This window comes from Acomys minous (genome assembly GCF_964271855.1).
Source record: "Acomys minous genome assembly, chromosome: 16".
Taxonomy (NCBI): domain Eukaryota; kingdom Metazoa; phylum Chordata; class Mammalia; order Rodentia; family Muridae; genus Acomys; species Acomys minous.
Genome location: NC_140498.1, coordinates 18,948,290 through 19,020,063, shown reverse-complemented (window position 1 = coordinate 19,020,063; position 71,774 = coordinate 18,948,290). Strand labels below are relative to the sequence as shown.

The 71,774-nt window shown below is 47.9% G+C and overlaps 1 long non-coding RNA gene across 2 annotated transcripts; it reads left to right on the top strand.

Annotated features, from left to right (window-relative positions):
- Nucleotides 1-27,129: 27,129 nt before the first annotated feature.
- LOC311586736 lies at nt 27,130-68,231 on the top strand. 2 transcript variants are annotated; one of them, XR_014775638.1, is made up of 4 exons: nt 27,130-27,262; nt 34,433-34,668; nt 65,698-65,785; nt 67,957-68,231. It is a non-coding gene; the product is annotated as an uncharacterized lncRNA (long non-coding RNA). The 2 variants fall into 2 exon arrangements; XR_014775639.1 differs by lacking the exons at nt 65,698-65,785; nt 67,957-68,231 and adding an exon at nt 41,119-41,221.
- The last annotated feature ends 3,543 nt before the right edge of the window (nt 68,232-71,774 follow it).

Here is a 71,774-nt window from a genome sequence, read left to right as displayed (position 1 = left end):
CTGAATGTTTTCAGATGGGGTAGAGCCTTTGAGAAGTCTCAGAGGAGGGGCGTGGGAGATGCACACATTGCACGGGGAAGCCAGGCAATGTCTGCCCACTCCTTGGCAGCAGGAGTGCCTGTCGACTGCCTTGTGGCTCCTCTGAGCTCCGCTCGGATCCTACTACACCAGTGTAAATTGAGTTACAGCATCAGAAACTCTTTGTTTAGCGGACCAGGCACTCTATGTTAGCGGCTACATCTGTCTTGTTACTTTACATGGTCTTTGCTGAGTCCCGGAGGAAGAAGCTGTAAAGCCTAAGTGACTGATGAAATCTATTTCGTTCTTTTGGTTATTTTTAAGTGGGATAATCTGTGGAGCTGGGGTTCTAGCATCTGTGTAGGGGGATGATGCTCCAGGGTCCCCAGTGGTCCTGGAGGGCCATAGTCTCTGGAACTCTGGATACATACCTGACTCAGGGCACAGATGCATTTCCTCTATTATCAAAACTGCTGTAATAATCAGCTTATAGGGTACAGGCTCTACACAAGGGGTGTGGGGGTATCATAGCAGGCTCCTGAACTATAGTTACACTACTTTGTATGAGTGCTCCTAAGGATACTTTTATGTGCTAAAACTATCTTGGGTAAAACTGATCTTTGATCACTTAGACCATACATAAATTCCCAAGGTAAACTGGTCTCTGGTCCAGCCCCAAATAATAATAATAATAATAATAATAATAATAATAATAATAATAATAATAATAATAAATTACATATTACATTATTATTATTATTATTATTATTATTATTATTATTATTATTATTATTTTAAGACAGGGTTTCTCTGTGTAGCCTTGCCTGTCTTAGACTCACTTTGTAGACCAGGCTGGCCTCGAACTCACAGTTATCCACCTGCCTCTGCCTCCCAAGTGCTGGGATTAAAGGCAGCGTGTGCCACCCCAAATTCTTATACAGAGTGAGACTATGCTAAAGGTTAACTGCCTGATCATTTAATTGTTTTTTTTTTTTTTGCTTTCTAATTGATACTTTTTTTCATTTTCATAGTATTTATTGTTTCATAGAATTACTTTTAAATATTCAAATACCTATATTTTCAACATAGAGGTATCACCCATTCACTGGAGTTGAAAGCTATGACGTGCCAATCATGTTCAATGTCAGATGTCATCAGTCTGCTCCGAGACTCATCATCGTTTTATGGACCTTGGAGACAGAAAGAATGTAGCTAACTGAGCTTTAATTTTACATCTAATTGATACTTTTATTGAAAGTAGAAGCAAACAATCAAGAACAGTCCAATGCACAATTTCTTCTCCTAATGCTTACTTGCACTGAGTAGATGGCCACGTTCACACACAAACCACCCATGGCCATGCTATAGCTCATATTTTGTAGCCATTAACTTATCTTTTGGTGTCAGTCTTTGCCCAGGGCTTAAGTTCGCCATGCATATGTCCTTGAAGGAGTGTAACATCTTTCACAAGATTTTGTCCAAGTGAAATCTGATACCAGTTTTTATTGCAGAACCAAGCCTACAAATGTTTCTCTTTAGAGACAGTTTCTGTATAGGTCACAGTTGTGTCTTTTGCCCTTAAAAATTCTAACTAACTGAGGGTGGAGGCTGCTTCCCAGTGATGCTTGGGACAGCCTTGCCAGCAGTTTAACAAAGACTCATTTGGCCCATTCAGACCTCCTGGGAGTTTTTCTTTTCAGGTACTGCTAATCCTGAGATGTGCAAGAGAAAACCCCACAAATCTGAAACAACTTTGAAGCAAGCCTTAAGTAAACACTGACCAGGATGGACTTTGGTCAGGACCACTCCTGGTTTCCCAGTGAGTGGTTACCATGTGTTGAAGGTGCTTTTAAAGACAAAACCATGTTTTCTCATGTGGCTTTTCTATTTTCCAAGAACTACATCTCCCAGCATTCCAGGAAGTTACCTGGTCCTTAGGCAGGTGGGGCTTACAGGTTAATGTTGGGTCTTATAGTATCCCATAACAATATGCTCATTAGAAAGATGGATAGTCTGTATTTGTGTATCTTAAGAAGATCTCTTTCCACCATTGATAAGAGCAACATGGAATGTATGGCAGAAAAATTATAAAATCCAGACAAAACATGGTCAACAATAAATCCCAACCTTGGGACTTAGGTTGGGACATTACCAGTATCTTGCAGTGCAACCTTTCAGATTCTTTTAGGCATGGGATTCATTAGACCAGGAGTTACAGGTGGCTGTGAGCCACCATATAGGTACCGGGAACTGAATTCAAGAACTGAATGCAAGACCAGCAAGTGCCCTTAACTGCTGGGCCATCTCTCTGACGCCTGGTACTTGCTACTTTTAGGGAAGACGACCCAATGTATTTTTGCTCTTTACTCTTATAACCTTGGTGTTTTTGGTTTCCCAGGAAACTGCTGGGTGCATCAACTTCCCCAGATCCTCTGTGTGTTCTGGCCATTGCTTTCCTCTGAAGAATTGTCTCAACTTTACTGCACCAGGGCAGGACTGTTGTGTCATCAGTGCCCACAGCTCTGTGTTTGCTGCACGATGTTTCACAGCCACGGTTCAGTAATGGGAATGGTCTAGCCTCTAGCTTCCTTCTATGGTTCAGTCAATCTGGAAATACTAGGCTGCCCTGAGTGCCTGTTCTCGAGCCAGAGATAGCTCTGGATATAAAATAGTTGACTCTGTTTGCCTCTTAGGTTTAGGCAAATTGTAATGCCGATCTGTTCGTTCCCTTGCCTCCTGCTCTGTCCTTGGTCACTACGTAGGTCGGGGAACACGGCCCTTTCCCGCTTGTGTTTGGCTTTGGGGAGGTGTGTGATCTGCCCTGTGTGCAAAATGCAGCATTTGGGTGGAATCATGTTGCAGAGCCCTTGGCTGTGCGGGCCTTTTCAGCCTGGGGGAGAAAACGATACAGAAAGGGTCTGCAGCCATGCGTGTTTTCTCTCTGGCCTTGGGAAAAGCTCACTTAGAAAGGAAGTCGAGGGTCTCAGTTTTGGTACTGAGGCAGTGTCTGCTGTCTGCTTTCCCAGGGAACACTCCTCCTGTCAGAGAGGTGTTGTCCCGAGACCGTATCTGTGTAGAAATCAGTCAAATACAGGGTAGCAACAGGAGAGGCAGGATGATCTGGGACTGGGTTACGAATTCCTAGTCAATGCTTCCTGACTTCTGAGCTCACTCTGTCTTTGTTCAGTCAGGTTTTTTTTTTTTTTCTGCTAGCCTGCAGGCCTGTCCTTGAACATGGCTGAGCAATTCATTGCCTGTCAGGGGCGGCCAGGCGTGTCTGCGCATGGCCACACTGGGGGGGGGGGCTCACTTAGTTGTCCTGGTAATTAAAAGAAAACAATGACCAAATGGAGATGAATTGGTGGTGTTGGGGGTGCTCAGGCAGGGTCAAGAGGGAAGACAGGCCAGGTGCCAGAGCCAAGAAAGTCTTAGCTTCTGGAGAGGTGACAGAGAGAGTGCTGGTCCCCTGGAGTAGGCAAGTTGGCTCTACTTTAAACTATTAAAAAAAACACCTTTTTTTTTTCTTTTTTTGGACAGGCTCTTCTATAACCCAAAATGGTGACTTCAAACTCAATATTTTTTTGGGGGGGGGGGACAGGTTCTTCTATAACCCAAAATGGTGGCTTTAAACTCATTATGTAGCTAAGGATGACCTTGAACTCCACTCTATGAATGCTAGGATGACAGCCGTCCGCCACCATCCACAGTTGGTGGGTTGATAGTTTTGTGCGTGCTGGGCTACCCATTTACAAACTGAGCTACATGCCCCGCCTGTGCCATAGACTATCTTGTTAGACCCACAGCGCTCTGCGTCCCTCTGGGTCTGTGGGAGCCTGTCTCTGAGCCAGTCTGGCCTTCTGCAGTGAGAGAGATGGGAAGGATGTTGCGGCTCTTAGATCTCTGCGCTGCTGGTTCTCACACTGGAATGAAACTGTGTGTTAGAGGCATCCTATGAACAAACCAGAGACAGGCGTGGTGGCGCACACCTCTAATCCCAGCCCCTAGGAGTCAGAGGCAGGCAGATCTCTGTGAGTTGGAGGCCAGCCTGGTCTACAGAAGGAGTTCCAGGACAGCCAGGGTCACACAGAGAAACCCTGTCTTGAAAACTAAAACCAAAACCAACCGACCTATCAACCAATTGACCGACCGACCGACTGACTGACCGACCAACTGACTGACTGAGCGCAGCCCTCTGCTATGGTTCGGATCTGAGCCGACTCCCATAGACTAATGATCTGAATATAATATTTCTTTCCCAGATGTAAGCAATATTTTGGGAGATTGTGGAAACTTAGAGAGGCAGAGCCTTGGTCCATGAGGGGGTGTGTACCTTTGAAGGCCACATAGGGTCTCGGATCTGTTACTGTTGCTCTGTTTGCTGGAGCTACTGTACCTGTTGCCCTGATGGTCTGCCTAGGCACACGGGATCAAAAGCTATGGGCTGAGCCTTGTGAATCTGTGAACCAGAATAAATCCTCCCGTCACTGTTTCTGTCAGGCGTTTTAGTCATAGAAACAAAAAAGTAATTACTATACCACACTCCCAAAAGATACATCTGGATAATTATTTGTGAGGATTAGTTTATTTGAAAAAAAAAAAAGGTCTTTGAAGAAGAAGTTAAAGATCTTGAGATTGAATGACCATCCTGATTAAGCTGGTCCTTCGGGGGGCTCACTATAAAAGGCACTTGGCTGTGAAGCAAGAACGCCTGGGCTGAGATGCCCAGCCCCCACGTAGAAAACCAGGCATGGCAGTGTGGTCTGTAATCCTAGTGTTGGAAGACGAAGGCAGGAAGATCCCTGGGGCTCACTGGCCCCCTGACACATACAAACACATACAGTCAAGGAAGATTTGAAAAGACATGGACCAAAGAGGCGTTGATATGGCAGTATAGGGAGAGGTTGGAGTGATATTGCCACAAACAAGGGAGATGCAACATCTCTAGAGCACTGGTTCTCAACCTGTGGGTCGAGACCCCTTTCGGGTGTGTGTGTGTGTGTGTGTGTGTGTGTGTGTTCACATATCGAATATCCTATATATCAGATATTTACATTATGATTCATGACAGTAGCAAAATTACAATTATGAAGTAGCAACGAAATGACTTTATGGTCGGGGGTCACCACACCATGAGGAACTGTATTAAAGGGTCGCAGCATTAGGAAGGTTTGAGGACCACTGGTCTAGAGGCTGGAAGAGGTCGATAACGGTTGTCCATGAGAGTCTCTGCCTGGACCTTGGCCTGCAGGATTTAAGACTTCCGAGTTCTAGAACTGTGTCCTGCTGTTATGAACTACTTAGCTTGCAGTCATTTGCTACAGCAGCCCCAGGAAACAATCACTAGCGGATCAGCATGTGGCGGGAACTGGGGATTTTGGCCCCCTTCCAACCAAGGCATCACCCTTTTGAATATTGGAGGTGGCCCTGGTGATGATGGCCTGGACATAGAGCCATGGAGCACTCTCTGAATCTACCTCCCCAGGCCTCTGATGGATGACATGGTGAGCACAATAGTGTCTGTGTCCTTCTTGAGTACCTGGGGAGGGGGAGTGTCCCCAACTGTGGGACCCAGTGAAAGCTGACCTGATGTTGCATTGCATTTTTTATGAATGGATCTTACTCAGCGTGGAGGTTGCCTGGGGGGGGATTGGCAGGAACTTAGTGCTGTTTTGGGTTGCCTAACCGGCAGCTGACCTCACACGGGAGTTATAAATAGCAACCAGGGATGGGCACTGATTGAGTGTCTGGAAGTAGAAGCGCATTCACCTTATGATGGGTGAACAAGGGGAGACAGCCTGAGGCTGGGGGCCATGGCATCTCCTCTGCGCTGATGATAATCGGAACAGGCAGATGTCTCCAACAGCTGGGGCTAATGGTCTATCAGACAGGGATGGACCAGCCTGGGACATCCTACCTGCTTTGGCGCAGGTCGAGGCCAGATGGAGGGTACTCAAGCATGGGGCTGTTGAAATGATGGTCTTGGCATCTACTTGAGGAAGGCATACCCTGCCCGGTCCAGCGAAGCCTCGTGAGGAGAATGTACCACCCATACTGAACGGTTTTATTTTTCCATCCGTGGGAAATGGTCATTTGAATTATTGATGAGAGATTAAAAGTAAGCGAATTCAGCTCAATTTCTCCGATAGACACAACTATTTATCATTCATCTGGAAGCAAAGGTCAGTGCAGAGACAAACGGCTGCAGAGGTAGAGGAAGGAGTGGACATGAAGGGCTGGTTTGCGTGAAGGTGTGAGTTATCTGAGCACCTTTGTCACTGAGAAGCGCGTCAACAGGACTTCGTGAGTCAAGTCCGAAGTTTGCTGCCACCTAAGCGACAGTTACCCTAGTTTGGAGACTTGTTTGTTTTGTCTTTTTGAAGCAGGGCCTCGCTAGGTAGCCCAGGCTACCCTGAAACTCACGATCTGCTTGTCTCAGTCACTTGAGTGCTGGGATTCCGTGAGAGCTCACAGTGCTTCAGTATCTTGGAGACTGCTTTTTAAAAAAATGCATTGTTTTTTTCACTTTTATTTTATGCATATGGGTGTTTTATCTGTATGTGTGTATTTGTATACCATGTGTGTGTGCAGTGCTCAAAGAGGCCAGAAGAGGGCACTGGATACCCTTGGACTAGAGTTATAGATGGTTGGTGAACCAACCATGTGGGTGCTGAGAATCAAACTTAGGTACTCTGGAAGAGCCCCCAGTGCTCTTAACCGCTGAGCTATTTCTCCAACCCCTGTAGACTGTCTTCTTCCATAATAATATAACAACAACAACAACAACAACAAACAACAACAGTGTATGTTGCACACTTGTACATGCTCAGGTTGACAGATGAAAAAAAATGTGCTGCTTCCCTTCTTCATCTTGAGACAGGGTCTCATGTGAGCCCAGGTTGTCCTAAAACTTACTCACTGCATAGCTGAGGCTGGCCTTGACCTCCTGCTCCTCCTGCCTTGACCTCCCAAATGCTAGGATTATGAGTATACACTACTGTGTGTGTCTTCTCGGTGTGTAACTGAGTACCTGCTTGAGAGAGGGTGCTGTGGAGTGCCAGGCTGGGTCACACACGGCCTGGAAGCCAGGAAGCTCCTACTTCATCTTGTGGGTGGCAGGGAGTCACTGAAAAACTCTTGAGTAGGATAATTACAAAAGAGGAAAGATGCGCAGAGAGAGCAGGGAGCAAGGCACTAATGGTGAGGAGACTGGTGCAGGAACTCTAGCAGCCTGGGGGTACAGGAAGAAGGGCTGTGGAAGTCAGGGGTACCAGATGCCAAGTATCTTACTGGAAAATAGAGAGGTTTCATTGGGAAGGGAAGAGTGAAGACAAGGCCAGACTTGGACACGTTTCAAAGTCAAGCCTGCTGGACTTCTGATTGACAGCAATGATTTTCCTTCACGGTGAGGCCTAGGAAGAAAGGGGAAAGCTGATAATGACAAAATGCTAAGAATTATGTCTTTGATGTATGAATGCTCTCCACCCCTTTGGACCCTTATAAACGGAGTTCACTCCAGGGTCACTAGATGGGTCCAAGGGGAGCAACTTCAATATCAAGAGGTCCCCCAAGGTAGATTTCCTCTTGTAATTGCGGGTTGATTTCCATTTTGAGGGGTTTGGCGTTGCCTCTGATTAATTGTTCAGTTAGCCTTTCGAGACCTCAATTTCTATGCAGCATTGACCGGTGCTTGCAGATAATCTGAGAGAGCCCAGGAGAAGTCCTTATGATATTAATGTAATGTTTTGGCTCATTACAGGACGATGTGTTCTCAGAAAACTTGGGCACCTCAGCTATGCCCCACCCTTTTTCTCTTACTCCGGGCTGATAAGCTTGGCTCAAGCCTGTCATTCATGGCTTGTACCCCTGGAAGATGGTTTTTAAAAGTTTCCCAAAACTGGGTTTCTCTGTGTTATCTTGGCTATCCTGGACTCATTTTGTAGACCAGGCTGGCCTCGAACTCACAGCGATCTGCCTGCCTTTGCCTCCCAAGTGCTGGGATTAAAGGCATGCGCCACCACGCCAGGCTGCTCTGGAAGATTTTTAAAGTGACATATGAGCTAGTTATAACGCTCCTCACAAAGGTCTCTTTGTTTTCCCTGGCTTGGTGCTTATCATTAGGTAACTTCCAGTCAGTGGGTGATGGTGCCTGGATTTGGAGGGCGGGGTCCCCAGCAGGATGGACCATAACTTTGAGTCCCAGGGACTGGGCCACAGGCCCAGTGTCCCTCAGTGATATATGTTTGCGTACCTTTGTGTTATCTTTCCCATGTGTGCATTCGATGTAGGCATGTGGATGTGTTTGTGTGTGTGCGCGCATGCTCACATGTGTCCTCATGCATGTGGAGGCCAGAGGTGGATGCTTCTGTGTTTCTCTGTTTGCTCTCCATCTTGTTTTTTGAGACAAGCTCTCCGGGAACCTGAGGCTCACCAATTTGGTGATATTACCTGGCTGGCAATTTAGAGAGATCTTCCTGTCTCTGCCTCCCGGTGCCAGGATTACAGGTGTGCTCCACCATACTTGGCTTTTTACTTTTACACGAGTTCTGGGGATCTGAACCCTTCATGCTTGTATAATTAGCAGTTTTCCGACTGAGCCAGTCTTCCTTATGTTTGCATTCTTTTGTTTCTGAACAAAACGTCCGCTTTTTAAAAAGCAGTGCCTGTTTCTTCCCAGGTGCAGTTGAAAATGCCTGGTATGTACTTTCCAGCTTCCCTTACCACTGGGTTGCAGGAAGGTGCCAGTGCCCTAAAGTGGTGTTGGTGGCAGCTCCAGCTGAGGTGCCTGCACTCACGGCCACGACACTGCTGATGGCTTCCTGGGACCAGTTCTGAAATGCTTGTGGAGATCTGTCCTTGGTGATGTGATGCGAGTCCTGTTTTCTGGCTTCCAGGTGACCCTGGAGAGGCTTCATCAGATTCAAGCTTAACGGTCTGAGCAGGACTGTTTTCCTGGTGATGTCACAGGCTTCGTCTGTAGGATGTGGAGTCTCATTATGTCTATGTCCAACTTGTAGGGCTACAAAGTTTCATCAGTGGGTTCATTAAGTTGCAGCCTGCATCTTACACTGAAAGATTAGATTTCCCTCTCGTAGCAGCTTAAGAACTCTAAGTTTTCACCCTGTGGGTACCCATGCCCTCCCTTTTACATTTTCACTGAGTTTAGTACTCACGGGTCATCCAGTTAGTAACCCTTTTTTCAGGGAGGGGGATGGGCTATGAGTTAGGGTCTCACATTGTAGCCCAGGTTGTTTTTATGCTCCTTGGGCCGATCTTGAACTCATAGGAAATCCTACAGCTTCAACCTTCTAAGAGCTGGGATTGCAGGCGGTGCCACTGTGCCTGGCCATGTCAGTGTGTCTTAATAGATTTATTTTCTCTTTCAGGCTACCTGTGTGACTGTTATGTAAAATTTCTATTTGGGACAGGATTTAAAGGAAAATAACCTTCTTGGTATTGTAGGCCTCTCCTTTTAAAGGAACATCTATCTATCTATCTATCTATCTATCTATCTATCTATCTATCTGTGTGTGCACATGTGTGTGCATGTGCATATATGCCAGATGGGTGCAGTACCTGTATAGGCCAGAAGTGGGCGTTGAATCCCCTGGAGCTCAAGTTACAGACTGTTATGAGGGTCCTGGGAACTAAATTGGGGTCCTCTGGAAGAAAGGCAAGAGCTCCTGAACACCCGAGGAACACCTTCCCCTGACTGTGTGCATGCTTGCGTGTGTGCGTGCGTGCGTGCGTGCATGTGTGTGTGTATGCACACACATGTCTACGTGTGTTCATATGTCTATTCATATGGAGGCAAGAGGATGACCTCACATGTCATCCTCAGGCTCTGAGGTCCTGTGTGTAGGGTGTGCTTCCTGTCCAAAGGGAAGTGAAGCCATGCTGTGACTAGGAACGCTGCCCCTCTGTGTCCGATGGCACTGTAATAGCATAACCAATGTCAAGTTTCGTAAACATCACGAGTGGGGAAATTTGCCTTGAAGTTCCTTCTGGGGTCTAATTTAAAGGAAAGCCGTGATGAAACCGAGTCCAGGAGGGAGGCGACATCAGTGGAAAAGAAATGCAGAGTGACAGCTGCCCTAGCCTGTGGGGCTGTCCAAAGGTAGGTTTCCGGCAATAGCTGCCTAGAGTGACCCTGGGCTAACCACTTAGGTCTGCTAGGCTCAGGGGCTCTGGGACAGGAGCCGTGTAGTGCTGCAAAGAGGAAAAAGAAGCCAGAGCACAAAGCCAGGCCTGAGTCTTCCGGCCTGAGTGATCTGTGCCGGTGAGTCACCGACCACGTGATAAATGGAGCTGGAACTAATAATGCCTGCTGGGGGCATTGAAGACAAGCGTGTGTCTGAGGGCAGGGGGAGGGGCTGTCACACTGTCATCTGATTACCAAAGAAGGCCCTGCTGGGCACAGCTTATATTGGATTACACACCCTAAGAATTATCTTCATGTGGAAGAAACCAGTTTTTCTTGTGTAAAATCCAAGTTGGCAAACTGAAACTGAGCGCTTGCTTGTTTTGGGGGGGGGCGTCATGTAGCTTCTAGAACAATGCGCGTGGGCAGCTGAGTTTCCTCTTGATCTGTGCATGTGTTATGAATTTCTTGGGTCACCTAAACCTGCCTGCAGCTCCAACAAGGCACGAGACAAGCACGTGTAGAACACAGCGAGACACTTAAAAGAGCCTGAGACTCAAGGAGGCAGACTCTGCAGCCGGAGAGCTAAGGTTGAGGTTGCTTGGTGCTCAGCTGAGACACACCTGCACTTTCCAGTCACCAAGTAGGGAGCTGAGGCCTGCACTTCTCAGATGTCATCAGGACCAGTTGCCTAAAAATCCTGCCAGACTTTTCCTCTCAAGGGTCCTACACTGCATGCTTTCCCTGTCCCTGTGCAGCTGGAGGCCAGAGAGAGTGTCTGGTCATTTTCAAAATGAGGTTGACTTTCATTCCTGTTCTAGATGGTTCTCATGTTAGAGGCTCGCCGTGCTGACTCTTCCCGGGGCCGTGGGAAAGTGTGTGCTGTACGTATGAGACACGGACACAGGGACCCAGAAGTTAGGATTGAAACACTGAGGCAGGACTGGCCCACCTGTGTCTGTGGGGTGGGCCTATGGGTGGAGAGCTGGGGCTGAGAGATATGGGGATGGCTCAGTCAATAAAGATTTTGCTGCATATAATGATCATGGTAAAAAAAAATGCCTTTTTAGACATGTAGACATAGCTTAGTGAGGAACCCTACTAACCCAAGGCTGCACCTGATAGCCAGAACCCAGTGACATCACTCATTCAAGATAACCAGACACATGACTAGAACTCCATGACACCCACTGGACAGTATATAAGCAGAAACCGAAAGCTCTGAACATCTTTGGCACTGCTGGGGGGTGATGCCACCTTGATCTGCCCTGCAACTGGAGAGACTCCCCAAGGATCCTGACCCTGGAACTGGAGACTACTGTGAGACCAGACATGAGCAACCTTGGGGATGTAGGCTTAGGGCCATAGCTAGGAATTTAAAGTGTGAACTCTGTGTGATGATCCTCAGCATAATAAAAATAGATGTTTTGTTATACCAACTACAGACATCTACCTTCTTGCTCAAGACACCAAACAAGAGTAACCCTGAGTTTGAGCCTCGGTGCCCATGTGAAGAGCCTGGTGTGGTGGTGCATGCTTGTAATCCCGGCTCTGGGGTTACTGAGATAGCGTGACCTTTGAGATTTGCTGGCCAGACAGCATACCTGCACAGGAGAATTTCCAGCCAGTGGGAAATTGTGTCACAAATAATAAGATGGGTCACTGGAGAGATGGCTCAGCAGTTCAGAGCGCTTGCTGCTCCTCCAAAGGCTCTCAGCTCAATTCCCAGCACCCATGCCAGGCAGTTCACAATTGCCTTTAACTCCAGCTGGCCTCTGTGGCTATCCATAGAGACATGCATATGCTTACACAGGTTTGTACAAATAATTAAAAAGAAATAAATCTTTAACAAAATAAAAACAAAATGACCTTTGGCGTCCACACACGTGTACACCTGTGATAGACACAAAGATGTGTACACACATATACATATACATATACATATATGTCTTGGAAGTAGCATATACATGAGTCCTCAGACCTATCTCTCTATGAGATTTGTTAGAAGGGCTGAGTGTGTGTGTGTATGTCCTAAGCCACGCAGCTTTCTGAGGTGAGTTCCATTTGGTGATGCTTTCTCCTAAGAGGAGTCGGAGAGAGTAGGATTTGGCATGGTGCTGGAGAGAGTGTAGTACCACTCAGATTTGTTCACTAAGGCAGGTCCAACAGGAGCCTCCCCTGGAATCAGTGGGAGACATCTGCAGCCTTCTGTGGTTTGGAAGCTTACGCAGCCATCACAGTGCATTCTATGAGCAGGCGGCAGGAACCGGTTTAATTTTCTGTCCGTTGGGAGATCCCAGCAGTGTTTCCGTGGTGCGGAATCGTTATTTACAATGAAGCACTTACGGAAAAGTAGTAAAGTTAATGGAGGTTTCAGTGGAATTAGCCTTGTTAAGTTCCCTAGTGACATAGCGGGTTCCTTTCACCAGCAATCGCATCCAGCGAGGAGACACAGCTTAGGGAGGGGACAGTTTGGGATGTGGGTGAAGTGGAGAAGGGCCCAGAGCAGCAAGCCACAGGCCTTCTGATCCTGGTTGTGTGGCTGGGCTCTGTGGTTAGGCTGCCTCCATGGAGACAACTGTGGCCAGCCTTTCCGTGTGTGCCAAGTCCTGACCGTGTCTGCAGAGACAGGCTGTGGATTCTATAGCTTGCTCTTGGCTCTGGCTGTCACAGGCAGGAAGACAGAGCATTGTAGAGTGGAGATGGGAGATGCAAGTCATCCTGAGCACACATTCTTTGAAGGAAGATGACTCACCAGTAGGGCATGTGACAATAGAGAGTCTTGCATCCAGCTTTTCCCAAGAAAGTCTTCCATACGCCCATGCAGTTCCCTCCAGGGTGTAGGAGCCAGCCAGATGTGTGTTTAAATTCGGATTTTCCCAGACGACATTGAACATGTTATAACGACTCTCAGTCTTCCTTTTCTCTGTCTCTAAAATGAGGACAATCACCACACAAGTGACAGAAGCCATTGGGAAGACTTGATGGAGGTACTTGGGTGCTGGTACTCCTTTTGTTCCTCTCAGCTTCTGTTACTTGTCTGTACCCCATGATTCTGGGCCAGGATACCCAGACTACATTTCCCATCATCCATTTTCCCACTACTTCCTGTTAGGTTCTGCTCATAGGAGGCCAGAAGTATGGAAGCGCCTGCTCCCTTTCTTCTTTGCTCATCCTTTTGCTTTCAGGTGGCGTCTTCAAAGCAGGGCCGCTGTGGAGAATGAGGCTGCTCTTCATACTTTAAGTCCCCACCCTCTTACACTCCAAGTGACATCATCTCCTCCCTTGGTTACCCTCCCAGCTCTGGGAAAGCTTTCTTATACTTTCTATTCTCAGGGCCTTTTCTTTTTCTGTTCTTATAAGCAGCTGGCTGTGCTAACCATCAATTTGGAGGACCTTGCCCAGGTCTGTTCTCTGCCTGACCTCTGCTGGGTGCAGCCTATCAGTCACAGGAAGCATGGAATCACACCAGGCAGGGTCCATACATCCTCACACTGCGGCCCCTTGCTTCCGGTGTGACCTGAGCACTCACATCTGCATTTGACAGTGGGGACAGTCATAGACTCAACTTTGTAGGGTTGTAGCTGGGATGGATGGAGACATGGGCAGAAACACCCAAAAGGTAGCCCGACATTGTTTTGAGCAGCAACACAGCATGAAACCATGCTTCTAGAAGGGTCTGCTGCTTTGTCAGGTTAACCAAGGATGTCCCTGGACAGGTGAGGTGCTAGGCTTGGGCCTGGGGTATCTGTGGACAGCAGAGAGCTGGTACTCTGGACAGAGACAGTGGAGAACAGTCTTTGGTTTCCTCCTCCCCTGCTTCCTCCCAGAGCTCCAGCTGAGCACCAAAGACTGGGCCTTCCCTGAGGTCACCAGGTAGGAGAATACTGTGACTGCTACTGGCCTTTTCTCTCAGTCCCCAGAGCTCAAACAGATGAGGACAGTCAATGCCTCAGCGTGAGGAGCCACTGGTAACATGGCTTTTAGAAGCTATTTAGTCATTCATTTTACCTAATTACCAGATGACCCATTACATCCTACCATGTCATTTTCCACTCGGAATGACACTCGTGGGACTTAGAGAGCTGGAATTTTTTTTTTTCTGCCACTTGACAGCCAAACTTCCAGTACTTACTCACTCGGATCCCCAGTGGGGATTGGTGGCACCGGCTCTGTGCGGTAGGTTATCTGGCAGTTGCAGGGCCTGGGAGCCAATCGATGCAGCATCCTTCAGGTTGCTGTGCAGTACCAGCTCAGCATCCTTGATGCAGATGGCTTTTCCTGGGTGTTTTATCTCTAGAGGGGAGAGTTGTGCTTAACAGACTCAGACTGGTGAGCCTTGGGAGGACCTGACTCAGCAGAGACGAGCCACACCCTAAAGAGATATCCGGCCAGGACAGATCTGTCCATCTGCCTGCAATCCGTGAGACTCTCACTGTTCCCCCAAGGCTCCTGGCGAGTCTGGGCCAGTGCTGTGAGTTGCTGCAGGAGGCCGCTGTATCCGCCGCCTCTGCTGGGAGCCCACCTGCCTCATTACTCTCTCCCTGCCTGGAAGGCTAGATTCTAGGGTCCATGCTTCCGGCCCCAGACTTCGACCTCTTTTCTCACTCTGGTGGGAATGCCCACACCTCTGAGGACACAGACTCAATTTGTTCTTCCAGATTCTGAGGGAACCTCCGTGGCTGGCCATGCCTCCTCCATGCCCTCCCCTGAATGTGTGACAGATGTTCTTGCATCTGGCCCGAAGTCTCTGCATTGGTTGCAGCGAGGCTTGCTGTAGTGGCTCATGTTCTCATCGCACTGAACACGTGCAGGGTATGAAGCAACTTAAGGAGACAGGGTTTGTTTTGGCTGATTTCTTATGTGGTTTTTCTCATGATCCTCTTCCACCTGATGCGTCTTTTGGCCTGGGTGGTACCACTCTTCCTCCAAGGTGTGTGAAGATCACTTGCTTGGACCAAAGGTCTCTCATTAGCATACCCCACCCCTACCCAGCCCCATCTGCCTGACTTGACTTCCAAAAGAGGACTGTGGCTGCTTTATGATCCCTAAACAGCGACAGCACACCTTGCTTTTCCTCCTTCCTCCTCCCCCTTCCCTGAGCCTTGTGCTGAGACCCAGATGGACCTCAGGAAACACTCCTGTATTAGCTGAAGCCAAAGCTCTCACTTTCCCAGGTGGGGTCCTCTCTAGGAAGCAAGTATGTGGAATATTAGTGCCAGGCTGTGGGTTCTCACTTCAGCAGGCTGTCGCTGTCCTTGTTGGTGACATGCCATGGTTTTTCAGCCCCTTCTGTCAGGTGTTTGCCCCAGGACAATAAGCTTGCCGAAGGATAGGCTTTGTTAATATAAAAGTGTGTGATTGGAGCACACCGTTGCACCTCCAAATACATATCTTTTCTCTTCAAGATGGAATTGCTTTCACCTTATGCAACTGGTGTATAGGATTCATCAGTTCTGTTAGAAACACATCCATATTAAAGCCAGTTAATAAACTGTGACAGTCTCTGTGTGGACCCGACGCTAGGAAAGTCTGGAGCCTGGTAACCACACTGCTTCTGCCTCTTATCAAGGGGAAGCTGGCTCCTATCCTATCATGCACTGTAGAGAATTCAAGGTACCACCAAGGAGTTTGTTGTGATGTAGAGAGGAGAGAGAGAGAGAGAGAGAGAGAGAGAGAGAGAGAGAGAGAGAGATCAACATAGTTCTGTGTTTTTAATCTTTTTTGTTTGTTTGTTTGTTTGCTTTTCAAGACAGGGTTTCTCAGTGCAGCCTTAGCTATCCTAAATCAGGCTGGCTTCGAGCTCACAGAGATCCACTTGCCTCTGCCTCCCCAAGTGTTGGGATTTACAGGCATGTGCCACAGTGCCCAGTGGATGTTTTTAATCTTTTGGCACTGCACAGAAAGGTTAGACACGAAGAGCAAATGCATCCCAGCTTTGGCATTGTGCTTTTCTCAGATCTGCCACACAGGATGCTTGTTTAGTCATGGCCTCCATGGTCCATAGAACAGTCTTCAGCCTAATGTGGTTGGGTGGCCCACTCACACAGAGATGTTCTTCCAGTATAAAACACACTGCAACTTAAGTACTTGGCACAAAAAACCAACCCAACCCAACCAACCAACCAACTAACCAACCAAAACCAAGTAAAATGTCCAATTGGTTTATGTCGGCTGGAACATTGCTTTAGATACATCGGAGTGAGTAAAGCATGCTTCTGCGGGGCTGGAGAGATGGCTCAGAGGTTAAGAGCACTGACTGCTCTTCCAAAGGTCCTGAGTTCAATTCCCAGCAACTACATGGTGGCTCATGACCATCTATAATGTGATCTGTGCACTGTATACATCATAAATAAATAAATTTAAAAAGAAGCATGCTTTTGAAGTTACTTTCACATTTTTTTCCTTTAAAAAAAAGTCTTACACTGTGGCTTGCATTTGTAGGTTATGCTCCATGTGTGCAGGGCAGTATGGAAGGTGGGCTGCCAACTGCTGGGCAGGAGGCTGCTGACTTCACCTAGAGATGGACAAGCCTTACTGTGTCCAGAGCTTGCCATTGCTGGGGAATGAGCAATAGAAAGTTCATGCTGTAGCCCAGAGGGCTACCATCCAGTAACATTTGCAGTGTTCTTGAGGTAGAGTCTTGCTGTGTAGCTCTAGCTGGCTTGGAACTTGCTATGTAGAACAGGCTGGCTTTGAACTCACAGAGACACACCTGCTCCTGCCTCTCTGAGTACTAGGATTAAAGGTGTGCTTGACCACAAATACCTCTACAATTGACTTTTTGCTTTGTTTTGTTTTGAGACAGGGATTTTTGTTTTTGTTTTTGGTGTGTGTGTGTGTGTGTGTGTGTGTGTGTGTGTGTGAGTGTGTGTGTTTTTGTGTATAGTCCTGGATGTCCTGGAACGCACAGAGATCCACCTGCCTCTGACTCCAAGTGCTGGGATTAAAGGCTGCACCACCACTGCCTCTTTTTCTTTTTTTTAAATTGTGGGTTCTGGGAGTTAAACCTCAGTCCTTATTCTTTGTTCAGACCATGGCCTGGGCTGGCCACACATCTAGAGTTAAGGAGACTCTAGATGTTTCCTTTACTAATGAATATTTGCTAATCATCCATTAAGTGTCAGGTGCTCTCCTGGGCTCTGAGAGGCTGCAGTGGACATTGCAGATAGGTTGGTAGAGTCTGCAGCTTACATTCCAGGCATGGGAACAGGCTATAGAGAATAGCACACGAAAATGAACAAGATGTTTTTGGCCAGGGAGAGTCACATGGAGGTAAAAGAGAGCAGGGGCATTGAAAACGGTGGGGTTACTTGTAGGAGCCAGGGACAGCATTTGCTAATGTAAAGCTGTATGATTGGAGCACTGCCTTGGGTTTCCGAGGATGTATACTATCTTATTTTTTGAAATGGAATTGCAATTTATGGGATAGAAAGACCTTAAGGAGTCTGGGAAGAACTCTGTGATGAGGGGGCACTTGAGTTGAGATCTGAATGAGAAGAAAGAATCCAACACATGGAAATGCAAAGGCCAAATGGTCTAGGTAGTCAGAGGGATAAGCTTGTGCCAGGGCCCCCATTTGGTGTCTTAGGACCGGAAGCAAGGAGCACGATAAGAGATGTGTTAAGAGGGTATCTATCACCAGGGGTCTGGCAGCAGCAGCGGTGATGCATTCTGACTTTAGCCTGGGAACCCTTCTCTGTTTCTGTGATCACTGTGGACCTCAGAGAGACAATTCCTGGCTAGAGCTACAATAAATTACCCAGAATTACACCAAGAGGGGAGGGGTAAAGAGTGGACTGAAGTCTAGATTCCCTCTGCTGGTAGAACTGTCTACAGTGGCTGAGTATGTGAGATGTAAGGTCAAGAAACATGTACTCCATCTGGGTATTTTTATTTTTATTTTTTTAAAGATTTATTTATTTATTATTATGTACATAGCACTCTGACTGCATTTACACCTGCAGGCCAGAAGATGGCACCAGATCACATTACAGATGGTTGTGAGCCACCGTGTAGTTGCTGGGAATTGAACTCAGGACCTCTGGAAGAGCAGTCAGTGCTCTTAACCTCTGAGCCATCTCTCCAGCTGGATGTTATACTGAGCAAATGGACCGCTGGATGATGGAGACCTTTGCTGAGGTAGAGAAGGTGGGAAAGGACATAATTTGTCCAGTGCCTCTAGCAGAATTCAGTGACATTTTTTTTTTTAGGTAGAAAATTTGCATGGGTGTCTAAGGGAATCCAGGCCCAGGCTCACAGGTACATGGGATGTCTGAGGAGTAGAATTATAATAGAGGACTCTTGGGGCCGGCTCACCTGGCATGGAGCCATGAAAAATGTCGTGTCTTTTTCATATCTTCAGGGGGTCAGCGGAACTGGAGATAGAGCCCATAGAAGGCCAGCTCACAGCCAGGCATGGTGGCGCATGCCTTTAGTCCCAGCACTGGGGAGGCAGAGGCAGGTAGATCACTGTGAGTTTGAGGCCAGCCTGGTCTAAAAAGTGAGTCCAGGACAGCTAAGGCTACACAGAGAAACCCTGTCTCAAAAACCAACCAACAAAACAAAACAAAACAAAAGAAGAAGAAGAAGAAGAAGAAGAAGAAGAAGAAGAAGAAGAAGAAGGCCAGCTCATATGCACTGGAAGACTAGGATGATCCAGAGGCGCTGGATCAGCGTTTTGAGAAGAACCACTCCAGCAATGGCAGCTCAGGCCTCAGAGTCCCTGCAGCTAGAAGCCTATCCAGGATGGTGTGTGCAGAGGGGTCCTGAGTGTGGCTCCCAAGCCATCTGTGTCTTCAACAGTAGGTGGAGTCCGAAGAGGGAGAGCGGTCCCAACTCATGGGCCTTGATGCACCTGTCCCATCTGCCATGTGTGCTGTTTCTATTTGTGGGATGGCTTAGCACACACCTGTGTCACCAGCTCAGTCCAATAATGTCAGGTCTGTTTGATCTTGTCTCTGGGCATTTGGTGTTCCCAGACCTCGGCACTGAGCCTGGCAAGCTACAGTTGCTTATAGTCTAAGGACTGTTTGGAAGCCAAGCCTGACCTCTAGATCTGGTCGTCTGGGTGCGGTTCTCACAGAACAGCGTCTTGCTGTAATGTTAGGGGTGGCTGTGAGCAGTGAGTCACACTACAGGTAGAGTTCCTCCTGACTTCCTCTTGTGACTGGTTTCATGTGAACACAAGGTCATCTGGGATTTGTTTCTCTTTTTCTCTTTCTTGGTACTACCTTGGTGTGGGATGGGCACTATTTCCTCGAGTTCCTGAAACTCTAGGTTTTATGTGTTGCCTTAGTTAGCTTTGACACCCACTTTGACGTATCCTAGAATCATCTGAGAAGGGAGTCTCAATTGGAGGATTACCCAGATCAGATTGGCCTATAGACGTGTCTATGGGGGATTGTCTTACTGATAGAGGTGGGCCCAGCCCAGTGTGGGCGACACCATTCCCTAGGCTGATAAGAATGCTGGCTAAGCATGTATCGGCTTGTGAGAGAGCCAACAAACAGTGTTCCTCACTTGAAGCAATTCTTCAAGCCCCTGCCCTGACTTCCCTCAGTGATGGACTGTGGCTTGGAAGTGTGACCTGAATAAACCTTTTCTCCTTTATGTTGCTCTTAGTGACAGTGTTTTTTGTTTTTTTTAAATCCTAAAAACAGAAGGAAACTAAGACATGCATTAAGGCCAGTTCTATCAAGGGTGGCGTGCAGGCCCTGGAAGGACATGACGCACAAAACACTTAGGGATGGCAAAATACGTTTTGCACCCCTTTGCTACTCCTACATCAGTGAGGTCACCTGAGTGGCTACTGAGGAGGCCAAGATCATAGTAGTCATTCGAAACACCTGCCCTTGGAGTGGCAGGGAAGCTACTGTGATTGTGCATGCTGGGGACCAATCCATCCTGGGGCTTCATTGCCTTCATCATTTTTTCTGCTCTATTTCCACGTCTGACCAAGTTCTGTTTGGAGCATGTTTGTCCCTTGTGGTGTTTGTGTTGTGACTCAATTCCCTGCGGCTTCCTAACTTCTCTGCCAGCATGGAGGGTGACAGCCAAGTAAGATCCTACTGATTTGTTTTGTTTTGTTTTTTGAGACAGGGTTTCTCTGTGAAGGCTTGGCTGTCCTGGACCCACTTTGTAGACCAGGCTGGCCTTGAACTCACAGCGATCCACCTGCCTCTGCCTTCCGAGTGCTGGGATTATAGGCGTGTGCCACCATGCCCTACTCTGACTTTTTACTGTATGTCTCTGTCACTGACTTTCAGGGAGGCATAGAGAAAAAACACACATCTGGAAGGTTCCGTTTCACCACCAGGCTTTCAAAGTCATCCTGAAGGATACAAGCCAAGACAGCATACTTAACTTTTCTGATTTTATTTTTAATACTGCGAAGTTCACACGGAAGTCCCTTAACATCTGGGCTCCCAGCTGCAGGTGTTCTCGTTGGTTCCCACCCCGCACTGGCCCTCAAGCCTGGATGGGTTTTAGGACGGGATGACGAGAGTCATGTCTGGTAGCAGTTAATTGGCTTGGACCATCAGGACCCGACACTGAGCTTTGCCAGATGTATTCCTGATTGAGGGATGTGTTCTGTCTGAGCCCCCCTTGCCGAAGGCTGTGCCCTGCCTCTGCCCATTCTCCCTGCACCCTGTCCTGGAGGTTCTACCCTGACATTTTGGAGAACCCATAGGTCCTCTTCTGTTGGAGATGGGTGGGGTCTGCAGTTACAACATTTATAGAAGCTGGATTCCCGAGGTGGTGAGAGATAAGTATTTGACTATATTAAGAAATCGAACCTCAGTGAAAGTTTCACCACGTGTGCATGGGGCAGGGGGATGGCTCAGTTAGTAAAGTGCCTACCACACAGACGCAAGGATCTGAGTTCAAATACCTAGCACTTTTGTAAAAAGCCAGGCATCATGGTGCTTGCCTGTGATTCCCGATGCTCGGGAGGCAGACAGGAGGATCCCAGGGGCCAGCCAGCCTAGCTGAATCAAAGAGCTTCATGTTCAGTGAGAGACCCCGTCTCAAAAAAAAAGGGGAGAGTGATAGAAGATAGCCAACATTGACCTCTGGCCATACACACACACACACACACACACACACACACACACACACACACACACGCACACACACACACGTGCACACACACGCACACACACACACACACACACGTGCACACACACGCAGGCACGCATGCACACATGCTGAGAGGTCAGTGTATAACCAGTCTAGCAAGGTTTATTTTACTACTGTATGGTGGGGAAGTCCCTTTGGTTAAGGAATTTTTCATGTGTGGTGGGTGGAGATAAAGATGGGAAATGTGATGCCCTAGGTGCTATGCATAACTACTCTTGACAAAAACAACCTAAGAGAGAAAGCACTTACTTGGCTCAAAGTTCCAGGTTACAGTCTGCCATTGTGGGAAGACCAAGTGCAGGGTCTTTTTGTTTGTTTGTTTTTTATTTTTGTTTTTTTTGAGACAGGGTTTCTCTTGTACAGCCCTGGCTGTCCTGGACTTTGTAGACTAGGCTTTGTAAACTAGGCTGGCCTTGAACTCACAGTGCTCCACCTGTCTCTGCCTCCTGAGTGCTGGGATTAAAGGTGTGTGCCATTGCCTGGCAAAGTGCAGGATCTTGAAGCAAAGGGCAGGGACTAATGTGTGCACGCTAATGCTCAGCTTGCACCTTCCATTTTACACAGTCCACTCTGCTCAGGCAGTAGTCCTCCCCGTAATGAACTCAGTCAGGACAGTCTCCCACAGACATTTGCAGAAGCTAATCTTAATCTAGAAAAGCCCTCACAAGGTATCTGGAGGCTTGCTTCCTAGATGTCAGGTTGACAGTTAATATTTGGCCAGGCGGGAAAGGTGGGTTTTGAGTGCTGAGAACTGGGGGGTAGGAAGTCTGAGGACCAGAGGGCTTCGGGATGGAGATGGTTCTCCTTAAAGTGACACCCTGAGCACAAGATGAAGTCATCATCTGAGCTGGTAGACATTGTCTCAGGTGTGAGTGGTTTCTGTCTCAGCTTGACTTGGGTCTCTCTTAGTTGCGTTTGGGTGTGGCATTGAGGCCTGACCCTCAGTGGATGAAGCTTCAAGAGGTGCCCCCTGGATCCCATCGGGCCTAATGGTCCAACCCAAAGGCCTCTGGGTTTCTTATGTGGCCTTAAAGATTCACTCTTTACTGGTTACAGGTCATCATTATTGGCTTCCAGGGGGCAAAACTCAGTCAGGGCTGAGAGCCAGAATCAAGTTTCAAGGTGGGGCGGGGGGAGAGGCCTGCTGAGACTCCTTCGATGTTGAGCACCCTCCTCTAAGGTTCAGCCTTTATCACCCTACCATCCAGTAGTAAGGAGCCTCCTGACCGCACATAGCCTTGCCACAAAAGGGGACTCTAAGGAAAAACTCGGAGAAAGAATGCTGTTTACAGAAAGGCAGGTTGATACCAGTCTCATGTGCCCAGCTGGGTAAACTGTGTGAAACTCTTGTGTGTGGGTAGGTCATGCTTATATTTTTTAAGGACTTAAAAAAGTTACTTTTAACTTATTTTTATTTGAAAACACTGATTTTGATTTTAAATTATTTGTATGCATCTGTGTCTCTGCGTGGGTACATGCACAGGGATGCCGCTGGCCCTAGATTCCAGAAGAGGATGTTGGATCCCCCTGGAGCCTGAGTTGCCTGGCTGTGAGCCGTCTAATGTGGGTACCAGAGACTGAACTCAGGTCCTCCGCAACAGCAGCAAGCACTACTAACTGCTAAGCCATGTCTCCAGCCCTACATTGTGTGTGTGTGTGTATGTGTGTGTATGCATGCGTGTCACATGCAGACATGTGTGTACACTTGCACTTTGGCTCATGTGTGGAGGTCAGAGGACAATTCTATAAAATCTTCTCTTTACTTCCACCTTCACAAGGGTTCTGAGGATTGAACTCAGGTTGTAAATTTGTGCAACAGGTACTTTCAGCCTCTGAGCCATCGTCTCACCAGCCCTCTGGCTTCGATTTTGAAAGCAGCTGCTCAGCCCCACATCCTAGAGCATGTTAGCTCTAAGAACTAAATACCACCCTGGACTTGCTATTGGGAGGCAGGAAGCAAAGAAAAGAGAAGCACACTTCTACTCTTGTGAGGAGAAACTTCCGAGGTGGTGGGATGCTTATGAATATTCATGAAGCCTAGCTCGCATATGCATGGTGTGGGTGTGATTGAAGGGCCCACACCTGAGATGTTTCCAGTAGAACTGGGCAACCACCCCAACCTGGTGGGCAGTGACATCCAGGCTGGCCGGTTCCTGTGAGACCTGCCTGTAGGATTACCTGGAGTTTTTGTCATCCCGTCTGTGCTCAGCAGGTGGCTCTGAGTCTTGCTTGACTCCTTAGCCCTGAGGTGGCCAGCATCCCTGACAGGAGAAGCTCTAACTCCCAGCGCCTTCACTCAGTAGCACCCGAGGTTCTCTCAGGGGTAAGAGCACTGCCTGGCCTCCATCTGTCCTCAGCACTGAAGGTTGAGTTCAGGAATAGTTTTCTCCTGTTGTTTCTTGTCACTGTCCCCATCTGGGCTGCATCCCGAAGACAAATGTCCCCACGTAGGGGTCGATTCTCTGAATTGGTTGCACAGCTTTCGAGGGGTGGGAGAACGCATGATCGGGGCGACATATTGTGTGATAAGGAAGCCTGCCCTTTTGTTTACTGACACACATCTCTGCTCCAAGCTATTTTAAAAAATGACTATTTCATTTGCAAGGTGATAAAAGGATGAATAGAAATTTACCTATGAGCGCCTCTATAATTGCACCCCTATCTGCAGTATGAATAGTGGTAACAAATTACCCACAATGGGCCAACTCTCTGCTTTCCTAGGACTGGGTGTTCTATTCTTCTCATTCAATAGAGGATGTTGTCTACTCCACCAAATTAGCCAAACACAGATAATGTTGTCAAAGAACAGCTCCATTAGGTTTCACAGACGCCTGACACCAATACAAAAAGCCTCTCCCCTTGCAGCGTTTCAACTTCAATTTTTTTCTACATGACTCAAAAAATAAATTTGTTTTGTGGGCCAGAGATGATGAATTTGACAGGTTTCTCAGAACAGAAGATAAAAGGAAAGTTAGCTGTGTTGTCTGGGGGTGACTCCAGCAAATTCCACCAGACTGCACACCATCTGTGGGGAGGCAGGCCATTGAGCCAATCAGAAAGGGCCTTTCAAGTGAGATGTCAGGGCCCCTGGCCTCAGCTTGGCTGTGATGTTGGCTCAGCTTGCGCACTCAACCACATACAGATGAACCAGGGCAATGACATTTAGGAGAAAATATATTTAGGAGGAAACTGAGGCCTGGCCTGGGGACATGTTTAGCTCAAATACCAGCAACAGGGTGGCACCCAGTTTCTCCTGGGCCACTGGAAAGTTGGGCAGCTCATCATGAAAGAGGAAAGTAGTTCCGTAGTACAAATATAGGTAATTTCAGCATTTACCCAAACCCGAGAAATCTGAGTGAGAAAGAATATTTTCCCAGTTTTTTTTTTTATGTTCTCTTTCTAAAATACAAGGCACAATGACAGAAAATCTTAAAAAAAAAATAGCTTCAACCACAACTTTCTGATAGAATAGCGCCCACTCTGTGCTCATCTTTTCGTATATATAATGTATATGATTTCTTTTTCTTTTTTCCCCCTCCCTCCCTCCCTCCTTTCTTTCTTTCTTTCTTTCTTTCTTTCTTTCTTTCTTTCTTTCTTTCTTTCATCCCTCCCCACTTCCTCTCTCCTGCTGGAGTGTGGCACAGGGCTCCCCTATGGGGTATATACCAAGTTGAGGAGATGAAGTAGATCTTGTGTGGTAATCGAGGATGGGAGGCAGCGGCCTTCTGCTGGACAGCACACATGCGGCAGCATTACCCTTGTCATGGGCTTTCCGGCCCACTGCATGTATGGCAGCAAGATCCAGTTCTCCTTGACCCTCCTGAGGGTCTGGTTTTTTTTGTTTTTTTTTTAAGGCTTGTTGGGCAGTGGGCTAGGCAGGGAAGGGAAGCAGACAAGCCGGATGAAAGTGTATCAAGTCTGAAGACTGAAGGAAGATACAGGTTAAGGGTCCTGAACCAGGTGGGCAATGGATCTGAGGCTAAGGAATGTGATAGTTGGAGAAAGACACTCCGGAGGAGGCCAACGTAAGCAGCTCTGAGAGTCACAGAGAAAGCTACGAAGCCTCAGCCAAGCAGGTTACTCTCCAGATGACAGTGAGCGATGTAAGCTGTGTTCCTTTCTATATATCTATGTATATGTAGATGACCGTTAGCTAACACTTGAACTGTCTTATGAGTTTGCCTATCTTGTCCTTTCAATGTTTAGAAGGCAGGATACAGTGTTCTCTCTCTCTCTCTCTCTCTCTCTCTCTCTCTCTCTCTCTCTCTCTCCCCCCCTCTCTCTGTTCTTAGCCACAGTATATACCTATAAATTCAAGTTCACTTACCTTTGTCTGGTATGATCTTACAATCATTTGTTATATTACCATTGGCCATATAGTCTTTGGCCATGCTGCTCCAATTGCTATATTGGGATACACTACCACAGTGCTGCAATTTCTATAGCTCCCCTGGGGACCATGTATGATGGCTTATGTTGATTGTCAACTTGACAGAATCTAGAAATAACCTGGGGACACATCTCTGGCACAATCTGAGGCTATTTTCTAGATTAGGTCAATGGAAGTAAGAAGACCCAGCATTCTGTGCATGCCAGGGTCCTGAGCTGCACTGCAGGAGGAAAATGGCTGGGCATGAGCACTGGTGGCTCTCTGCTTCTGACCACCATGACCAACAGCAGCATGGGAGAAGAAAGGGTTTACTTGGCTTAAGCTTACACATTGCAGTCCATCACTGAAGGAAGTCAAGACAGGAACTCAAGCAGGGCAGGAACCTGGAAGCAGGAGCTGATGCAGAGGCCATGGAGTGGCTTGCTCCTCATGGTTTGCTCAGCCTGCTTTTTAAATTTATTTTTATTTTTATTTTTTAAGATTTATTATTTATATAATATTCTTCCTGCATGTGTGCCAGCAGGCCAGAAGAGGGCACCAGATCACATTATAGATGGTTGTGAGCCACCATGTGGTTGCTGGGAATTGAACTCAGGACCTTTGGAACAACAGCCAAGTGTTCTTAACTGCTGAGCCATCTCTCCAGCCCTCAGCCTGCTTTCTTTCTTTCTTTCTTTCTTTCTTTCTTTCTTTCTTTCTTTCTTTCTTTCTTCCTTTCTTTCTTTCTTTCTTAACTGAGAAAATGTTTTATTTCACTTTTGAGTTTTTACATTTTCCTGATTACTCCGTGTAAGGTGAAACCAGAATGTTTAGAAGACATACACAAATCTAGCACATCAATATCTGAAAATTTTCTTTTTCTTTTTGCTATACTATTTTCACAACCACAGGCGTGCTTGCTAGGCAAATATAACCACCACAGAAGCAAACGTTATCAACCCGCTTTCCTAAAGGACCCACGGCCATCAGCTCAGGGATGCTACCACCAACAATGGGCTGGGCCCTTCTCTGCTCATCACTTATTAGGTACAGCCAATTCTTATGGAGGCCTTTTCTCACTTGAGGCTCCCCCCCCCTCTCCAATGCCTCTAGCTTGTGTCAAGTTGACATAAACTAGCCAAGCACAGATGCGGTGTGACTATCTCCCTCCTGTTCCTGCTACTATACCTACCCTGCCATGCGGGACTGTGTCCCTTGAAACTGTAAGATCAAATAAACCCTTTCTTCCTTAGGTAATTCTGTTGTAGCACAAGTAATACAGAAAATTGGCATCAGGAAGTGAGGTTGTTAGTGTGGTAAAGATCAACATCTGGATCTTGGCTTTTTAGGGTTGGTTTTCAGGAGGGATGTGTAGAAGAGTTTGGAACTTTGGGCTAGAAAAGCTCTTAAATGCTGTAAATAGAACTTAACCAGACATTCTAGTGAGAGCTCAGAACACAAAAGAACTGGAAAAACACAGACAGCGGAGGCCCCATCCATGACGTTGTCACTGGGGAACAAAGATCCTGTCAACAATATAATGGGAATACTGGTGTGACACTCTGACACAGGGTGCCTGAAAGTCTGTCTCCTAGGTGAGTTCAGATCCTGTCAAGTTGAAGGTCAACACTAAAAATCACAGGCTCTATGATTATTGGTCAAGGGATTGAAGAGGCAAGTTGATTCATAGATACCTTGGTTGGTTTGGGCAACTTCTGTGGAGAAAAGCTGTGCCCTCTGATTCTTGCTTTTAAAGAGCAGGCAAATTCAGAGGCTTCCTTCAGGCAAAGCTGAATCCAGGAACACAAATAATGCTTCCCCCCCACCCTCTTTCTTTCTCCTTTTCCTCTGATCACTTAATTTACCCTTATTTGGCTGGGTTTCTGTCTTATTGCATTGAAAATGGCTTGGCCCACAAGTGGACTGCAGTCTTCCTTTAGATGTATGAATTGAGGAACCTGGAAATGGTTGCCCTTGCTCTACTGTATCCATCTAGATCTATCAGTCTGGGGAGATTCGGTTCTATACTTGTTTCAGCTTAGTACTCCCACCAATCTCTGTGCCAGAGGCTTGGACCAGGAGGAGGGGACCTATGATTGACACCTCTACAAGATCACTAGGTGATTTGGGGTTTGTGGCTAAAGGAGAAAGCCGGCTGGGTACCAGCACTCTTCTCTTTCTTTGTCCTGACTGGGAAGCCAGTGTGACCAGCTACTCATGTTCCCATTGCCAGACCTTCCCCGCCATGATGGATCCAAGTTCATTCTTTCCATAGTCTACAGCTCAGCAATTTCCTAGTTGGGCATTATAGAGTTAAACACTTCTTCAGTCTATATTTCCTGGGAATGCGTAGAATGCTCTGGGAGTAGCCCCAAACCAAATAAAGGAAGTCCCTCTGGCAGAGTGAACAGCCAGCCAGGGGTGGGGGCGTCAGGCACAGGATTAAGACAAAGACGTCATCCAACTAGCCAACATGACCCAGCATCAATGGGATCAGGCTCCTATGTCAGTTCGTGATGAAATACCCAACAAAAGCAATTTAAGGAAGACTTAGGCTGGACAGCGACAGTGGCAGCACACGCCTTTAATCCCAGCATTCAAGAGGCAGAGGCAAGCAGATCTCTGAGTTCAAGGCTAGCCTAGTCTACAGAAGGAGGGAGATTTTTATTCTGGCTCCTATTTTGAAGGTACAGTCTACCACAGTGGGTGTGTGTGTGTTGTCATTGTGGGGGTGTCATCATAGTGGGACCATGAGAATGCTGGTCACAAGCATCCTCAGTCACGAAGCCAACAGAGGTTGCTGTATGTTGGCATTTATGTCGGGGCATGGGTTGGAAGTGGGGTGAAGCTGCTGCTGTGGTCAAGCTGCAGCAAGACTTTGCTGGCTTTGGTGGGTGAGGAAGCGGGAGAGGAGGCAGGGATGCTGCTGTGCAAGAAGACAAGGCAGGGCTTAGTGGTATAGTGGTGCAGGTATGGGAGGCAGTCTGCCCGGCAAGCCAAACAGATTCTGGCTGGAGTTGGATAGCACAGAGGGTAGGTCAGTGGCAAAGCTTGTGGTCTTCAGGGATTGCAGGGTGGTGGGCTGGTAGTGTGGCATGCCACTTGATGGGATGCAGAGCTGAGAAAAGCTGACTCGAGGAAAACAATTTCCTTATGTGTGTTTTTCTTAGAAATTCTGAGTTCAGGGGAGACCCCAGGGGAGCAGTTGGACGCACGGGGAGGGCTGGGAATGCAGCATGAAGGTCACGGCTTGGATACCTGTGTGGCGGGGTCAGGAGAGGCCAGGCCTGGGTCCCCAGGCACAAACAGTTTTAGAGGTCAGTGAAAGGAGAAGCAGCTACCAAACTGATAAGCCCAACCACAGGAGGTGCCAACCTGCCTGTGATTTATCATGCCAGCACTGCAGCGGCTGCAGATGTGTGCTCAGAGGACCCCTGGGCACCCTGGACCTGTCGCAGGGTGATGGATGACGCTGTTCCCCACCTACCCACCTTCCGCCTGTGCCTGCTTCCTGCCACCACAGAGGCGGTCCCTCGGGAGTAGAGCAAAGAGCTGAGCAGGCTCGCCACCGTGACAGCCTTTTAAAAGTGACTTTTCAAACTCCTTATAATTGTTGATTAAAAGGCCCATTGCCCCAAAGGGTCTGTTTGTGGCAGAAGAAGTAAAGCCATTTGAGGAGAAATTTCTGGGGAGGCGAAGTGTTCCGGTAAATTGGCCAGGCGGCATTTGCAGCACCAGGTTTGTATTTCAAAAGCCATTAATAGCCCCTGAGAAAGGGCTGCAAAGTCGTTGTTTTTGAGAAAGGGGAAAAACCTTTTGGGGGAGGTGATAATAGCAGCTTGGGGATCTGCAGGGGTACAGGAAGAAATGGTTGGCCCCACCCACTTGAGTCTTGGTAAAGGGCTGTCCACCGCCTTCCTTAGCCAGGAAAGCAGTTCTTGTCCACGGCTGCCTTGGGGCGTCCCTTTCTGTCCCCACCCTCACTGCCACCTGGTCTGGAAAAATCGCCTTGCACAGCACATTACTTCCAGAAGCCAATTCATTTTGTAAATGGATGCCTTTCACCCTGGCAGGACTCCCAGGATTCTTCCATGACGACTCAGTGCCATGACGCCGTCCCCTGAACCTCTGTGGCCCGTGACAACTTTATGGGCTTAACTTCAAGGTTCATGACCCTTCATGTTGTGCTATCGCATAAGTCTTCAGTTTGCCCCCAGTGAAGTGAGACGTGTCCTGAGAGAGGCGAGGAACCCAGGCTGCTGGCACGGGATTCATGCTCTGTTGTCACAAAGTTGATTTTCTCCTCCCTGAGTGGCCAAGGTGTGCTACAGTAGAGCTGACCCTTGACCTCCATGGCGCGCATGCGTGTGTACATGCGGTCTTTGAGCTCTCTCTGGTTGTCGAGGTGGAGTCAACCAGAATAGCTGGACCACTTGAAGCATCCTTAGCCTGGGAGATGGATAAGACCATGGAGGGTGGCTGGGCGTGGTGGCTCACACCTGTAATCTCAGCACTCAGGGAGGCAGAGGCAGGTAGCTCTCTGTGAGTTCGAGGACAGCCTGGTGTACAAACCGAGGACAGCCAAGGCTACACAGAGAAAGCCTGTCTTGAACCAAAACAGGAAAAAGAATGATTGTGGAGGCCTGCGGGGCACATGACCTCCCAGGTGGAGGTGGGCAAGAGGAGGGCTATAAACGCCCCCTTTCCCCACCCACTTCCCCCCAGTAGTGAGACTGCATCTTTGTGTTTGTCTTTGCTCTGTGTCTTGTGTGCTGGCAGACATGGGAGCATAGCTGCTTTCCTGCCAGGAGTCGGGAGGCATACAGGCCGGGTGCGTGACTGTGAACCAATCCCTGTATGGAATCTCTCAGAACTTCCATCTAGGCAATGGGGGAGAAGGGCCTCTGGTGACCTGAGATCCCTTTCTGCTCAGACCAGCTTGGGGTGAGAAGCGTGGACCATTTCTGGGTGGTGACGACTCTGGGCCCCACTGGAGAGGAGGGAGAGTTTTCCAGCCTCCCATAGAGGCTTGATTCCTGTGAGTGTTTATGTCTCTTCTTGGAAGCTTCTGAGTCCGAATTCCACGAGGTCCTTTTGGTCCTTTAAGATGCTTTGAAGAGGCTGGGCGTGGTAGCACATGCCTTTAATCCCAGCACTCGGGAGGCAGAGGCAGGCGGGTCGCTGTGAGTTCGAGGCCAGCCTGGACTACAAAGCGAGTCTAGGACAGCCAAGACTACACAGAGAAATCCTGTCTTGGAAAACAACAAACAAACAAACAAACAAACAAACAAAGATGCTTTGAAGAGTTAACCGTTGCAACCAAGTGATGCTGCGAACAACCCATTCTGTCACCCCCTCCCCCCCCCACCCCCCCGGAGATTCTAAAAAGCACAAATGTCTCAAAGGAGAAGAAACCTGTTAAACTTGCCTTAATCATGTCTTTCCTAGGCTTGTTTGACCACAGATTGTTTTGGGGTGGACAATATAGGGTCTCTCTATGTGGCCCTGGCTGTCCTGGAGCTTACTATGTAGGCCAAGCTGTCCTGAAACTCACTATGTAGACCAGGCTGTCCTGAAACTCACTAGGTAGACCATGCTGGCCATGAACTCACTATGTAGAGAGTCATCTGCCTCCTGAGTGCTAAAAGATATGCACCACCACACTGGCTTTGACCACAGATTCTTTTTGACTCAGAAAGTCTAGGAAAATCCTCTGGGGGGGTGTACACACTTTGCCTCCTATTCTTATACTGACTACCATATAGACTCACCCACCAGCTCCCACAGGGACACTGAGGCAAGACAGTACCATCTGCCACGCTGTGGCTTCCTCTGAGCTTTGGGCAGGCCTGGTAGAGCCGCAGACACATCTGCTCACCCAGCACTGCCTCAAGGCCCCTTCGAGGATCTCATCAGGGAGCTGCGATTTCAGGCAGATTGCTTCCTGGTTCAGTGGGAACACTGGGCTGGCCAACTAGTCCGTTAAGTTCACCTTCATGGCCAAATGAGCTCACCTGGGGCCAGGAAGGCCCGTGGAAGACAGAAGGTGAATAGAAGCATTCCATCTGTCGAGTCCCCACTCCCCTGTAGCAGCTCAGGCCCCGGGGCTGTTGACTGCCTTGTTTTGTGTATCCTAATAAAATATTAAGGGGAATTCTCCCAGATTTCAAACTCTTTCTATGGAGGTGTAAGGTGGCAGCCTGAACACAGGGTGTAAGTCCTTGGAACTGCGGAGAGGAGCAGAGGTGTAAGAGGAAGAAGTTGGGGCCAGGGACAGCTTAGAGGCCGCCGCCATCTTCTTGTTTCCTCCCTGCCAACTGAGGAAGACGAGTACTGCTAATCAGGAGTCTGGGAGGTCAGCATTCTGGTGAGCGCTCAGAAAAAGCATGGCTTAGAAGCTTTAGAGTAAGTTATACCTGAGCAGACTTGTTCCTTTCAGGGCTTGGGTTTTTCTGACTGAGGCAGATAGGTGACCTCATGTCCTCTGAAGTGTGTCTAGGTTGCAAAATGGGACTCTGCTTAGAAGCCTTCTCTTCACACACTTTCCCCACCTCCCTATTACTTCCTTGACACCAAGGGAGAGAAATTGAACTCATTGACTACCACGGAAGGAGAACTGAGCTCATTGGACCCACTGGAGTGGGGCCTACTGCAGCCAGGACAAAACTCAGTTTTGGTGCTCACAGGGACACTGTAGTCACATCTAAACAGCAGTATGGCATTGGCCAGCCACACTTCTGAGCTGACATCCTAGGGACAGCTTCCTGACACAGCTGGTGGCGGATGTACTTGTAGTGTTGTAAATGTGTGCTTTTATGTGGAACGGGGTCTGCCCTGGGCACAGAGGCATTCCTGGGCCAATACATAAGTCCCTCCAAGGTCTCTCTGGCTTTGGCCCCCCTGTTCATGTCTCTGACTTGGTCAGATCTGGCTTGATCCAAATCAGAGATGATTCCAGAACGGTCAGAGCACCTGCAAGATCTGAGTATCTTCCTCCCCGGTGAAGCAGCCGCCACGTTCAAGGGCACACGCACACGTGGCTGCCTGAGAGTGGATCGAGCATCTCCCTTTGGATGATTGACGAGCATCCCGTGTTTTAGTTTGCAGAGGTGGCTCAGAAGCACACGAGCAGATGGTGTCTTAGGAATTCCTCCAGGGAACCAGCCTGGTTCTAAAATCCAGCCCTATGTGGAAATCCAATAGGCAAATGAGAGAGGAAATTAGGAAAGGAAGTGGGTTGAGTCCCTCCCTGTGTGCTCAAACCTCGACACAAAGCTGGTCAGAGGAGGGGGTCCAAAATCCCATGGTTCCCTCCCAACCAGGGGGAGAACAAGAGCTGGGTATGGAGGCTGAGGCGTATGAGCTCAGCACTTGGGAGGCTGAAACAGGAAGATCATCAGTCAACGTCAGCTTGGGTGGCATAAGCCGACCCCATCTAAACAGAAAAGAGAGAAGGAGAACAAACATGGGGCTCTGTCTAACACAGGCGGGTGACCCTGAGGGGCTTCAGAGCAAAGAGGTGTGAGCCTGAGGGAGAGGTCTTCAGTTCAACGCCACAGCTTTGCTTAAGCAACTAGATGTGCACGTCCTGGGCCGATGCTCTATGCAGTTGGGTCAGACAGTTTATAGCTTAAAAAAAAATTTATCAACTCAGGCCCGAGGAGACAGCTCCCCAGCATGAGGACCCAAGTTCAATTCCAAGCCATCTCGATCCTGGGGAGGTAGAGGTAGATAAAGAAGCCCTGAGGCTCACTGGCCAGCAAGCGAGCCTAGTGTACTTGGCCAGTTCCAGGCTAGTGAGAGACCCTGTCTCAGATAAGCAAGGTAGACAGCACCTGACGACCTTTGGCTTTCACACTTGACCATACATGTATGTTTTGTCATACACATGTGTGTGGCTCTCACCCCTCTGAAAAGCATGACCTCTTGGAGTATCTGGGCTCCAGCCCTGGCCTGTCATGCTGGACCATGATACCCTGCACCATAGCCGCCTACTCTCAGAGCCTCAGGTATCCTGAGCTGGTTGTTGAAGAAGATCAAATGAATTGGGCGTTTCAGAGCTTCGTGCAGTGCTTGAGTTAGACATCGTGTTCCTGAGCACACGATGCAGTGCTTTGCACCCGTTCCTGCCCCACCCCCCCCAGCAGGTGTCTGGGACTTGCCCCGATGTGGACAGGACAGAGTGGAGAGTAACGGAGGTAGTATGAGCTTTCCAAAAATTGCTAGGGTCATCATTGATAAGCAGAGCCTGAGGCCAGGCCCTCTGAGCTCTGTTAGGAGTTCTGCCTCCACACCAGGGCATCTCTGAGCATGTCTGAGGCTGTTCTGAGCGGGCCTCAGTAGCCATTGCTCCCTGTTGTCTGCAAATGGAAAGGATTTACTTTTTTGCTTTACAGTTTTCTCTTCCACTCCAGGAAGAGGGCTTGCAGAACTCCAAGGAATAGGAAAACCTACCTACACCCATTCCTGCTGGTCACCGAGGACGGTCCATCTGGGAGAGAAGGCTCTCCCTCCCTGATGCTCCTACCTTTCCCCTCCCACTCAGAGCCCACGTTTTATGGTGCCGTGTGTGCTCCATGGCATTTGGCTTTTCCTGCTTCTTTCCTTGAGGTTTGGTCCCATTAATGTTTATGAGCAAATAAAACGTGGATTGCTGCTTTGGGCTGTGGGGCCACTGCTGACTGCGGGAGGGACGCCTAATTGAACCTGTTCCTTGAGCAGCCTCCACTTCTTCCGCTTTCTATGACTTGCTCCGTGTTCTCTAGGAAGATGGCCAAATATAGAGAAGATGTGAGAGCAATGGAGCCTTGGCCTTCCTCAGGACTCGGTGTCATCAGTCTGTCCCTGGCTCGGAGTGAGGATTGGAGCCATTGAGATCTGGAGCTGCCAGAAGAACCAAAGATGTTTGCTGTGTCCAGTCTCAGCATGGGCATGCGTGCATGAGACAGCCTGTAGTGACACATGAACCCTGTGGTGTCACAGGCTCTTCCTGAAGAGCAGGGTGGGTAAAGATGAGTGACAACACCTAATTTCTGTTTGGGAGGAGGTAGAAATTGATCAACATAATGCATTGCTTCAAGGATATAAGCCTGTGGGATCTCTTTGTGTTGCCATATCTCATATCATTGGCGTTATGGGTCTCATGTATACCTGGCCTTTTATGTAAGTACTCTGGATTTGAACTCAGGTCTGCTTGCTTTCATAGCAAGTGCTCTTCCCCACAGAGCCATCTCCCTAGCCTCCTAAACGTCTTTATGATAATGCTTTTCTTCTTCTTCTTCTTCTTCTTCTTCTTCTTCTTCTTCTTCTTCTTCTTCTTCTTCTTCTTCTCCTTCTCCTTCTCCTTCTCCTTCTCCTCCTCCTCCTCTTCCTCCTCCTCCTCTTCCTCCTCCTCCTCCTCCTCCTCCTCCTCCTTCTTCTTCTCTTCCTCCTTCTCCTTGTATTTGAGTGTTCTATCTGCATGTGCACCTGCATGCCAGAAGAGGGTGCAGATGTTTGTGAGCCATGTGGTTGCCAAGAATTGAACTCAGGACCTCTGGAAGAGCAGACAGTGCTCTTAACCACTGAGCCATCTCTCTAGCCCCAATGCTTTTACTCTTTACCAGGTATTTCATTCATTTTGGTTTTCTTTTGGGTTCTGTTGCTAGAGAATCACTACCTTCTTTAGGAGCTACCATGACACCTTGTTTTTAAAGATATGCTTGTGGAGATATGTACATCTAGTGGACCAGCTATCTCTACCATCCATGGGTGGCCTTCTTTTAAGTAGCTCTCTCACAAAGATCAGTCTTGGGCATTTTGATGTGCAACCTTGGCTTTGGTCCCAGATGAGTTCTATAGTTCTTAGGGTATAATGAATGACTTTGGACAGAGTGTGTGCTACAGGTGGGATCCAAGCATGGGTGGGACACTGTCAACTCTTAGAGGTGTGAAAAGAGCAAGGTGTATGGGATGCTTGCCGTACTGCCTCGCTGACACTGGGACTGGTGTCAGGTGATGGACATTTCTGCAGGCATTGCTAAGGCTCTGCTGACGGCAAGAACCTTTGGGCACTGACAGCCGCAGTGACGGTAGAGGACCTGGTGCATCTGCTGTCCGACCAGACTGTGATACAGGCAGACACTGCATGGAGTGATGTGGCATTGGGGATAACAATAACCTCTTCATGCAATGTGCTCCCTGTCCTGACAGCAGGACATACAGACAGAATTAAAGAAGGCAGTATGACGGTGGGGACCATGTGGGCACGTGCTTTAAGTCTTGCACTGCCATGAATCCATACGAAGTTGGTTACATCCTTCATCCCACAGAAGAGGCATCTAAGCCTCTCAGTTCTTGAGGGAGACCCCTCTCTGTTCCCTTCTGTGTTGAAGCGCCTATGTTCTGAAGCAACAGGCCAGCCAAGTGTTGTGGCTGCTGTTGCTGCTGCTGCTATGTTGTTAGGTGCATGAGGATGTAGCTCTCTAGGAGACTGTGGTGGGACAGCTGTGGGTTCCCAGAGATGAAACTTTCTGGGGCTGTCTGACCCCTAGAAGAGTCTGACCCCGGAAGTTGGCAAGGTGCCTTTCTTCCCCAAAGCAAAATGACTGTTTTGAGTCCAGGTCAGTGGCTGATGAGGGTACAGGCCTGGGCAGCTGTGCAGCTTTTTGGGAGCTGAGATTGCCAGTGCCTAGACTATGGGAGGTTTTTTTTCTCACTCTTTCTCTGTTCTCCCACAGCTGAGGAACTGTGTGGCAGTTACTGGGGGAAATTCATTCCTCTTTCTGTGTTGTTGTCTCAAGACCTCCAACTCTTACAAAGCTCTAGCCTCTTCCCTGCTGAGACCAGGCTTCCTCCGTGCTCACTCACCTCAGAATGTCACTGCCCATCTAGGGCTTTGGCTTCAGGAGGGGATGAGGGCTGGGTACCTCAGTTCAGTCATGCTGGAATGGATACTGTTCCTCAGTCATGTCCACCTTCTCTTCTTTTGAGACTGGAGTTTTCACTGGCCTGGAACTTGCCCAGTAGGCTGATCTGATTGGCCAGTGAGCCGAAAGGGTTCTGCCCCCCCCAGTTCCGAGATCACAAGCGTGAGCTACCACATCTGCCTTTTGTTTGTTTGTTTGTTTGTTTTGTTGTTGTTTTTAGTGTGGGCTCTGGGGAATCAAGTTCAGGTCTTCACGTTTCAAATGCAAGTTCTTCATGGACTAAGCTGTCTCCCCAGCCCCAGGAAGGCTTCTTAGTGACAACATGGGCCAAGAAGAGAGGAGAATGTGAGGTGACTGTGGGTGTGGCCTCAGGTGTCAGGGTCAGAAGGCTGTGGTGGTGTAAAAAGGTACAAGAGACTTAAGAGTCGCTTCAGCCATGCTGAGGGTCTGTTGCTGGGATAAATCCTGTTTCCAAAGGCAACTTGGAGAGGAAAGGGTTTATTTCAGCTTCCAGCTTGTAGCCCATCATCCAGGGATGTCAGAGCAGGCACTCAAGGCAGGAACCCGTAGGCAGGAGCTGATGCAGAGGAAGAACGCCGAGGAGTGCTACCTACTGCCTTGTTCCTCATAGCTTGCTCAGCCTGCTTTCTTATACAACCCAGGGTTACCTTCCCAGGATGGTACTGCCCATAGTGGGTTGGACCCTCCCACATCAATCACTAAGTAAGAAAATGCCCACACAGACTTGCCCACAGGCTGCTCCGATGAACGCATTTTCTCAATTGCGATTTTTCTCTGTCCAAATAAGTCTGGCTTGTGCTAAATTGAAAACAAATAAACAAACAAACGCAAAACAAAACAAAAACCCAACATCAACAACAACCAGCCACTCCTAAACTAAACTAAACCAAAATAAAATAAAACACAGACAACAACCAACTAGCTAGTACAATGGAACTTAGCTGCCTTTGACATATGGGGACTCTAGGACAGGTGGCTTTCCTTGGACGAAGTTTTGGAGAAAGGTTCAGACTCCAGACATAAATTTAAGGGCTATTTGCCTCTAAGTGATGCTAGGACCAGAAGTCAGTGGCGAGAGTAACGATAACTAATGTTTTATCAGGCCAGGCATCCCGTTAAGCACTTCCCAGCATCCTTTCTCTTTTGTCCCCAGAATCCAATACATTAAGAGCTGTTATTTCTCCATTTTACTGATGAGGAACTGCAGGCTCCAAGAACATAAGCAAATTTCTCAAGATCACACAGCTACCAAGGGCCAGAGCCTGAGTTTGCACATCTGTCTACTTGGTTCCAACTTAAAAAAAAAATACATGCATGTGCTGTCTCTTTGAATTTCGTCCTGAGTTGTGTACACAGTGGGAGGTGGGGAGAGGAGAGCTGTTAGTCCTTAAGTCAGGAAAGGGCTCAGGGCTGCGGTTGGGAGGAAGGCTCTGGAACCTGGGGCTCCCGTGGAGTGTGCTGGGGAGGGAGGGAAGAGACTAAAGAAAGGCAGCTTGGATTGGTGTTGTGGAAAGGATCTTAGACTCTAGCAGGCTTCTCTACCCAGGCTAGCTCCCAAATAATCGACACAGAGACCTTTGAGAATTATAAAAGGCTTAAGGCACCATGACTGGGCAGGTATCAACCCTCTAAGCTATGTTACTATTCCGAGCTACGCACCCCAAGTTACTTGCCGTAATCATCCCTGCCTGGGCTGCTTCTGTTCCGTCAGGCCAGCCCTCATGGTCCTTGCTGCCCCATGGCAACTTCCTTCTCTTTGGCTTCTCCTCCTCCTCCTCCAAATTCTGTTCGCTCTCTTCTCCTCCTTCTTCTGCTTCCTCTTTCTCCTCCAGTCTTGTGGTCCCTCTCTGACCTCAAGCCCAGGAACCTAAGCCCCGCCCAGTTCTCTTCTGCCCAGTTACAGGCTTCTAGCTATTTTATTAACTGACTAACTTTAAATTAGGTAGAGCAAAGCCTACACAGCATCAGTTGGTGGGCACTGCTGAGATGTGTGGGCACTGCTGAGATGTGTGGGCACTGCTGAGATGTGTGGGCACTGCCAAGAGATGTGGTGAGCACTGTCGAGATGTGTGAGCACTGCCCAGATGTTCTCATCTGGGCAGGAACCAGATCTTGGGGGTCAGTATGTAACATTAGAATACATGGCACCAGACCAACCCCCAACAGATGGGGCTCCCAGTGTGTGAGGGGGTTATTGAACCCTGAGGAGGAGTTTCCTAAGTGTACAAAACACCAAGTTATGGCATCTCAGTTTATGGACTGGCTGTTCCCCCCACCCCACCAGATTCATATGTCAAAATCTTAACTCTCAAGGTGGCTGTGTTTGGAGGAGGGGCCTTTGCAGGAATAATGAAATGGTACTGTGATGATTAATTCTGATGACTGATTATAAAATAGTCAGGGGAGGTTGGAGAGATGGCTTGGTGGGTAAATTCCTTGCTGTGTGAGCATGGGGCCCTGAGTCTGAATCCCTAGAACAGATGCCAACATTGGCATGGGAATATGCACCTGTGACCCCGGTGTTCCTGGGGTGGATGCAAGAGGCAATTAGGGACTTGCTGGCCAGCCAGGTTAGGTGACATAGCAAACCCCAGCTTCACTGAGAGACCCTATCTCAAAAAATAAGGTAGAGGGTTATAGAGGAAGCCCCCTGACATTGACCTCTCTTGCATGGCTGAATTCTTCTGCACAGGCAGGCACAGGAACATGTCCATCTGCTACCCCTCTATGCATCTCCCCTCCCTGCCATCCCTTGGAGTGAGTCTATGAAGGCATTTCTAGAACCCATTAGATATTGAGGTCCCGACCTAATGAGTGATCTAATTCCTTGATGGATAATAAGATGGCACTGCTGAGATGAGATGTGGTGAGTACTGTGGATATTAGGTGGGCATTGCCGAGGTGTGTGGGCACTGCTGAGATGTGGTGAGCACTGCTGAGATGCGTAAGCACTGCCGAGATGTGGTGAGCACTGCTGAGATGTGTGAGCACTGCCGAGATGTGGTGAGCACTGCTGAGATGTGTGAGCACTGCTGAGATGTGGTGAGCACTGCTGAGATGTGGGGAGCAATGCTGAGATGTGTTGGCACTGCCAAGATGTGGGGAGCACTGCTGAGATGTGTGAGCAATGCTGAGATGTGTTGGCACTGCCGAGATGTGGTGAGCACTGCCGAGATGTGTTGGCACTGCCGAGATGTGGTGAGCACTGCTGAGATGTGTGAGCACTGCCGAGATGTGGTGAGCACTGCTGAGATGTGGGGAGCACTACTGAGATGTATGGGCACTGCTGAGATGTGTGGGCACTGCCAAGAGATGTGGTGAGCACTGTCGAGATGTGTGAGCACTGTCGAGATGTGTGAGCACTGTCGAGATGTGGGAGCACTGCCCAGATGTGGTGGGCAGTGCCAAGATGTGATGAGCACTACCACTACTGAGTGTTATGAGCACTGACGGGATGAGGTGAGCTCTGAAGAGATGAGGTGAATGGTAAGGAGTGGGATCTAACTGGGAGAAGCACTTCTCCGAGGGGAGCATTCTAGGTTCTAGGTCTGTATTGTCTCACTCCTTTCCGTATTCCCCTTCCTCTGCTTTCTAGGTGCCATGATGTACCTTAGTCTATTCAATTACGCGTTCCCCACCATGAGACCAAATAAACACTTTCAAGTTTTGAAATATTCTCAGACCTGAAAAGGTAGCTAGTACAGATATCAAAAAGGTGTGGCTATGATCTGATAAGATCAATATCTTTATGAAAAAATACCCAAGAGAATTGCCCCCCACCCCCACCCCCTTGCCTGGGTATATTAAAATGGCGAGTATGGGCATTGACAGAAACAGAATCAGCCAGCACCTTGATCTTGACCTTCTAAACTGCAGAACTGTGAGAAAAGAAATGTGTTTAATTTAAGGCGGCCACCCTGTGCTATATTATTCTTACAGCTCCGGCTATCTATTGTACCAGCCTTCTTAAGAGCTGCTTCCCTCCCCCCCCCAACTCCTAAAAATGTGTATTCTGCCAAGTCAGGGAGGTCCCTGCATTTTGGTAATTGGTCCCTCAAGGGGACTTCTGCTTTTCCCTCTCTAAACAATTCAATGGGTTTGAATGGACCAGAAGAGCCATCGAACAATTATCTAGTGATTAGCCTCCTTGCAGAGTCCAGAGAGGATCGCTGGGAGAAAATTGGTAAATTCCTTTCATTCTTAATAAAACTCAACATTATGTCGCTAATGCCTGATATTAAGAGTTCAAAGTCATCTCTATACCATTGATCTTCAAAGGAAGAGTTTTCCTAATTTACTTGACAAGGCCTCAAAATACGTGTGTAGGTGCTCCCTTCGGGTGGGGCCTAGGGAATACTGAATGAATCTGTAAGGTGGCTGTTTCCCCACTCTCTACTCTTGTCATTGCCCGTGCTTGGTTTCCTTCCAAGCAACAGGTTCAGCTGTCATGCGTATCTCTCCTGAGCACACTGAGAAGCAAGGATCTCTTCTGGGGAGACCGACACTTTTATTTTCCTCTCTAGTCTGAAGTGCAACATGTTTTGATGCTGTTTCGTGTATCGATAGAGAGGCAGAGACGATGCCCAGCAACAGTCAGACTGTTAAAGGAGTGGACGTTCCTCGGGGCAGTAATGTTTTCTCTCCCCATCCTGAGAGAAACCCTCTCTCAATAAAGATGAGTCGTCAACCTCTCTTGAAGCCCTATAAATTGATTTCGACTCTGTCCCTTTCAGGTAGCTTCAGTGCGAGGGACCCATATAAATCTCTCTCAGTCAGGGAGTGTTTAAAATGGCAAACTTCAGAGTAAAGGTTTAACAAAAACCATAAATAAAACTTCAGGAGTAATGGAAGTGTTTATAAGCATCTGTGGAATTCCACACAGGAACAGTGAGCCTGCTTCCAGTGCCAAGAGATTGACTGAGAGGTTGTATTTGCTGAGGGAGAGAGCATCCATCTTGATTTGGCCTCCGCTCCGGGGTGGGGGGTGGGGTCAGCGCTGAGCTTGGAGAAGCCACAGAGCTGTGAGCAGTGTTGTGTGGCTGGGCTTCTGGAGAGAGAGCTCATTATGGTTGGGCAGTGGCTGGTGCCAGCCAGCACGCTGGAGCTTGCCAAGCACCCAGGACTCTGTACCTCAGTGCATGCATTTGAGCTCCATCACTTCTGTTTCTTGACTCTTGAGAACTTAAGCAAGGAGCATGCTTTTCCGAGCCTCAGTTTTCTCACCTGGGAAATGGGAGTGTCCCAGTAGTGCCTAGCTCCCGAGTAAAGACTCTACGGGATAGTGCCTGGGAACTGCCTGGCCCTTCATCTCTATAGGGTGGCAGCTGCCAACCTTATCACCCTTGTCATCATCATTGTCATCGTCATCGTCGTCATCATCATCATCATCATCATCATCATCATCATCATCACCTGATGGGGCCAGATATCACTCTATAGCCGAACTTTGGGAGTCTTCTTTGCCCTCTCCAGCTCTCCTTCCTTCCTGGAAAGGTGGTCAGTGCCCCTTGCTGTCTGTCTTTCGTTCCTTTTCTAAACCTGTTAGATTTTTCTTGCCCCAGACTTTCATTCCTGCCTGGAACCTGTCTCGCTGCCACAGGACACAGCTTAGTTTATGTCCCTAAACACAGCTTGAGTAGCAAATCCTTTGGTGGACTTTATAATCGGACATAGATCATTACCGATGGGACTCGGGCTTTACATAATATTTTAGGAGGTAGATAAATTAGATCATGAAAAGTGCATAAGGGGCATCAATTATGCAGGAACCAGAAGAATGGTTATAAAGTGATCTGGCCTCAGTCTTTGCCCATGAAACATTTAACTGAGGCCATTAAATAGAAGACATCTCTTACTTGCTCTCTACGTCAGGAGGCGTGGGCCGGCCCAGATGCAGGCCTGGCCCCAGGGATGCTGGGAAGTAGGTGATTGTCTGATATGGCTGTGACACTTGAAAAGGATCTCCTGGGTAGTGTAGAAAACTGGCACTGGGCTGGTTTGAGTACAGAAGGATTTGGAGGCTTGAGGAGTGTAAAGATCTAGGTGGTGGTGCCTTCTCTGGCTCCTGTGATGCAGGGTAGAAAGATGTGTGTCAGAGCATTGTGGGAGGAGGGTCAGAAGATGATGACCCCAGTGTTCTCAAGAACCACCCTGAGGTATCATGCTTGTCTCGTGACCTCCCCAGCAGCAGTGCAGTCTGACCCCAGTGCGCTTTCATTGGCAGAGCCACCTGACCTTGACTCGGCCAGTGACCATGGCACATGTGACTGTGACCTTGCGAACAAACTGTGCACGTTACCATTCTCCACCAGGCTTCTACAACCACAGTTGATGCCAGCCACGGCCTGAGCCACCACCTCCTGCCCCCCCCCCATCCTCTCAGGGTCCTGTGACTGTGCCTGTCTTAGTTATTAATATTATTTTCTCTTGTTGTGAGCAAATACCCTTACAAAAGGCAACTTAAAGATGAAAGGGCTTATTTTGGCTGGTAGTTCAAGGCAGGAAGATATGTCTGCTTGGTTTCTCCTTTTTATGTAGTCAAGACCTAAGCCCAGGTCTCCCCATCTCAATTAACCTAATCAAGAGAATCCTTCCTAGTCATGCCCAGAGACTAACCTCATCAGACAGTTCCTCACAGGTGTGCTGAGGGCCTGTCTCCTAGGTGATGCTAGACCCCGCTAAGTTGACAATCAGCATTAATCACTACAGTCCCATTTCACTGTGTTATTAGAAGTTGGGGGGAGGGGTCTTCTCCCTCTCTTCTCTCTATGGGCACGGAGCTGGGTGCATTGTGAGACCTCTGAACCTTTTGGGGGTGGGTAAGGGTGTGTGTCCTGATAAGCATTCCTAGGCTCTCTTTCCCTATGGCACAGCACCCTTGGCTTGTCTGGACCTGCTCTCTTGGCTTTAAGCCTCAGTTCTCACAGGAGCACAGGACGACAGCCACAGGGAGGGACAGAGGGAGCACCAGTGGCTGTAGGACACAGAGCCCCAGCAGCGCGCCCTCAGTGGGAGAGCCCCCCATGGACTCTGAGGTTGAGTGTGCCTGTTGCAGGAGCTGAGAGCTTTCCAGGGCAAGGGAGAGCAGGTGGTGGATGGAGGGACAGGTCTGTCCCTTATGCAGCGGGAATGTGTTCCTCGTGGGTAGGGTTCTGATGGTCCCCTCTAGCCCTCTTCCTCCAGAATGTCTGTCTTTCCTCCCCCTGAGTCACCACATCGTTGGGTCTTGTTGAATCCTGCCAGGAGCGGAGGAAACAGTGATAGGCACTGAAGTGGCAGGCATGGGGTTCGGAGAAATAACATCCCCATTCTGTTGTGTGACTTTGGAGAAGTTTCCTATACTCAGAGTAGGAAAACTAGTCACACTGTCTCGTGGGATGTGCAAAAGCATATTCTATGACTAGGATGCTTCAAAGCGTTGTGTATTCTCAGCAGGGTAGAGATGTGGGCTTGGAACCTCAGCCCCACTTGGCCTTTCAGAGGTCTGAGTTTGGGGAACAAGTACTTTCTTTGTGTTGCTTCCCCCATTCTCTACTCAGGCGTCCCTAAAATAAACTTAGTAGGTGGTCAGGTTAGTCATAAATACCAGCAGGTTACCTTTTCAAATGCTAAAGCCATTTCTCACTAGGGCATGCCCTCCTTACGCGTAATCCTGTACTGTGACATCCGAGGCACTGTGCTACTCATGACAATAGCTGGCATTTAGGCAGAGCTGCTCATGGTGCAGATCCCTGGGCTCTGAGTGTACCGCCCCGCCCCCTGAATTTAATCTCCAAAGATAAGATAGTTGAGCATTATCTGACAGGCTACACAGTGTTCAGAAGGTCACAGAGCTAGTACTCAGAGGAGACAATGCCCGAAGGCAAGCGGTCTGGTTGCATAACAGATAAAATAGCAAAAAGAGGGGTGACTTGGGTCCCAGAGTCACCTTTGAAGGACCTACCCGATGACCTACAACCTTCCAGAAGTCTCCACCTCTTGAAAGTCCCACCATCTCCCAGGAGCACCACAGGATAGGAGTGAGCTTTTAACATGGCAAATTTTTATCATAGGTTCAAACTATAATATTTCTAGAAGTTTCTAAGTCACTTCTTAGAATCTACTGGGCATGTCCGAACTGTGGTCCATGGACTGTGTGGGTCCATGGGTTGGATAGGATACCTATAAATGTCATTTAACACAAAACTGAAAATGAACTTGGCATTCTGAGATTTTTTTTTTTTCAAAAAATTTTCCCATAGTGCAACTGCATGGTCCTTGAGTGTAAATTCTGTAGCTGAGAGCACTGCCTTGCATTGTCAAGAGTTTGGACATACTTGAAACCTCCTAATGTTTTGTGTGTAAGTGAGGTGATGTTTGTAGTGGGAGCACAGTGAACGGCATCACAAAGCCATGCTTTGAATGCTGCGATTTAATGAGTCAGCATGGGAGGTGCTCCCTAGCTCAGCTCTCATGGTAGAGGCAGAGATTAGAAAGGGTTCCCCATTTCATCCCATAGAGAAGATCAAGGATCAACTTGGTATTCACTATGACCTCTTCCATTGTTCTCATGACTGGGCTTAGGATGAGAGCTCAGGAAAACTGCCCGAGTGGAATAGGGCCTGAGGCATGTGGCCCGGCTACCTGTCTGCTGTTGTGTTTGACAAAGCGTGGCTCTCTGCTAGTCCACGTTTGTGGATGTGTCTACTATGTTTGTGTCACAGTTCACTTGGCAGAGTGCTTCACTGAAGTGTCTTCTTAGCCAAGAACACAAGGCAAGGGCATAAGCTGATCTGTCCCTGATCTGTCACAGAGGGATATCGAAGTAGACATCTATGGTGGCTCCTCTTGGACCCGTGGGCTACTTCTGGCCACTTGGTATCACTGGAGGTAACAAACAGACTGAAAATTAGTGGTCGTGGCACTGTGTGCTTGTAGTCCCATCACTCAGGCAACCGACGTGAGAGGTTGGTGAGTTCAAGGCCAGGGTGGTCTACATAGCTGGACACTGGACACAAACCAAACCAGATCAATCCAGAAATAAAAAAAGAAAAAGAATCAAGGTAGCTTCCTGCTTCCTCCTGCCCTGTGGTTTCAGAAGGCTTGGTAGGAAGTGACTGCAGGGGCTGCATTTTCCATGAGGGAAGAAAGGGATGGGTGATGAGACTGTAGTGGCCTGGGACGCATTTGAAGCGAGAGCAGCAGACAGATCAGAGTAAACTATCCTTGCTGATGCGATGAAAGGAATGGCATCTGATTTAAATGAATATTTCTCAACTTCTAGGGAGGCTGAAAATTTCCCCTTAAATCTGTTGACACGTACATTTCTCTTGTGGGGAATCGCCTATGGCCTTTACCCGTTTTGCCTAACTGCTGTTGGGCCTGTCACAGGGTGACTCCAAGTCAGCCTTTCCCCATTGCTTTTATGGGTCATTTTGTTGACTGTATTTATTCCTGCTTGGGATAAACCCAGCTGAGCTTTTCAGAGACCAGTGTGAAAAATTCAAGGAAAATGTTCTGTCCTGTCCTTAATCAAATTTCTTGTATCATGAATAGTTATTAAATATTTTATGTGAGCATTGTAATTACTGATTAAAGCTAATATCAATAGCCTCGGATAATCAGTGTGTAATGCTAATTAGAAGGTAGCCAGCAACCCCCAATGACTTGTCTGCAGTTTCAGAATTGATGTAATTGTGGCCGGCTGAGCTGGGAGGTGGGTATGAGGGGTGGACGGGTGTCTGTGCGTGCATACGCATGTATGCATGTCCTTGTCTGTGACACGCTGAATTGTGGCAAGATAAACTTAAAGTAAGAGGAATCACAGTGCTGTCTCAGGGGCCCCCTGGATGAGCTGAATCCCCTGGAGAGCCTCATGGGGGCCTGTACTACACCCTTCCGTCCTCCAAGAAGGTGGCAACTGGGGTGGTGAGGTTTTACTCCAAATGGAGAGTGTTCTCCAGCCTGAGAGGTGACTAGCCATCAGTGCTGTGCGCCTGTCCCTCTGCTCCAATTCCCCTTCCAACACACAAGCAGAGTAACACACACATACATGCCTGCACACACACACACACACACACACACACACACACACACACACACACACACAGATCATAGATACACAGACACACATACTGCAGTGAAGAGCTGCACTCTACCAAGCAGTCAGGGTAAGGTCGTGACTCTGACGGCCTCCATTTCCCCACGGCAGCCAAGGACATCCCAGTTCCTTGAAAAACCACAGATGCTGACTGGCAGCTCATGTTAGCCCCTCTACCATCCCCCTCCCTTCCTCAAAGTCTTCTTAAACACTCATGCAAGAACCAGGAAATGATCACTTTCTTGAGACTCATGTTGTTGAGCATGAACTTTAGGGACCCCTTGACTCCACTTCGCCTTTGCACCACTTTGAGGCGTCTCCTTTCTCTACTGCTCGGTAAAATTCCGTGGCTTTCGAACTCACCCATTGTAGAGGAGTTTATCTGTTAGGATCTTGAGTCCTGGGTCTAGTGCCAGCCTCTGATGCCTGCAGATTGTCCAGTGTATGCATACCAATGCCACGCCATCCAGAATCCTTTGCCCAGACTCCATTCAATCCGGGAGAGCCCACCTGTGTCTAGATCGCTGTTGCTTGACACTTAATGTTGGATTACTTCTTTTCCACTTAAAACAAAAAACCCTGATACTTGGTAATTGTATATAAGGGACACAGTAGGATGATTTAGTCTATAGTGTATGAAGATCCAGGAGAGCAATTGGTGATTCCTTAAATAGGGATGGCTTCTTTGCATCGCAGCTTCAAACTCTCCTCTGCTAGCACTTTATGAGGTCTACAGTAAATTACTATTAAGGGCCCCGAACTTATCCCTCCCAAGGTGACTGTATTTTGGTACCTCTCCTTCTAGCCTCCCACCTGCCTCTATGTTACAGTTTGAGTGTGACATTTTCTCCACAGGCTCCTATGTGTGCACTGTTGGTCCCCAGCCAGTGCTGGCGCTTTGGGAAGTTGTAGAAGGCTAGACATGTGACCTAGATGCCAAATCTAAGGCCAGGGGGTGGGCTTTTGGAGGGCTAGCCCAACCTGGTTCCATGCTAAGCTCTCTGCTTCCCAACTGTTGATATGACTAACCGCCTTCCTCACACCCTTGCTGCCGTGTCTGCCATGATGGACTGTGCCCCCTGAGCCCTGAGCCAGAATAAAACCTTTCCCCTTTCAGTTGCTTCTGTCCAGTTCTGTGTCACAGCAATAAGAAGAGTAAGCAATATGTTCCTCTTCCTACCCCCCATGGACACTGCTCTACCCTCTGTTTTATGAGACCAGGTTTTAGTGGAACACTTCTTCTTGGCATTTTGACCCTCCCTTAGGCAGGTGGCTCATCCCGCCACAGCGAGGGGTACTGGCTGCTGAATGATTAAAGCACTTTTGTGGCCTAGGTGGAGCCCCCAGTGTGTGTGGTTTGGGGAAGGGTCTGAGACTCCCTTAGCCTTGGAGCACCTCCTCCTTCCATCCTGAGAAGCAGGCAAGAAATGATCACCAGGGACTGTGTGAATTACTTTTATGTTATCATAAAATGTCACGTTCAAAAGCAACTTAAAGAGGGAAGGGGTTACTTTGACTTGTGGGATAGAGTCTGTCATGGCAGGGAGGGTGTGCTGCAGGAGCCGGAAGCACAGAGATCACCTGTCATCTACATATAAGAATGAGAGAGAGAGAGAGAGAGAGAGAGAGAGAGAGAGAGAGAGAGAGAGAGAGAGAGAGAGAGAACAAACTATAAGATTCCACTTATTAAAGGTTCCCCCAAAACAGCACCACCCACTGGGGACCAAGTGTTCAAATACAGAAGCCTATAAGGGACATTTCTCATTCAAATCACCACAGAAACTACCAAGGGGAGCTGAGAGCCTGCAGAGGCAAGCATGGGTGAAAGGACTGCAGTGTCCACTCACGCCATCAGTGGATGTCCGTTCACTTATGGAGATGCATGATAAAAAGAAATGGGGTCAGAGTCAGAATCCTGCTGCCACTAATCACCTGACTGGGGCTAGCAGGAAGCTCTGGTCCCTCTGCAAACCATAGTCCATTCCCAGAAGAGGACAGTGGGGCTACTATGCAGTAGACAGAAGAGAGTAGAGACAGCACAGCTTTATTCGAAGCATGTTGGAGCCATTTGCTATGGGATGCATGTCCTGGCCGTGCTTCATCCTAGCCCCATGACCTTGATCCAGTTAGCGGCTCCAGTTTCAGAGTCCTGACATACAAGTGATGGTTAACAGTGGTGTCTGCCCCATTAGATTATTAGGAAATTAAATGAATTATGAGCAGTGTACTGTAGTCAATATCACCCAGCTGCTTCTGAAATATACTAATGAAGAGCCATGGAATCCACTGTGATATCCTCCAAGCAAAACGACAGAAAGCACTCAAGATGCCTCTCTGAACAACATGAGAAGCCAGGTCAGGTCCCTACTCCGCCACTGGAGTGAGTGCTACTGCCAGTGTACAGAAGACCAGTAACGAGCAAGAAGATCATCGTGGATGGCAGTTTGGACCATGAAGAACCTTGAAGCCTGGTGAGGAGGCGATGAAGGGTGTGAGTGTGGGTGTGGTTCCTTCAGGAGGATGGAGTCAGTGACATTTGCCTTGACACCTTAATGAGGAAGGGAGTAAGCTGTGAGAGGAGACAGAGGACAAAGCAGGTGTTGTGGGTCCCGTGTTGTTGCTGCTCTGCCCGCGCTCCTGTGTCCACACCCCTCCTCGTGCACACCTCTTCTCTCCTTCCCTGGGCCACAGCTCCTCAGCTGTGGTCTGACCTCAGGCCGTTCAGATTTGTGTCCCTCTGCAGAGAGTAGGAGATACCTGGGGACTTTCATTTCTCTTGAGGGCAGCCTCAACCAATGACAGATGGGTACAAGGCAATAATACCATTGTCAGTCCCCTCATACCTGATGTAGACATCTTTAGGAGTGATGCATACCATTTCCGGGGCTTCCCTGACGATGCGAGGCACAGCCACCCTGCGTAGGACTCGAGTAGGAACTTCTCACTACCCTGGCCTTTTCCTCTCCTCATCTTCCTGCTGGCTGTCTACAGCTTGTGAAGGGCCTCTGTTCTTAGATGCTAGGAAGGCCACCTGTGCTGGGTAGTTGTGTGTCAACTTGACACAAGCTAGAGTTACCTGAAAGGAGGGAGCTTCAATGGAGAATATGTCTCCACGAGATCTGGCTACAAGGCATTTTCTTAATTAGTGATTGATGGGGAGGACCCAGCCCATTGTAGGTGATGCCGTCCCTGGGCTGGTGGCCATGGGGTCTATAAGAAAGCAGGCTGAGTAAGCTATTGAAAACAAGCCAGTAAGTAGCAGCCCTCCATGGACTCTGCATCAGCTCTTGCTTCCAGGTTCCTGCCCGGTTTGAGTTCCCGTCCTGACTTCCTTCAATGATGAGCAGTGCTGTGAAAGGGTAAGCTCAATAAACCCTTTCCTCCCCAAGCTGCTTTTGGTCATGGTGTTTCATCACAGCAGTGGAAACCCTAACTAAGACGCCACTCAAGGAGCTAGAACAGTGTCTCGGCAGCCTTGGCACCCAACAACCAGCCACCACTTTTGTTCTCCTTAAAGTAGTCCATGCTGTGTATATATATGTATATATATGTATGTATAACACACACACACACACACACACACACACACACACGTGGAAACTTTTTTGGTAGTTGATTTTATGGTGTATACTCTGCTGGGAATCACCTGGTGGACACTATGAATATTTTCTCTAAGACCTGAGCTCTTCTCAGGGCTGTGGGGCCAGGTCAGAGAAGGTATTTCAAACGCTGAAAATAAATCTTACAAACTGAGGGGCCAGTGAGATGGCTCAGGGGGTGAGGGCATTTGCCTTGTGGACCCAGCAACCCAAATTCGATCCCTAGCTCTGACCTCTATGCACATAGCATGCGTGCCACCCTTGGCCACACTCATCCACACTAACAGTAAATAAAATAAAAAGAAGCCTGACAAACCGAATAGACTCCCCCTTTCCCACGGAGGGAGCAAATACTAAAGTACATTTGAAAATCAGAATAAGATGAAACATTGGGGGTAAACAGCTACTGGACTTAATCTAGGACCTGACAGAAAAGGCTCTGCTCTGGCCCAGGTGGATGAAAGACTTTGGGTGTGAGGTAAAAAGGATGAGAGAGGGGTGGCTATGCGGAGGCAGGGACAGTGTGAAACAGGGTTCTGTGCTGACGGCTAAGAACCAAGTCCTGTGAAACCTAAGAACAGAGGAGAAGGGGACAGACATTCACAGCTCAAGCAGCTTCTGGTCTAAGCAGCCAGGACAGGACCCTGTTGTCTCTGAGCCGGATTGAAACAGCACTGGGTGGACGACACCAAGCTTGGGGTATACAAACATAGGCACCGAGAAGAGAGAGAGAGAGAGAGAGAGAGAGAGAGAGAGAGAGAGAGAGAGAGAGAGAGAGACTCTATTTGAAACAAAGTGAAAGGTTAAAAACAAAAACAAACAAGCAAAAAACCAACAACACCTGAAGTTTTCTTACCTCACACATTTGCACATGTGCGTATGTATTTTAAATATAAAGAAATAAAGGGATGTTATCAAAGAAATAAGTAACCCAGTGGGTGTTTTGACACAGGGTTTCTCTGTGTAGCCCTGGCTGTCCTGGAACTTGATCTGTGGCCTAAGGTGGCTTGAATTCAGAGATCAGCCTGCCTCTGCCTCCCGAGTACTGGGATTAAAGGCGTGCGCAACCACTGTCCCGGAAGTAACTCACTTCTTAAATCTCACTTTGAGAACTCATTTCCTGGAGCCACTTTTGCTAATTGATCATTATTAAATCCAGGAAGAAAAAATGGCACCCTTAAATAGTTAAAGAGAGTCTGGGCCTAGAGGAGGCTAATGTGGAAGAGCAGTGGCTTAGCATGCTTGACAGCCTAGATTCCATCCCCAGCATCTCAGAAAGGCTATGTGAGTGGAAGGAGGCAGTAAAAAACCAGATGTTTCTAGAACCCAGCAGAAGCTGGAGACCAGGGCCAGATGACGCCCCCCCCCCCCCCCCCAGATGCTGTGGCTTTAGGTAGAGAAATGTAGTTACTGCTAAATTGATGCCTGCAAGGAGGGGAGGAAGAGTTAGCTCAAACTTCCTCTCCATTTGCTCTCTAATTTTCTGGCACATTCTACTGGCTGGACTGGAAGCCAGAGGGGAGGAAACCCCACTTACGCTTCCATGTAGGTCCACTCCTGAGGCACAAAGCAAGAGCGGAGAGAATTGAAGATGTGAGTTCCCAGCTTGCTGCTCCAGGTGCCATGCCTGCCTGCTGCCACACTTCCATCCTGTGATAGCGATAGGCTCTTACACCTCTGGAACCATAAGCCCAAATAAAGCCTTCCTTCTATCATTTGCCTTGGTCATGGTGTTTTAGCACAGCAACAGAAAACTAATACAGTGTATGTATTCTGTTGTGATCACATTCATCAGGTTGGCCCCTACTCCCCACCCCCCAATTCCTACTGATCCTCTTTCTGTTCCCAACTCATCCTTTATCTACTTTCATGCCCCTGCCCCCCACCTCTGATACCCACGATCCTCTGAATTTAATTAGGGTTACTCATAGGAACATGGGTGGGGGGTTCTTTAGAGGGGCATGGGAAACTTAGAAGAGCTATACCATTGAAGAAAACATCTCTCCAGCCACCGTTAACCGCCTGTAGAGCCTCATGGAGGAGTGAGGTCTTAGGTAATGTCTTCTTAGGAACCATTGAGCACCTATAAATTGTCAGGGAAGAAGAACAGATCCTTGAGGTACCTCCCAATCCATGACAGAATATTGATGGGCCCAATCTTACTTTAAGATTTACTGTGTTTTTGGGCTAGAGAAATGGGTCAGTGGTTAAGAGCACTGACTGCTCTTCCAGAGGTCCTGAGTTCAATTCCCAGCAACCACATGGTGGCTCACAACCATCTGTAATGTGATGTGGCACCCTCTTCTGGCCTGCGGGAGTACATGCAGGCAGAGCACTGTATACATAATAATAAATAAATAAATCTTTTAAAAATTTACTATATTTTGTGTGTGTGTGTGTGTGTGTGTGTGTGTGTGTGTGTGTGTGTGTGTGTTGTGGGACTGTACACATGTTAGTGCAGGTGCTCATAGAGTCCAGAAGAGGGTGTCAGATCCCCTGTAGCTGGAGTTACAGACAGTTATGAACTACATAATATGGGTGCTGGGAACTGAACTCTAGACCTTTGCAAGAACTGCCGTGCCCCAGGCCGGATAGGCCCAGTCTTTTGCAGATCTTACACTGGTACTTACAACTGCTAAGAGTTCAAGGATGCAACCCTTATGTTGTGTCCAGAAAACAGAATTCCATTTCACTTCACCTTGTCTTCCTGTTCTAACATTACTTCTGCCTCCTTTCTGCAGGGATCCCCTGAACCTTGGAGCAGGGGTGATAGAGAAGTCTCTTATTGTCAGCACTTCAGACAGTTAGGAGTCTTTGTAAGCAACCACCACCCACTGCAAGAAGAATCTTCCCCGAGTAAAGCTGACGACAGCACTAATCCACAGAGTACACATAAATATTTAGAAGGCCATTAAATAGGCATATTGTGTCCACTTAGCAAAATAATGTCAGTAATTTCCACACTAGGGCTTGCAACTTCGTAAGATAAGGTTTACAGTACTCGGCATGAATTTCCTCTTGTGTAGGGAGCTTCCAATCCGCTCAGCAAGCAGCTGGTTACCACACTAACGGTCATGCCATGGTAGCACTAATAGGCTCATCTTGCCTGGTGGGTCAGTACTGTAGCACGCAGGGTTCGTAGCTGCCACTCAACCAGTTTTATTTTTCTTTGTGTGTGCACATACATGTACCTCTCTTTTCTGTTCTTCCCTCCCTCTCCCCCTCCCTCCTTCCTTCCTTTCCTCCCTCCCTTCTTTCCACTCTGCTTCCCATTTCTTTCCCTATGTATGTGTATGCACATGTATGTGTTTGTAGGCCAGAGGTAGACCTTGCGTGCATTTTAATTTATTTCCTTATTCACTTTACATCCTGATTACGGTCCCCTTCCTCTCTTCTCAGTCCCCTCGCCACATCCCTCCCTCCCCTGATTCTCTCCATTTCTCCTCCTCAGAGAAGGGGGAGGTCCCCCATGAGTACCAACCTGCCTTAGCACATTAAGTCGCTGCAGAACTAGGTGCACCCTCTCCCACTGAGGCCAGACAAGGCAGCCCAGTTAGGAGTATGAGATCTAAAGGCAGGGGTCAGAATCAGAGAGGGACCTCACTTCAGTTGTCAGGGGATCCACATGAAGACCCAACTGTGCATCTGCTACCCATAGGCAGGGGGCCTAGGACCAGTCCATGCATGCTCTTTGGTTGGTGGTTTGGTCTCCGTGAGCCCCCCTGGGCTAGGGTAGTTGACTCTGTAGGTCTTTTTGTGGAGGCCTTGACCACTCTGGCTCCCCCAGTTGTTTCCCTAACTCTTCCATAGGAGTCTCTACCATCTAATGTTTGGCTGTGGGTCTCTGCATCTGTTTCCATCAGCTACTGGGTGAAGCCTCTCAGAGGTGTTATGCTAGGCTCCTGTCTATAAGCATGGCGGAGTAACATTAAGAGTGTCAGGGATTGGTTCTCTCCCATGGAAATGGGTCTCAAGTAGGGCTAGTCTTTGGTTGGCCATTCCCTCCATCTTTGCTCCATCTTTGTACCTCCACATCTTGTCAACAGGACAAATTTTAAGTCAAAGGTTTTTATGGGTGGGTTGGTGTCCTTATCCCTCCACTGGAAGTCCTGCCTGGCTACAGGAGGTGGCCAGTTCAGGCTCCATAACCTCTGCTGCTAGGAGTCTCAGCTAGGGTGACCTCCATAGACTCCTGGAGCCTCTTCTATCCCACGTCCCTGGCATATCCCGGAGATGCCCTGCACCTCTCTCACCTGGCCTCTCCCCTCCCCTGCTTTCCCTACTCCTAATCCCCAACTTGCTCCCCTCTAGCACTCAGTTCCCTCCTGCCATCCACCTCCAATGCCTATTTGCAGGAAAATGGATGGAACTAGAAAAAAAGATCATCCTGAGTGAGGTAACCCAAACCCAAAAAAGACAAGCATGGTATGTACTCATAAGTGGGTATCAGTCACAAAGTACAGGATAACCAAGCTACGGCCCGTAGACCCAAAGCTACAAGGAGGGCCCAAGGGAGGATGCTTGAATCTCACTCAGCAAGAGAAGTAAGATAGGTCTTGCATTTTTCTTGGTTTCTCTCTACTTTCTTTTTGGAGACAAGATCTCTCACTGGGCCTGGAAAACAATGGTTTGTCTGGCTAAGGAGTCCCCATGCTCAGCCTATCTCTGCCTTCCCAACACTGGAATTAAAAAAACATACCACTATGTCTGGCATTTATTTATTTATTTATTTATTTATTTATTTATTTAATATGGATTCTGGGAATCAAACTCAGGTCCATATGTTTACACGTGAGCACTTTACTTACTGAGCCATCTCCGCAGTTCTACATTTTTTTTTTTTTAGTTATATGCAGTAAGAGATATTTTAAACTTAAAAGTGAGATCAGTATTGTTAAAGTTTCTATTAGAGTGTTTCCACAAATAGTATTTCATAATACTAATTACATATTAGGATAAACTGAATTTTCTCCCATTAAACAACTGATAATATTTTTATAATAGGAATGGTAGCTAACATTTATTTTGTGTTTTCTATATAGTAGATGCCACAATAAGTGCTTGGTAGACACTGGCTAATTTAATTTCTTTTTAATTAGTTATGCAAGAAAAAGCATGCTTTGCCGACACATAAATTATGACATGTTTGTTGGGGACTGAATTCATATTAAGATGCAGATTGGAATTTAACAGGGTAGCTCAGCATCTAGCAGAGCAGCTGCTTCTGTGACCTGGTGTTTTACACTCTCGTTTTTTGCACTAAGGGGGAAAAAACCTGTAAATGACTTATTTCCACAATGTTTGCATTTATGTTTTAAATGACAAGATAAGAGAAAGAGCCTCATGCTGTGTTTTTGTAAGCACTTTGCTATGAATAACATATTGCCTGTGTAGGCTGTTTTTATTACCAACAAATGAAAACCCAATAGGGCATAATTGTCACTGTTATTTTCCTTTTTAAACATTGTAATTTTGAAGCTCTGAAGACTGCTCTGTAGATGTGCCATATGTGATTTCAGATCAGATGGTCATGGCTAATCTATGTGGCAAAAGTCTTTTGGGGGAGATTTTTTTTTGCATAATTATTATAATTTTTTACCATCTTCATTAATTTGCTGTATTTTTAACATCAGTGTCTCATATGCTTCCTGACTGCAACCAATGGTCCATTGTAAGTATAAATTAAATAATGTATGACTGAGAATAAGGACGTTTAAAAAGAGTATAATAATCAAAATCACTACGGCAGTTAACACTTGTTCAGCTAAATTACAAATCGATTTTAAAATTCATTTGTCAGCAGGTTCGTCTGATCTCCCCAAACCACTTTCCGTGCTCTCTGGAAACATATGAAGATCTTATAGTTTTATGGAAATGAGGCTGTAGCTCAGCTGATAGAGTATTTGCCCAGCATGCGTGAGGCTCCTGGTTTGATCCCCAGCATTGTATAAACCTGGTGTGGTGGGTTGACACATGTCAAAAAACATCAGCACTCAGGAGATGGAGGCAGGAAGATCAGAATTTCAAGGTCATCTTCAGCTATACAGCAAATTCAAGGCCGGGCAGATACACAAGACCCTGTCTCAGAGCAAACAAAATCAAGATTCTCAACTTGTAAAGACTTATTTCCAGCATTTGTTTCTCTTTAAGAATGGAAGTGAAAACCCGAGCTTATGGATATTACCGCATGCTGCCTGCCATTCCTGACCCTAGAGAAGGTTCGAGAAGGTTCCTATGTGGTCAGCTGGGGTGGGACGAGTGGAATTTGACCTCAGAGTTCAACAATATTTCAGACCCTGGCCTCTGATGTGCACCTAGACTCGGGTTCACATGTTGTTTTCTTCCAGATTTAGAAAGCATTTACTGCTGCGTCTTCTTTGAAGCCAGAAGCTGTGGGTGAGGCCAGCTAACAGAAGCCCAGATGACCTGATTGATGTCTTAGCAGTGGGATGCACATCTTATTTGGAGAAGCAATGAAAGTTGCCATGGGACAGACCCAAGAAGGCTTGGATGGCTGAGGCACATTGCAGGGAAGCCTGAGTACTAAGGTGCCCCAGGCAGCACAGCTGACTTAGTTGCCTTGAAACGCATTTCAAAGCCTTTTAAAATTGAAGCTTTATTCTCACCTGCCTTTTCCATAATAGAAAACTCTCTGTTCTTTGAGGAAAGATCCAGAGGTAATCTTGGTGCCGCTAGGTGGTTCCGTCTGGCATAGCAGATAAGCCAGGTTGGCTGTGGGCTTAGGGGCAGGAGTAAGAACAGGTCTGCTCAAAGATGAACCTCTCTCTGACACAGGCCTGCAGCATCCGCAGGGTAGTTGCATACCTCTGATGGTTCTCTTTAATGCATAGGGACCATTTTACTCCCATCCATCCAGGGAGGTCTCTGGCCCCTCCCTCTCTTTCTATTCCGCCCTGGGCTGCAGCTGCACGTAAGGCAGGGTGGCTGACCCACTGGCTCTCTGGCGCCATGGTTCTTGCTTTTCCATGAGCTCATGGGTAGGGTTAGCTTATGTGCATAGAGCGTCCCCTTCCCTCCCACCCCCCCACCCCCCCCACCCCGCCCCCCACTGCAGAGGCACATGGAGTCTGGTGAGTACTTCCAGCTGGCAGCCCACAAATTCAGAAAATCTGAAGGAAGCTCAGACCGCTGGGATTCCTCATCTCTGGGCTGGTTCCCAGGTTCAGCCCCAACCCAGGCCCTGACATCCACCTAAGTCTTGGCCGACTCTACTGGTTTGCTGCAACCTGGAGACTTCTGAGTGTCAGTCCTGTCCTTTCCTCCCTGCCAGCGTGCCTGCCTTTGTGATAAAGTGTCTTCTTCATGTCTGAGGATTCAGTTATATTTGTTCTTTGCAATAGATAATAAAAATAATATTGTTGTCCAGATATAGTAGTAGTACATGCCTGTAGTCCCAGTTGTCAGTAGGCAGGGTCAGGGTCAGGGTCAGGGTCAAGGTCAAGGTCAGGGGCAAGATTGTTGCAAGTTTGAGGCCAGCCTGGTCTATGTAGAGAGTTCCAGCCTAGCTCGAAGTACACAGTGTCACCCTGTCTCAAAAATGGAAACAGTTGGTTGTGGTGGCACACATCAGTAGCATATACTAAAGGTGTGGAAACAGGGGGTGGGGGTGGGTGGGTCACAAGTTTGAGGTCAGTCTGAGCTACGTCTTGATGACTCAGTAGTTAGGAGCAGTACTGTGCTTGCACAAGCCCAGAGTTCTATTGCTGGGACCCACACCACATGCAGTAGATCACAAATGCCTTTAACTCCAGCTCCGTGGGAGGGGGATCGAACACCTCTGACCTCCACGTACACCTGAACTCACACACAACCCCGCCCCCTCCCCATACACATAATTAAAAGCAAGAAAAATAGACCCAAAGCCCAAACCCCCACTTCATAACAATGTAATATCAGTGCAACGCTCTTCTGGCATGCAGACACATAGCAGTTAGGCATCTCAGGCACCTCCCCTGCCCCCCCCCCCCCCCCGGCTGTCTCCTCCCATTCTACAGAAATCTGCTTTGACAAAGGAGAAATAATTTGCACATCCCTGAAGTGTCCCCTGCCTTGCAAGGAAATTCACCAGCAGCTTCCACAAAGCAGCCAGCTCCCTCGGTGCATGTTAAACGGTTTCCTTTGCAGGGTTTTGAATCAGGAAGAACTTTTTCAGGGAAGTGCGCATGCACACACTCATGTTCACCTGGAGAAAATTGTTAGGCCCGGTCCTCAGGAGTGTGAGGGAAAGCTCATTTGCAAGTCTGATGCCATCTTCTACCCTCAACTCCCCAGGGTCAGTTAGTTCCCAGGCTAGAATGTAGATTTCCTTTCCATTTTTATATTAAGAGACCACCACAGAAGAATTTGCCTTTGGAATGCAAGAAAGTCAAGCACTGAGACCTGGGGGCCAGTGGGGTTAGGATCCATCCCAGGAATTTGAAGGATCATGCCAGGATTTCAACAGGACCCCCTCAGGGTGCTCTGTCATCACCTTTCTCTTTGTTTGACCAGGTGACCCAGTCCCTGGGGCTCCACTTTGGGAGCTTCAGGGACCAGGGACCCACTAGCACCCGAGAAGATGGGTGGGTTTGTATGTGCCTGCACCTATGCACCTTCTTTTGGGGATGGAGCCCCTCCTAAGGCTTGCAAAGGAGCTGTGGTTGGTTGGTTGTCCTGTGCAGGGGCTCTAGAGAGTAGGAGAGGTACCATTGGCTGTCCTCTGCTGGCTTCCCAGCTCCTGGACCCCAGCAACCCAGGCACTCGCTGCTTACTTGTGCATTGAATTGACTCAGGAGGTGGGTTAGCGTGATGGCCTTAGCTCAGTGGCCTTGGCATGAGGACCAAGGTGGCTGTGCTCCTGGAGTCTTCCGCTCAGTACCTTCTCAAAGGGAGGGACTACTGTGTCCAGCACTTTTCTGAAGGAAGAGACCTCTGTGTCTAGCACATTCCCGAAGGAAAGGGCTACTTTGGTTTCCTAGGAAATATCTGTACTCACCAAAGATTGAAACTGTGCATCAAAAGACCCAGATCGCTGCAAAAGAAATCTCAAAGCAATAACAGAAGCAAGGGAGAGGTAAATTGGATTTTCTGAGGCTGTCTGCCTGAGCGGTACCTAGTGCCCAGGGACGGCTGTGGTCTGGCCAGCTCGGCTGATGCCAGACAGCGATCTTAGCACAGAGCACTTCTGAGTGAGTTTGCTGCAGGAAGCAGCTGCCTTGGGCTTGCTCAAGGTGAGGTCCTGGGCCCCTAGAGCAGAGGGCAGGGTGCTTCGAAGCCTGGTACTTCTGTCCAGGGACAGCTGTGGTTCTGAGTGAGGCAGTGTGTGGAGGGAGGAAAGGGTCATAGGGCTTGGGGTCAGGGTCTGGCTCGTGACGCACATGGACCACCTCCCTCCCTCTGTGGATTCCGGCCTCTCTCTGAAGCTGATCAGTACCTGCCTTTTGTCTTCTGGGGGATCTCAGCTGTGGAGTTGGGATGCCAAAGGCAAGGGGCTAGAGGAATGTACTGGACTGGTATCTTATTTGGACAGGTCTGTGTGACATACACTGTGTGACACACACTTTGGCCAGCTGGTCCAGCGGTGGCCGTAAGAAAGCTGGGACTCCTGGATAAGCATGGGCAGTTGGGGCTGGGGAGGCGTGGAGGCAGGGGCACTATCTCGGATCCTTACCTGTGATTCAGGCAAGAAGATGAAGAGAGGAGAAAGGAGGAAGAGGAGGAGGAGGAGGAGGAGGAGGAGGAGGAGGAGGAGGAAGGAAGATGAAGGGCTCTGTTTGGTGCTCTTCTGACAGTAGGGACCAATTCCTTAGAGCAGTTTGTTTTCAAGACAGTGGAAGGTGAGCAGAACTGGCTCGGTGCTCGCTGGGGTAGATTGCTAACTGAATCTTTCTGGCCTAGTGGCCTCTCCCAGAGTTACACTGCTGGGTGCTGCTGGCCAGGAACTAGTTGATAGAGGACTCAAGCGCTCAAAATGGCTGCTGAATCCATGATCCACAGTCCCAGGTGGGAAATGAATGTTTCTTCATATTTCTGGGTCTCCTGCGGTCTGGCACAGATAGAAGGCTGTTTGCTTTACATAGTGCTCCTGGCATCTGAGACCTTTTCCTGGACAGAGCACAAAAGGAATCACATGAGAGTTTGAGAGTCTAGAACCTTCTGCTCAGAAGCAGAAGAGATGGACATTGTAATGACAGATCCCAGCCCCACACTCCGCTAGGTCTACTAACCTCAAGCTACGGTGGCCTTGACTGGACCAAATAGGCCACAGAATCCCACTCTCTGCTTGAGAGAGAGAGAGAGAGAGAGAGAGAGAGAGAGAGAGAGAGAGAGAGAGAGAGAGAGAGACAGAGAGAGAGACAGAGACAGAGAGAGACAGAGACAGAGACAGAGATACAGAGAGAGACACACACACAGACAGAGACACAGAGAGACAGAGGCTCAGAGACAGAGAGAGATAGACAGAGAGACAGAGAGATGGTCTGATGAGAACAAAGCACAGGAATTTAGTTCAGCACTCTGAGAGATAGCATTCTCTTTTCTTTTGGAGGTGAACAATTAAGAGTGGAATCCTGGTGGCAGTTGGCAGCCATTTCGTGATCATGAGGAAAGCCGCTGTGAAAACAGAACATAGAAGGTGGCCCATCAGAGGAAATGGATGGAGCCAGGTATTCGGAATCGATGGGGCTGTAGTCTCCTGTGTTCAAGCCAATTTGAGGAGGCTTTCTGGACTCTTGGACTGAGCACTTTCTGATCCACAAGGCCAAGGCAAGTTAGCTTCTAAGGATCATTTTAGTTCTAGAAGTTTCTATTCAGCCTGATGGTCTATCACTTGGGATCAAAGCAGCCAAGGGGCTGCCTGTGGTAGGGTTTTTGATCACAGATGCTATATAAGTCACTCCACTATGACAAAATACCTGATGAGAAGCAACTTAAAAGAATTAAAGGTTTAGTCTGGTTTCTGGCCCTGTGGTCTATCATGGGGAGGGTAGGCATGGCAGGGGCCAGCTGGCCACATTGCCTCCTCGTAGTGACCCACTTTCTCCATAAGATCACCCTTCCCAAATGGTGCCACCACATGGGGACAAGTGTTTGAACATAGGAGCCTGTAGAGGACAGGCCACTCAAACAAGCAGTATGTGTCATCTCCTTCCCTTTGTGTGATAAGGGCACTTTCGTTTTTTAGGAACCTTTCTCTACCAAGTTCCAGGAACTGTTGCTCATGGCTCTTTCATGTGGCTAGGAGGGGCCCACTAGATCTGGTTCCCCCAGAAGCTGATATCCTGGCCAGGCACCTGCTTGGTCTAGTTCTGACAGTCCTTTAAAAGCATGGAGGGGGTCTCTTTGCATTGACTGGTGCCTACTCTTACCTGTAGTTAGGGGTTAAAGGTAATCTCAATCTAGAAGCTTCTGACTTGAAGATTTAGCCTTTTTTTTTTCAAACGCTCTGTAGATTAGAAAGTACTAGGGCCCCCCAGCAGCACTCTATTTCTGAATTGTATTCTTGCCTCCCAGAGTCAATTATGGGAAAGCCACAGAGCACAGGCTGATACTTATGATTGCACAGTTCCTAAGCCCCGTGTACCAGGGGAAGCCAAACAAATATGCTTCTGTTTTACAAATCCTTAGACATTTCCACAAAGGCTCCCTTAACTGTCTCTGACAGTAAGAAAATTAATAGATGAAGCTGACAGTGTGTAAAATGACTGTGTGTGTGCGGGTCTCTGAGGATAATATCATGTCTTCACTAGAAATGACTGGTGTGATGGGGATTCTAGCAGCGGGGGAGATGGATGGGTAGAAAGCCCGCCATGGGTTAAACGCCATTATTATGGGCTCTTTCAATGAGGAAATATCTGTGAAGTACGGGCTTCCTGTGGAACACTGGCTTGGTACCCAGGAATGCAGAGCAGTGGAGGATGTTACAGAGAGGTTCTTTGACCTTGAAGAGCTGCCCACTCAAGGCAGGAAGAGAAGGGCCCCAGACTCGAAGGCGGTCTGTGTTCTAAGATGCGTGGAAGGAAGTAGCAATAGTTGGAAACCTGGGCTTTCTCAGGGGAAAAGGACTTGAATTAGACTTCAAAGGAAATGAACAAATCATTATTTGGAATGGAACTCTGTATTATTGAATGAGCCTTGAAGCAGCCATTCATTGGCTAGGGCTTGGAGGTTTTATTTACTGAGGATGTTGAAATAAAATTTATTATAACAAGAATTGGCCTAGCCTGTATTTGTCCTATATTTAAAACATGTAATTTTTCACAGTAACAGCAGAGAACATGAAATTTAAATGTGAGCTTCTTTATGGAGTCTGGGAAATGACTTCTTCCTGGATGGAATTGCACTATTGACTGTGTTAGGTTTGCAGGTGATTGAGCAAATAGTATTTTCTATTTGATCTTATTATATTTTAATCACATCGCAAGAAATGTCAGAATTGTACAAAATGAGAAACTTCACAAGCTCGTATTTCACGACACAGCCAGTTTGTAGAGAGCTTTGGAAGGGGCCTCGCTTGCATTGATTTGCTGTGGTGATCAATTGTGGCTTAGTGCTAATGGCATGGTGTGGGACCAGCTTCTTCCATGCTGAGCCCGAAGGTCACATCTCTACATCCCTCTGCAGGAAGCTGGCCACGCTGTTCTGTTTTATGCTGTGACTTTAGTCTGAAGGTTAGTGGGTGAAATACCACCTACCTCTGGCTTGCTAACTCATCAAACCATCATGGCTGAACAAATATTGCCCTTGGGGCTAGTCATATAGTGAGACATCCATTTTTTCTTGCTTTTCTTTTTTTACTCTCTCTAGGTTTTTTTTTTCCCTCTTTGTCTTCTTCCCAGTCTAGTAGTCAACAGGCACACAGGGCTTTGTTGTCTCTGTAGGGCAACATGGCCGGGTTGCAGTCAGCCATGGCCTGAGTTACTGGCTTTTGTTTTTGGAAAGGCCGATCCCTTCCTGTAGAGTAGAGTTTAGGTACAGGCCAAAGGCACAGAGATTCCTGCATCACCCTTAAATAGAGATCCCACTGTCTGGGCACCTGAAGAGAGGTGCCAAGGCCCGGGGATGGCCAGGGTGTAGTCCCAGTGTCTCATAGCTCTGTGTGATGGTGTGGAAGCACAGGGGTCACAGGGATGTCATTGGCCCATGAGAGGTTCCTAGAAAATAGGGATTCTGCCTACTGCACACAGTTCTGTTAAGACTTGGGGGGATGGGGCCACAGAATTGTGGCAGGAAGTCCATGAGCAAGAAATAAAAAAAATGGAATTTGTCCTCATAAAATAATCCCCATAAGCATGATCCCAGAAGTTCAAACTGTGACCCCCTAGGGGGAACCCTTTGACCGGGGCTGGACTTTGCTACATCTGTCTTAGAGTGACCCTGATTTCCATGGTAGAGCTTGCTAAACTGGAAGCCACATATACCGTGGCTTACACAAATCTCCCAGGACTGTAGGTTTTTTGCCAACCTGGACTGCCCTCCCTTCAAGGGTGTAATTTCCATGTCAGGAAAGGGCACACAAAGAACCTCACCCAAGTTGAGTGAACACTTCGCACAGCTAGAGACTCCTATGGCCCGTGCCCTACCCTTCTGTATGCTCCAGAGAACGACCTGCCGTAGCCGTGTTCGCACTTTTGAGTGAGTGAGTTTATTAAGTATACAGCAAGCCAAAGTAAAAGAGTAAAATAGCCAGCGACGTGTGGGTGAGACAGAAGGCAGAACATCATCAAACTAGATATTCAAAACACTTAGAAGCTGACTGGAAAGCCCTTTTAGGAAGCCATTTGGAGTCTCCAGGAGGGAGGGTGCCAGTAGAGTGTCCCCTTTGGTGAACCTTTCCAGAGGGCGGCAGAAAGGGGACTTCATCAAATCAGAGGCTTGCAAATATCTTAGCAGGAGCTGACTGGGGAAGTTGAGGCAGCTGGCTGGGGTTCCCGACTTAGCTTTCTCTGTGCAGCCGGGCTTCCAGCTTCTCTCTCCCAGTGCAGACATCTTTCTATTATGGGACAAACAGTAGTGACATCTGTTGGAGATGGCTGACCCAGCTGTTCTCAGGGACATGATACTCTTTACTCTTGGGCTGTTTGGCTGGTCTCTCTCCTCCCTGTTACGGACTTAGGGGTGCTATCCCATTGAGACAAGGGGCCTTGGAACACCCTTGACATAAACATACTTGTGTCTGAAGAACGGGGGCAGCCCCAATCCATAGCAAGCGTCTCGATGAGCTCAAACATATGGCACATGGCTGTTTACCAATATCAGGTGCTTTGCAACTGACTCTAACACAGTGGTTCTTAACCTTCCTAATGCTCTGGCCCTTTAAGACAGTTCCTCGTGTTGTGGTGACAACCCCCGCCCCTCAGCAACCATAGAATTATCTTCATTGCTACTTCATCGGTGTAACTTTGCTACCTGTTCTGAACTGTAATGCAGATACCTGATGTGCAGGACGTCTGACACGCGTTCTCTTGACTCATACAGGTTAAGAACTTCTGCTTTAGGTGACACTTGAGTGATTGCCCAGCCTTTTCTCTCTTTCAGGGCACTTAGGCAACTATTTGTCCTATTCTGTTCCAACACATGGATTCATTCACTACTCTCCACTTCCTGTCACCACAATGTCTGGGTGCCCAGTCCCCTGCAGGAATGGCCTAGAACCTCTTGACACTGGCGATTCTTCGGCTTCCATTCCAAGTCATCTTGGTGTCCATGGTTTTGACTGGAGCCCTTGCTTTCTTCTACGGACTCATCTCCAACTGGGCTGCTGTCCCCTGTGGTCTCCTGGGCAGCTGCTCTTACTGTCTGCTCCAACTTTCTGTACAATTCAGGGCAGCTGTGGCTTAGCCTACCTGGCACTTTTTGTTGTCCCTTAAAAAAAAGTGTGTGTGTGTGTGTGTGTGTGTGTGTGTGTGTGTGTGTGTCTATGGAGACCAGAGGGACATCCGGTCCCCTGGAACTGGTGTTGCAGATGGGTTTCAGCCAGCTGTGTGGGTGCTGTGAACCCAGGTACTCTGCAAGATCAGAAATTGCTTTAACCATTGAGCCATCTTTCCAGACCCTTCTACCATTCTTTAAAGCAAGAGAGGTGTGATGAGAAACAAGAGAAAAAGTTCTAGCTCACTTTATCAACAAAAGAATGCAGCTTCATATACCAAAGAAATGGCTAGCTCAGCTGCTTGTGTACCACCCAGCACTATGAAAAGTTACTGTGTTCCTCCCACCCTCAACCCCAAGCTTAACACATCCCATTGGAGTTTGTTCATCACACTGGGGTACCTTGGTGCACAGTTTGAGAATGATGCAAGCAGATTATGGTGTACATTTAGAGAAAAGCCATTTATGGTCATGGTATGTTATTTGCATATAGTGTGTTATTAGGCCCCAGTGTCAGGCTTTAAGGTTTTTAACAAGTTCTTTCTTTCTCTCCTCAGCCCCTGCCCATCTCCCCGGTTGAGCTCCTCCCAGAGTTTGGGGAGTCAGACTGTGTGAAGTAAGGCGTTTCAAGCTGCTAGACTTGGGGTAAGCTGCTCCACAGCCACAGATGATGATGCAGAGTGTCTGTCTTTTCATAATGACTGTAAGGGCTTCGCGTTTGCCAAGAATATCAATTATGTGCAGACACATGTTGTGAATATCCCCTGGAATTTTTAAAATGAATATGCATTGAATTTATTATCATTTAGGGCAGAAGTGGCATCTTTACTTTTATTCAAGGAGAAATGTATTATTTCTCTTTGTTCAGGAACATGGATTTAAATCTTTTTATACACTCTGGTGAATGTGGTTACTCTCTTGTTTGTTTAAATTCTTAGGTATTTCATCTTCCTTATAGTTGGTTGCCCTAGAGTTGTTTTATATATTTTTGTTAATATTTTGAGTGATATCTATTTTAAAATATATTTTCCTGATTATTGATCATAAGAGTACCTTAAAAGTTATATGTTATATATATGTGTATATATGTGTGTGTCTACACACATTAAGAGTAATATATACTTTATACTATGTAACAGTAACATATATATATATATATATATATATATATATATATATATATATATATATTAACACACACACAAACTGAATGACACACTGATTTTTAAACCTGCCTGGGTCGAATGCACCGACACTTGAGTTGCTAAGCCTGAAGAATGAGGCCACTCATTCTTCAGTGGGAGCATTCACAGTGGGTGGCTCTTCAGAACGAAGTCCTATGTATAGGATACAATGTAGGCTTTGTCTATGGTTGGCATGTCATATATATTTGCTGATATCACTTTTATTCCCAATCAATGGACATAAAGCCAAATATGCCACTGACTAAAGCTCACTCAGAGAAACTAAAGACACAGAGCAACCAAGCTATATGTTAGGACAGAGGGCACACAAATACACTGTGCCTCATTTGTTCATCCCTCACGGGTCTCCGGGCTGGCCTTTGTGCCCCAGCACAGAGAGTAGTTGTCCCTTCAGATGAATCATGCCCTTCGATTTGAAATCCTTGAAAGGGTGTACATACCATCGGCTGTGTTTCATACCACACGTATGTGACATTACCACGTCTCGGCATCAACCTTCAGATTTGAGTTGACGTTGTGTCATCGATGCCTCCATTGTCAGCTAGCCTCCCCAGCTCAGGCCTCCGTCCTTGTGCTCCCAGCTTATCTTTCCCAATCTTTCCTTGCAGCTGCTGTGAGTTAGCTCTGGCGGTCCCTACCCGTCTTTGTTGGTTTGAATAAGTGTCTCCCACAGGCTCATGCATTTGACATTGGCCCCCAGTTTGAGGTGCTATTTGAGGGGTGGGGCAGCGATAGAACTTTCCTTGCTGGAGGAAGCACGTCACTGGGCATGAGTTTTGAGGGTTTATAGCCTCACCCCATTTTTAGTTCATTCTCTGCTTCCGGTGTGTGTGGTTGAAGATGTTAATCGCTCTGCTTTCTGCTTTGGTTGACTGCTGCCATGCTTTTAAAGTGTTACAGACCAGAAGGTATCCTGGTAGCTGAGAGGCAAGGAATACCACAAAGTCACACTGCACAATGAACCTCACCCAGGAGGGTGGCTGCCTCTACTTGGGGTAGATGAAGCAGAGAAGTGGGCAGAATGCAGGGTTTATAGAGGCTTTGTTGGATGGTGGCGCTTTCCAGCGTGGCCTGGGGTCAGGGCTTGCTGGGATTTTTTTTTCTTGTAGGGTGGGGCCTGGCCACTCTCCCACCTTGGGCCTGGGAATGGCCATTACAGCTGTTAGCATGCCCTTAGGCAGGTCTAGGGATGGGGCCTGGTCACTTGGGGCTCCTCAGGTGGGGTCCAGGCCACTCTGCCTTGAAGGTTTACAAAGTATACAGAGTATACAAAGTTTACAAAGTATATAAAGTCTACAAAGTTTACAGAGGGAGCCCAGGGCAGGGAAGGCTTTGACTTGAGTTAGAGTGCATAACCAAGGTGTCCCTCCCACCCCCAAGCCTTGCATTATGGACTCTCCCTCTCAAACCATAAGCCTAAAGAAGCTCAACTCTCCAGTTGCTTCAGGTCATGGAATTTCATCACAGTAACAGGAAAGTCACTAATACACCACCCTCCCCACTATGCTGAGTGTCCTCCCCCCCCCACCTCACCCCCTCCCACCCCTGCTCTGGCCTTCATCAACTCAACAAATCCCCACAATGTAATGCCACACCTTTCTCTTTTCTTAGAGTGTAGCTAAGAAGAAGGAACATAGAAGAAACTCTGAACAGGGGTTAGACCTGTACTGTCTCTCACTGAAGTGGAGCTGGTCCTTCCTGAGATGGGCTGTTTGAGCATGAAATACACACTGGAGTTTGAAGACTTAATCCAGGAGGAGTAATATAAAATGTGTCACAACACATACTTATGCTGGGTATATTAGAATGCTGATATGCTTCACATTCGGAGTTAAATAAAGCAATCCATCAGGCCCAGCATGTGCAGCCTCTCTTGGCTGGGCCATTAGAGGTCACCAGAAGCTACATTGGATTCCCCTGTGTTCTGTGTATGTTTCTATGGGCTGCCTCTCAGGGGCTGCAGGCAGCTGGCAGATGCTTCTCGGTGGATTGGGAAACAGCTAAGGATACTTAAGGCTGTGTATCTTCCGCCGAGTTTCCATTGAGAGGAGCAAGTCACCGACCAAGGCCAGCACCACTGGGCAAGGCGGGGTCCTCTGCTTGCTGAACAGCTAAATGGCTACCACTCACTGTAGAGAGAAGCATGAATCTAGTATGGATTTGGCGTTTGTAAGATTCTGTGTCAGGACACTGGAGGGCCAAATAACAGAGAGACCCCTTGAAGATGTCCCTGCTCCAATCCCCACAGTCTGTGAGGGTGCCACCTTACAGGGCAAGGGGACTTTGCAGGTGTGACTGGGTTAATGATATTGAGATGGGGTGGTCATCTATCACAAACTGCCTGAGGAGCCTGATAAAGTCACAGGGGCTCTTCTGAGAAGGGCCCTGGTCAGGGGGAAGAAGGCGCTGTGATGGTGGAGGACTAGTGGGCCAGAGATGGACAGGTATACTGTTGGCTTTTAAGCTGAAGGGTGGGGCCAGGAGCTATAAGATGTAAGCCGACTTTAGAAGCGAGAAGAAGCTGACACTTTCCCCTCTACCTCAGAAGACTGCTAAGATAATAGGTTAATGTTACGTAAACCACTGAGTGCATGTTAATCCGTGCACTCAGTTAAAGTGGCAAAGTTAAAGTGACTTCAGACCTTGAAGATGCCCTTCTGAGGTATAGAACAATTAGGTGGCAGAGTTGAAGGTATGTGCATTTTTTCTGTCATGACACAAGGGGGCGCTCATCTGCTCTTTGTGTCTCAGTCCCTCTTCTGTAAATACAGTCTCTAAGGAATGCTGGCAGCAGCTTTTCTTTTTCCTCTTGGGTAACTGGCCACATGTTAGTGGCATGAGCTTAAACCCTTATCACGGGGCTGGAGAGGTGGCTCAGTGGGTAAGAATGCGCTCTGCTCTTGGAGGGGACTCAAGTTTGGTTCCCAGCACCCATGTCAGGTGGCTCACAACTAACTACCTGTAACTCCAGCTCCCGGGCATTCAGTGCCCTCTTCTGGCCTCCACTGTCACTTGCATGCATACGTATATACCCCTACTTAGACAACCACACAAAACCACACACACACACACACACACACACACACACACACACACACACACGAAAGAATAAAATAAATCTTAGCCAGGTGTGGCCATGTAAGCCTTTAGTCTCAGCACTCAAGAGGTAGAGGCAGGCAGATAGATCTCTGTGAATTTGAGGTCAGCCTGGTCTACATAGTAAGTTTCAGGACAGCCAGGGCTATAGAGAGAGACCCTGTCTTTAAAAAACAAAACAAAACAAACAAATCTTTTAAAAAATCTTATTAGCAGCCTGGTCTAGAGGCAAAGATTTGTGATTCCATCCCCTGGGAAGGCTGAAGCCAGAGGTTCCTAAGTTCGAGGCCAGCCTGGGCTACAGAGTGAGTACAATGCCAACCTGGGCAACTTAGTAAAATCTGATCTGAAAATAAATAGTAAAAGAAGCCTGGGGCTATAGCTTAGTGTAGAGTGCTTGTCTATTATGTACGAGGTTCAATCCCCAATATAGCAATCAAAACAAAAACGTAACTCTCCCCGACTGACTAGCTTACGAATTCTATGGTACACATGTTATATCCACAGCTAGAGAAGTATACTGAATATACCAAATCTTCTCTGGGGTCTCGACAAGGCAAGGAGGGCTATTGGGGTTATGGCTTAAGGTTAGACCTCCAGATCCAACTGAGCAGCCATGGGTGATAAGGAAGTTGAAATTTATCCAAGTCACTAGGGATGCTCTGACCTCCCTCCTCCTCGCTCCCTCCCTACTTGGGATGACAATAATATGATCCTATTTTTTTTTAAATCCAGGCAGATGGTAATTGTGATAGATGAACCGGAGGGGGCCAAGCCAATCAAGTAGAGGCTAGCATATTCACCTGGGCAGGAGGTGACTAGTACCTCAACCACGATGATGACAGCCAGGAAAGCTTCAAGTGGAGTTAGGACTCTTGCAGACCTACTGAGTCTGGCGTGTGTGGTAGATACTTTGTAGAATCCTTCTTCAGTATTCAGGACTTGGTCCCTCAGCTGGCCTTCAGTTTCTTATTCTGCCGGAAGGAGAGGGTGATGGGCACAGACAGTACTGCTGGAGTTTCTGTTGCTTTGGCAACACGAGGTCATTGGTGACCTCGGCAGGAGGTGCTTATGGGAGGGCAGAGCTTGGATGGACAGGTGAATCGCAGGAAGCCTTTGGGGCTTCAGGTTCAAGTCTTCCACTTTGACTAAGGGTGGAGAAAGGGTGGGAGGAACAGATGGAAAAGTGGATAGTACCCATGGGTGGGGGGTGGAAGGGTGCTAGAAACATAGATGGTTTCCAGAAGCATCCATCTTGAATGCTAGGCTCTAAGAGCAGGTCTTGTTTGTGTGTGCCTGAGGTCCACCTGGTCGAGGACACTGACTGCTACTCGGCACTGGGCATCGAGCACCAGCCTGGGTTGAGACCCTTCACAAAGATGCTTGGACCTTGGTGTCTCGGACTTGGTACCCATGAAGGCAAGGGTAAAAGTTACATTAATCCCGTGTAACTCCTTGATCAGTTTCTTATCCCATCTAGTACATTTATTTCCAGTATTTTTTAAAAATTTTACTAAAATGATTCTAAAGAATTTAATTCCACATTCTGTAATTTGTACAGAGAGGATTTAATATGTCCATCAAATTGTATCCATTATAACTTCTGCCATTGTTAGCTTTCTTCTGTGACCATTGTTTCTGTCAAATCCAATTTTCCTGGACAAATATTTGCAGATTGAAATTTTATCAAGACAGTTTGATCTCTCTGCGTCGCTCTCATTCTTGCCAAGATTTATATATGTATCTCAGATTGGTCAGTGTGAAATTTTAACTATTATCAGCTGTATTTTGAGGATATTATTTCTTCTAATAAAGTTCATTATGGCTAGGATAACATATGATAACATATTTATTTCTTCGCTAATTTATAAGAGAATCACAAAGTTCTGCTTGGCTCCGCTGTCCAGGGCTGGCTGATTGAATTGTAAATCTAGTCTTCGCCTTGTTTCGGAGTTCCCTATGCGCCTTGTACAGATTGCCTCCTCTGTTGGCAGAGCACATAGGTTGGAATTCCCCCTGGGTCACTATGGAGCAGGAGACTCCCTGTCTGGCTCTGCAGCCTACCCAATGGCTGAGCCTCTAACCTAGACTCTGTGACTGCACTTCCCTTATGCCTGTATTAGTTACTTCCTAGATGCTGTAACAAAATACCCCAAACAACAGCAGTGTGAGCCTGTCTCCTTCATGTTGGGGAAGGGATGGAATCAGAGACCCGAGGCAATGGTCACATTGTATCAGCAGCATCGAGGAAGCTGTGAAGGCAGGTGCTCTGCTGGAGCTCCCATGCTAATTCATTTGAGACCCCCGCCCATGGCACTGTGCTCTCTACATCA